Raw genomic sequence first — 61,662 nt, 5'->3', positions numbered from 1 at the left:
TCCAGTCATTGCCACTTGTGCATGGGTCCTTAAATTAAGGTTTTCTTTGTTTACAAACCAAACATCATAAATCACAATAGAGGCTGGTTAAACCCCTTTGAGGAAAAGAAACGAATAAGAATAACTTAACACATACATACATTTGGTGACGTGGTAAGGTAGATCCTCGACCTAAAGTATTGTGTCTGTGAAGAAAGATATAAAAGTATATTGTTAAATATTTAAATTCGCTGCATTCTTCTACTAAGCCAACAGTGAAATTGATTTGAAGATCATATTCGTGTATACTCAGGCGTAAAAAAATACACGGAGACACATGCGTTACCCTGACGTCACAATAGGGCTACAGCGACGTTAGTATATTTAAAACAATATAGGGCAGCGAGAAATTCAAATATTGAGTATATTTTCGGTGCTTCCAAACATGTAAAATGTAAATATAAGGAAGGGTTTTTTTAAAGTTAAGTGTGAATTATTGGTGTGAGAATCACACAGATTTGCAGATAGGCATATTTTTAGCATAATATGCCTACGTGACAGGTCTGTGTAATTCACACACCAATAATTTACACAAAACTTAAATACATTCCTTAAATAAAATGCCAAAATATCTTTTTAAACACGTTTCTTTCAACCCGTTTGTGTATAATTGTTGTCATAAATCTCCTGAGATAAGGTCCATGGTATGTATGTGCCTGGATGCTGTTTTTTATGTTGTTATACACATCAATAGGCGATAATTGGCAAGAAGAACTATTATTTTGAATTCATATAAGGCCAAATTTTTTTATTAGTTGTTTTACGGATCCGCCGACTCAATTTTTTTAAGTTTTGGAAAAAAAAAATAAAAATTCCATTCCTTTTTTTTTTATAATCGCCGATCGAACTTGACTTCAATCATAATAAAAAAAATCCGGAAATGACCGTAAATTGTTTGAATTTTAATAAGTTGTTATCAGACGCATGTAAACGCTTCCATTATAGACCCTAAAACTCTGCAAGCGTTTATAGACAGAGATGAAATAAGTATGACGGCCATGTGAAACATTTTAGGTTTTTCAAAACAGAATATAAATGTTTTAAGGACATAAGTAAATGTATGACGGTTTTTATGAGCTGATCAGACTGGTGATGATTCTAAATGTGATGTTATCTGATCAGCGAATGGAGTGTGGTGGTTGAGGAAATTACAGCCAAAACCAAAGAATCTGATATCGTCACTTGTACTCCATCCGACTCCCATAACTTTTCTTGAGGGATGCCAAGAAAGACATTTCTGTGCAATGTTCTGAGGTTGATTTCCCCGACTGCTTTGATATGCTGCATATTGAAAGTTTTGAACATTGAACGCTGCTTCTTTTTTTGTAGCCACCCAACGGACATTTTCCAAAAAAAAAAATCCGTAAAACAACTAATAAAAAAAAATGGCCTAAAATTCTTATAAAATTGTATTAATGTGATACATGTAAATATTATATAGGAAGACTATTTTCGTTATTTTCATTGGCTGAAGGAACGTCACGTGATATTCCTTCTTTTGTGATGTCGACGCGAAAGCTCGTCCGCGGAAAATGATACTACACGACACACCGTTTGGTTGCACAAAAGTTACGTAGAACGTGACGTCATAATATAAAATGTATGTTTTAACCATTGTGACGTAATGATTGTTCAGTTAGGACTGTGTCAGTGCATTCACTATAACTAATTATAGTTATAGAACTTAAGAACTATTTTGGACTTCATGAACGGTCAATATGTGGTTATAAGTACACATGGCAATATCTATATTGACCTCAGACCCACAAAATGATAGTGACCTTGCAGGCGCCGTTGCAACATGTATCACTTTCTGAGACTTCGGCCAATATCAGTTGCCATGAGTCCTTATAACAACATACCAACCTACACTGAAGTCCATAATTGTATAACAATTATGAGTAATAAAAACAAATTACGTTTTTTTTATATCAAAGATCTAGTGACTAAGCCGACAATGTGTTGAACTAAATCATGAACACATCAAATTCAACGATTTTTAAGTTTTATTGACAATAAAATCAATCGTATAAAACATAGTAATGATATGTAAATAAGAGAAAATATATTTCATTCATGTACAATTGCCAATGCAATTCATTTTGACATAATAACTAATTCTCGTTCATTAACATTTTCGTGTACTGTCATGAACCCAACTCACAGTTATTGTACTATCGCAGAATATACAGAAACCGACATCATGCACTGTCCATTCTCATAGACAACAAGCCGTTTAGGAATGTTGCACTGTGCCACTAATTTAACTTTAATTATAGAAAATATTTGTAACTAATTATTTAATAATTGATCATGAAATCCATAAAATTATTAATAAACAAGTTATAATCTGTATCAAAAATTCACAACAGAATGAAACCGAATAATGAATTAGATTCATATGTAAACCTCGATAATATTCCGGAAATTTATATTGTTATCATGAAGGATATGGAAATAACGAACAGTATTCAATCTCAAAGTCCATTAAACAAATATACAAAATAAGAGCAGGGCAAACACGGACCTCCGAAAGATCAGAGGTGGGATCAGGTGCCATGGAGGAGTGAGCATCACCTGCTGACCGGTCACACCCGCCGTGTTCTCGTTGTCATAATCAGGAAATAACGGAAAAAAATCGTGGTCAATTCAGTGTATAAATAATGGACTAACAATTGGTATGAAAAACGTCAGTCAGCATTTCATTCAATGATAAATTGTATTTGCTATAGATTCAGTTATTAGGTTGTGGGTGTAAACATCCTCTTTAAAACTGAAGGTATATAAAAACTGAATCCACGTTATAGAGTGTTCATTCCAGCGCAAGCTGTGCTACATGTAACAGTAAGACGTGTTCGAACCATAACAGCTGTTACATGACGTCGCGCATAGTATTGGGGTTTGAAATTGCGTAACTTGTAACACTGTTAACGACGGGAGTTGGTACATTTGGTCATTTGATCGTTTTGGCTACATGGATTTTTCTGGCAATGTGTACAAAGCTTCTGTAACTTCCAGTGATTATGTCACACAACATTCATTAATAAATCTCTAATTTACGGACTGTTTCGACTGTTTGTAAATTAGGAAGCATTCCGTAATATGCCATAATATTCACAAGTTACAAGAAAAGATAGAATGTTTGATAAAGATGTTTTACAATATAACAGGTTACTTTTGTAAAGCTAAGTTGATAAATGAAATGTGCAAATCAAGAAGTAGTCAAACGTTTCTTTAGAAAATTATAAGCAAGCAGTAGGGGAGATTAATAGAGCAATTTTGATGTCTAGTCGGTTTTGTTACTACGACACAAACACGCTTTTTATGGTATTTAACCGGGCGTATAACACCAATGTGAGCTGTATTCTTTTTTTTTTACTGGGAAAACTGTCATCAGATAAAATATTATTTTAAAAATGTGCAGATAAATAAAATTTTGTATTTAAATAAAACATTAAAAAATAAGACATTTTTAAGAAAACCGGGGCTAAAATTAAATGTCTATTCTGATTTGTTACGCCGTAAATTTTTACGTTTTTACGCGTAAACGACATATGCAATAACGTCAGAAACGTATAATTTGACGTTACAAAATCAGCCCCAATTCTGTGCGCGACGTCTAAGTGATACTTAACAAAATAAAGTCAGCTTACAGAAAAAGTCCACTTTATAAAATGAATAAGGTGTAGTCTACAGGAATTAATAAAGTCTGTTATATTTTGGAGTGGCAAGCCACTCAAAGACTAACCAGCAACGGAGATTATCCACCTCAACTGTAATTCGTCTTAAGATTGTTGTACCGTATGGCAACAGGCTGTTGTGTGCAGTGTGTCTGCCTGAATAAGGCTAGCAGTGTGCACAGCAGTTGAAGGGCTGTCACTTGTACTGACTGTGTCCTGAATAAAGCTGTAGTACAAGAGTCAGTCCGAGGTTGGCAAGCGTTTGGGATAGTCTACTCACTGTCATAATCATTTGTAATTATTCCATTTATCTTTGAATATTGTTGTCGTGATTATTAACCTAGATAAGGTTGGCCATTTATTTGTATATTTTGCCGGCCTTTGTAATCATTTGTCAATCATTTATTAAGAAAAATAATATTATATTGGAAATAATCCCCCAAAACCTTGAATCGACAAGGTACGATCCTCGATTGCTGTTTATAATTCCCCTCGACACGTTACAATATGGCGTAATTGATTACATATTATATCAAACAGTCTTGTGGTCTGAAACCGTCATGTACATAATTAAATTTATACTTTAAATTAAATTTAATCAAGTTCAGACCCCAAGATTCATTTACATACCTTTTCTTTTAATATTACCCTGTGTATTTGCCTTTTACATTGTATGACTTAAGTGAAACTAATTCAATATGTTTTAATTATTTACTTTTACAAAATACAGTTTATAAAACAAAGAAGCGAGTGAAAGATGATGGATTTGTCTATTTATAAAATAATTTTTCAGTATTCACGTGCAAATGGTATCAATTTACTACACGATTAAAAAACAACGGAACTAAGCCAAAGGCTGCCAAAGGTAGATCAGACTATGCAAAGCTTCGAAAGATCGTTTATGACGTCACGGTGAAACTGCACAAATGAATTTCGGCGAATAAATAATTATTTTATTTCTCATTCATTTTTACACACAGTGATTTCTCCTAATTATTGTAAACAAAGATTCATGTGTAACTTATTTATTCATTTCAACACTATTTGAATAAAAAATCAAAGCCAACTTGACCTCGCTGTACGGACAGATATGACATCATAGACTAATTTGACACGTAGTTTCTCTGTACTTGAGACGCAGATCAAGCTTTAATCCACCTTGTAAATGTAAAATTTAAAACTTAATAAGCGTGATCTGACTAAATTGAGTCATATTTTTGAATGCATTAATAAATAATTCACAGTCTTTTTTAATTGATATCAAATAGGTCTCTTATAGAGCCGGAGTCATGCACTTTTATACAAAAATGTACTAAAATCAAATGCACACCCCTTCGAAAATCTCAAAAGTTCAAAGATATCCGCCTAACTATAAATTATGCTATTTTGTACACTTGTAGCTATTGTCTCTACTGTATTGAAAAGTATTGTGTAAATTCACGAGGTTTTTAAAAGACGTCTAAATTTTACATAATTCCCGTGCATGGGGAAGGTGTTCCCAGCACTTTACGGATTCAGAAATTCGTTTCTAAAAATACACAATCAATTTTGCGGTGAAAACGTATGCGTATATTGTTGAACTTTTAACAATCTTTGTATCCGTACATATTTTTCTTATTTTAAACAATGTCACGTGACATACAGCTGATGTATATTAAGTTGCTTTGGCCGAACTCGGTTGAGACTTCCTACACACATAGGCATTTGTATAATTTCCATTAAATTTAAACTTATGCTAATGAAAAAAATATCAAAATTATATTGATTTTATATTTCTTATGGACGCCCCTAACCTATCTGCAAAAAAGGACATTCGCAGGGGTGATAACGAAGCATACAAAATATTCTACCTTGACTAAATCAGTGATACATTAGGACGTCTTAGTAGACGAGATGACGTCAATTTTAGAACAGAAGTTTTCGTAATATTGGTAGGTAATTTAAGTCTAGAAAATATATAAAATCGTTTAAACATTAACAAAAATAAAATGTCCAATTTGTCGTACCGTATCTGTCATTTTGATTAAAATCTAGCACCGATGACGTCCTATGTGTAACAGATATGTCTATCAGATAACTTTGGAATTGATCATGTCGTGTAAAGAGAATTTGGTTTAATTAGACGACATGTACGCAGATAGGTAAAACATAGTTCAAAGCAAATATCGCGAATATTATGTGAAGTTCGGTTAATTAAACAGGTAGGGTATTTATTTTCAGTGATTATACTAGTATTCTCTTTCGAAGACAGTCAGGTATATGTACGTATCTCAGTCAGACTTTCCTCTGTCATTTGTGACAAAAATAATGCAACAGAAAAACAACAAGCTAGGAATTTTCAAATAGAGGATTTGTATAGATGGAATTTTGCCTTCAAAAAAACTTGGAAAGTGATGTTAGAATCCCGAGTTAAGCATGGTTTAACGAAAAATCTCTGTTCATATGAATCAAACTCAAACATCGTGTGAATTTTCGTGCGAATGTGTGGAATAATTATTTTACTGACAGAACAGTAAGATTCCAGCAGCAATTTTTAGGCAAAATATGTTTTTTAACTTTATTGTTTATTCAAAAATATATATATATATAAATCTGGGGTATTGTTCTGTTAGCTTTTTTTGATTAAGGAACTTTTCGCCATTAAACAGATAAAAAACAAACCTTTCAAATTGCTGGTAGGATTGATGCTGGGTGTATTGAGTCGAGTCGGCCTGACTGCTCCATTTTATGATATATGGAAGAGAAAAAAAAATTATTGACTAAATAAGAATATCTAACATGATTATCCATGTCGGAAACTTTGAATTCCTCATTCAAACATTCCGGTTAGTTTTTTGATAACATTTTGTATGGCGTTCCTCAGACCATTGGTTAGTTTGTCTGTCCGTGTGAATGTAAGCATTTCTTAATTGTTTACTTCTCTTCATAAAGCAATGGTCCGACTTCAGTTAAACACTCTACAAAGTATTGTAGGTTTTGGATGAAGTGGGATCATTTTAATACAATGGAAGGAGCATGTCCATTTTCAAGGGATATAAATATTACCAACGAGAATTAATTGACGTATCATTGAGAAATCTCTTGTCCAAAAGCCAGCTCGTCAAAAAAAATATGAAACTTGTTTTATAAAATTTCCAGAGAGTGAAGATTCAAATTTTTAATATTGCAAAGCATGACCACCAGGAGAAAAATTGGGCCTGAAATGGAAGTTTTTTTATCATAGGGGCAACATCTTTAACAATACTTTTCTCATGAACAGTAAAGTCATGATGAGTCATAGTAATATGTCAAAAATCCCCAGGACGTGTATGTTCAAGTATATTCAAATCATGACCCCCCTGCAAATTATGGGACATACAGCGATCGTCCAAAGGAACGTTCACGAAAAGATATATAGAAATGATAATGTAAAATCTCCCCAAGACCAAAGGTATGATTTGAATTTTGGTACGGAGACATTCTGATCAGAAAATGATATTCAAATCTGTTCAAATCAAGACCCTCAAGTGTAGAGAAGGGTCATAACAGGGGATAACTTTTTTTATAAAGGAATATATAAAAACATTCCTAAATGTTTCTTCTCAAGAAAGCAAAGCAGTTATTTGACAAATCAGCTATTTAATGCAGCTGTACATCGGGTGTAAAAAAAAGCCTACAATAAAATTGTGTCCCTCGGGGTGTAGAAAAGGGCCATCTTAGAGGAATAGACGTACAGGAAAAGATCATTTTGAAATTTTATGCAATTGATATGTCAAAGAATTAAAGAAACAAACTCATTTATAGATTGTTCACATCATGCCACCGAGGGAGGTAAGTTTTGGAGCAATATCAGTACTAAACTGATTTTTATTTTGTTTTCAGTCATATTGCTCAGGTATGCAATGTGACACACAAGCCTCTTACGTTTCATCTTCATTTAAGTTTAAAAGAAACTTTTGCATAAAAAACGACTTTTGGTTTTTAACCTACAAACCATTACTTAAAAATCACAAATTGCATTGCAATTATACAGTCCGTCACTCCTACTTGGAGGTACCCTTCAGCATAACACATGATTTTCTCGAAATGTTTTGAATGTAATACTTTGTGATAAAAAATGTAACATTCAAAACATTTCGAGTTTTTATAACAAAAAATACAAAATGTATTTTCTCCTTGACCCTCTAATCTTATCTAGCATTCTCTGTTGTGTAAATAAAATTTTGTTTAATCTTAAAAATACTTGAATTTCTAAAGATTTATTTAAACTACATGTATAAAATTTATACCTTGAGAAAATCTAAACCCACCTCGAAAACTTCCGAAGTATGTCTCCAAATTGTAATGTTTTTTCTTCTTCCATTTCAGTTATAAATCTAAAAATTGAGTTTAAATCATGTGAAGATGGTTTTTGCATTTTGTTGATAATATTATACTATCATGACCATCTCCTTAAGTTTATAATTGTTCAAATACTGATAAGTCATACAAGGTTGGGATTCCAAACATATTACGATGTTGCAAGTTTTAAGTTGCATAAAGTATTCATTGTGATAAGGTGCTGATAACGTCCTCCTCGCGTGACCTCATGAACATGCATACCTACGATCACCGAAAAATTTTAGCAATGCCTAAAATGTAAGAATTATTTTTTGATCGAGTGAACATTTGCCCTTTTGGCTCCATATATGATATTTACAATCCCCTAACCGTATTGCCAATTCACAGAACACCAAAATTTAATTTCCAAAAATTATTTGTATTCTTCAAAAATGGAAGGTGAGATCTAAAAACAAGAAATAGGAGAGCGCAATGAGATAGGAAAAGAAAATATATATGCGAACTTTCTAACATGAGCGAGTATGACCATGACAGTCTGATATTGTTGAATCATCAATGTTTGGTCAGGGGGTTGCAATGCTTGTCTGTAACCTAAATTCGGTTTTCCCCATGGAACGAATCATCGTAAATAACTTGCATATTTCATAGGGACCCCTTCAAACAATGATGAAACCGGTCATGGTAGCCTAGTGGTACAGCGTTCGCTTCGTGATCGGGAGGCCCAGGTTCGATTCTCGTTCGCGGCGCCGCGTCATACCTAAGACGTAAACAAAGGTAGTGACTGTTCCATCGCCAAGCGCTCGGCACTAGAAGTGACAGTCACGGGTCTTTCGGATATGACCTTAAAAAACGTAGGTGCTGTGTAAAGGTAGGCGCTGGCACGATAAAGAACCCTCACTGCTCAACTGCTGAGTGCCTAGTATAGGTCTAAATTTGAAGCCCTTCAACAGCATGCGGTGACGTCTCCATATGAGGGAAAGATTCTCAAGAGAGACGTAAAGCAATATACAATCAATCAATCAAACAATGATTATCCTCGTATATGCTTTAACACACATTATTTAAAGCAAAAAATGTAACAATAAATCTAAATTGAACAGCTATTTATAACTCAATTCCATACCTCTTTCAGTTTTACAATAACAGAAAGAACATTCCTTGGCATACAAACATAACTTAAATCAATAATTCCAGAAGTGTCACTTTTTGCAAATTAAGTTTACAATTAATACGAAGCAACGTAGCTTGCATTTGATATTTGCTTGATTTTACTATAGAGTGTGTTAGCGCTATGACATGGCAGCTCCACCTCTGACTATTTAGCTTGTTTTCTCCTTTATTGCTTTAGTTCCAGTTTTAAGATTTGTTGTGCATTTTTGTAATAGCCTTTTTAATTAAGAGCAGAATTCCATTTTTCTCGAAAACATTGTTTTTTAGCAATTTTTTCAAAATAATGTTTGGTTACTATGTTCATTGAACCGTGACGTTTTTGCGATTATATTGGTACGAGCTATCTTATTCTTTTATTCCTATTGTGTTTTAAGTCGTTCCATATATTTTCGTACTCAACTTAGATATATATGTCTTGTGTTACTTCATTCTGGCTCTACTGGTACGAGTTGTCTTAATATTTTGTTCGCATTGGGTGGCAGAGGATAGTTTCGAATAAAGTACCGGTCAAAAAATAGAAAAAATAATGAAACCTGAGGTTTGAATGCATATTATAGGTAATTTTAGTGCTAGAATATTTTATGGGTGCATTTGGAGTGAATTGGTGGCCTTGTTTATTTTATTGAAATATGACACTTTAGTGTCACTACTACTGTATATGGGATATGGACTAGAAATACGAAACTAAGCTCAAAACTCGCTCTACCGGTATTTCACCAGAAAAGCGGGGTGGGTTCACAGGATGAATTGTAGCTTGAAAACGAGGTGGTTGAGCCCATATCTCTTGCTGTTCATTGGTATGTACAAATGTTATTCTACACTTTGTGTGGTAGCTTAGGTCATGAGCACGGGCCTGGAAGCAGATGCGGCTGCGGCGAAATAGTGAAAATAGGCTTGATTCACATGAAATTTTGAGATTGTCCCTGCGCCATCTTTAGGGCTCATTGTGTAAGTTGTACATATTTTATTCCTGAAAGCTTCAAATTTCTCAAGGGACTACATCATACTATTATTACATGTAGAGGGAATTTAATTTTTTTCAATGCACATTTTAAAATCAGCTCAATATTAAGTAAACCGTCAGTCAAACGTTTTGATTGCAAAAAAAACTATCCTCTGCCACCTTCAAGAATATATCAATTTTTAGAAATGTGAATTTTAGTCTGATTTTTATACAAAAGGGTTTATTTATGTATGTCAATTAAAAAACATACTTTGTTTCTGTTATTTAAAATCTGTACAGTTGGGTATATTCACTAAAAAGCAAGGGGGGTTACTCTTTTCCAGCATACATTTTTAAAGACTTTGAACCATCAGCATAATAAATCATATAAGATTTAGGCATTTTTTGCCAGAGAATAAATTATTTGTTTGAATTTGATACTTTGGGTATTGTCGCATAATTAAAATCATGTCTTGCTTTAATTAATTAAATCTAATTAAAATTCAAGTGCATTAATTAGTGCGATATCACTGAAATTGCATAAATTTGCCATTTTTTCAACCTAATTTACTAAATATAATTATTTTGAAAATAAAAATCAGTCAGCCTACCTAAATGTCACTAAACCTAACCATATATAGTACAAAAAAAAACTATTTTTGCTTTATTTTCCCAAATTTAACCTATTCTGTTATTGATAATTTCATGAAATATGCCCCCCCCCTTCAATTTTTAAATTTATCTATATTTGAATGTGACAGAATCTAATTTTTTCAATGGTTTGCTATAAAATGACTATTTTTCTTTGAATAATAACAAAACAAAGAGTTTATATTGCATATTTAATGAAGAAATATCAATAAAATGTGTATTTTCATGTAATTATTGAATTCTGCTAGGCCCATATAATCTGCCCACAATTGCCAAGGATGGACAGAATAATCACTTTTAGTTTTCAGGAGAATGAAATGTATGTATTTGATTACTCATAACTGTTAAAAGTGAATATCAGACACTTAGAAAGAATTCAGCTAGGACAAACAGATTTTTACAGTGCATTTTCATTACAGTGAAGAAATGGCTGCAGGGGTAGGGTGTTGAACTGCCATTTTCTGGACACTTTTTCTTTAGCATGTGATGCAAGAGAGTTTTTTGCATATCATGATAAATATCTTGAAAGTTGAAAGGGGTTTTAACTTTGCAAAGAAGTTATAGTTATATAAAACCAAGTGAAAAAGGGATAAAATGGAATTTCATAGAACATGAAAAATAGGGGAGTATGTGATACATGTGAGTACATTTCACCAAGATGTGCTCTTTATATTTGACTTTTTACATATAAATGTATTTGAAATAGATTAAAATTACCATTTAACACTTTTTGGCTGGTATATTTATCATCTGGAGTTGTAAGAATTGCATTTGTTTTATGTGTAAGAAACAATGTGGGGTTAAGGTGGTTGACCGAGAATTGGTGAGGTCTCTTATTTGGCCATAACTTTTTTATTTTTCAATGAATCAAGACATATTTGGTATATTTTTACTCAGAATTGCATGTTCTTTTTGAAGTGAGCAAGGTTTATTATTTGCAAGACAAACTTTGAAAGTTAAAGGTGGCAGAGGATAGTTTCGAATAAAGTACCGGTCAAAAAATAGAAAAAATAATGAAACCTGAGGTTTGAATGCATATTATAGGTAATTTTAGTGCTAGAATATTTTATGGGTGCATTTGGAGTGAATTGGTGGCCTTGTTTATTTTATTGAAATATGACACTTTAGTGTCACTACTACTGTATATGGGATATGGACTAGAAATACGAAACTAAGCTCAAAACTCGCTCTACCGGTATTTCACCAGAAAAGCGGGGTGGGTTCACAGGATGAATTGTAGCTTGAAAACGAGGTGGTTGAGCCCATATCTCTTGCTGTTCATTGGTATGTACAAATGTTATTCTACACTTTGTGTGGTAGCTTAGGTCATGAGCACGGGCCTGGAAGCAGATGCGGCTGCGGCGAAATAGTGAAAATAGGCTTGATTCACATGAAATTTTGAGATTGTCCCTGCGCCATCTTTAGGGCTCATTGTGTAAGTTGTACATATTTTATTCCTGAAAGCTTCAAATTTCTCAAGGGACTACATCATACTATTATTACATGTAGAGGGAATTTAAATTTTTTCAATGCACATTTTAAAATCAGCTCAATATTAAGTAAACCGTCAGTCAAACGTTTTGATTGCAAAAAAAACTATCCTCTGCCACCTTGCATCTTAAGTCGTTCCACATATATTCGTACTCAGCTTAGAAATATAGTTGTCGTACGATGTGTTTTGTACGTCCATGTGTTGCTGGTATACCAGGTCGTACGGAAACTTCTCGTATCAGAAGGGGGACAAAGGCTGGGCGCAGGTTCATCAGGCATATCCACTCTGTCTGTAGTGGGCGGTTGAGATACGAAGGACATAAACCGGGGGTTAATGGAGATAACCTGGTGTATATCTTGGATGATATATTAAGCAGTCCTTCATCTTCCTTAAAAGCTCCTGATGAACCATGCGAGGTTTTCCCAATCCCAATTTTGATTCAAAACCGAGTAAAGAGAATTGGTCCTAAATCTACACGTGGTCGGGATCCGCAGAACAATGTTCAAGTTACAAATGTTGGTGTACAAGACACTGATAAGCAAAGTGAATCCATATATAGTGTATGTGAAATCACTAGGTGTGAGCGCCATCGTGTAGGTCGCAAACCTGATAAACCAGAAGGACCTAATTTACTAAACCTGGTTTCTATTAAAACAAAACTCACTGATATCAACAACAACAAGGTATGCACAACACCCTTGCGTCTTTGTACCTTAAACTGCAGGTCAAGTAAAAACAAATCATTTTCCATCAATGATTTCATTGTGTCAACAAACATCGATATTCTTGTTTTGACTGAAACGTGGCTTGGTAGCGATACAGATAAATGTGTTATAGCAGAAATGACACCGGTTGGTTATTCAACTACTCACCTACCTAGAAAACATAAAAAGGGGGGCGGACTAGCTATTATCTACAAACGAAACATCGATATACGACCTATCAAACCAGAAACCCAGTACACCCATTTCGAACACTTGGATTGTGTCATAGGGATGCCAAACTGTGTAAGTTCTCGTTTGTGTGCTATTTATCGCCCTCCCCCATCAAAAGGAAACAAGTTTCGAAATTCGACCTTCTTTGAGGAATGATCAAAATATCTTGACAATCGGATTATTCTTGCGGAGGAACTGATATTACTTGGTGACCTAAACTTCCATATTGATCGTCCTAGTGACTCTGATTCAAAGACGTTCATGAAAATATTAAATGATCATGGACTTTGCCAAAGAGTGCAAGGTGCGACTCATGTCCATGGCCATACCTTGGATGTCATTATTACTAGGGAGGACAGTTCCATTCTGCTATCTGATCCGACGATCAGTGACCCAGTTTTGTGTGACAACAGAGGAAATCCTGCAGGAGACCATTATGCTGTTCATGCTCTGATACAAATCTCTAAACCAAAGCCTGAACGAAAAACTGTGTCTTTCAGGAAGTTAAGTGAGATTAACATTGATGAATTTAAGAAAGACATTTCTTCATCAGTCAGTCAGCAAAACATGGACAAGCATATTGATGAACTGGTGACGACATATAACACTAGTCTTAAATGCATCCTTGACAGCCATGCACCTGTTCAGACAAAAGAAATAATCATAAGACCAAAAACACCATGGTATAACACCAACTTAAAAGCAGCCAAGCAGGCTCGTAGAAAAGCAGAACGTAAAATGCGTGAAACTGACTTAACGATACACAAGCAAATTTACAGAAAATTGTGTACCGATTATTCAAAACTGCTGCTGCAATCGCAGCAGGATTACTACTCCTCAAAGATATTAGAAATTGGACATGACCAAAAACAACTATATAACCTAACTAACAATCTCATGGGGAAGGTTAAGGAGAGTGTCTTTCCAGCACATGACAGCAAAGAGATGTTAGCAAATAGGTTCTGTGACTTTTTTACTGGAAAAATTGAAACGATCAGATCTGAACTTAGTAAATCTAAGCAAGTTAATGTTAGCGAGGCACTAAAGAGTGATATTCAATATGTGGGTCAGCAACTTGTTGTTTTCACTGAAGCTACAAACGAGGAGATCCATGATATCATCATGGGTGCACCAACGAAGTCTTGTGCGAGTGACCCAATCCCAACATCTTTACTTAAACCATGCATTGAAGAGTTGCTTCTCATGATAACAGCGATTATAAACAAATCATTATCTGGATCTTCAGTACCGACAACCTTCAAAGAGGCTATTATTCGTCCTATTCTGAAGAAACCGGATCTTGACTGTAATGAACTGAAAAATTATAGACCAGTTTCCAACTTACCATTTATTTCAAAAATACTCGAAAAGGTAGTATCAAAAAGATTCAAGCATCATCTGGAAGTGAACAATCTACAGGAACCACTGCAGTCAGCATATCGAGCATGCCACTCTACAGAGACGGCACTCATCCGAGTCCATCATGACATTGTATCAGCGCTTGATAAAAATTCCTGTATGGCCCTAGTGATGCTGGACTTGTCTGCTGCGTTTGACGTGATCGACCATACCATCTTACTCAGACGTCTCAGGTTCTCCTTTGGAATATCTGGGGCAGCTCTGGAATGGATCGAATCCTACTTGACACAGCGCACACAAAGAGTAGTCATTGGTGGGAGTGCTTCCGAAGATCTTGTTTTGCGGTTCGGAGTACCACAAGGCTCAGTGCTTGGACCAGTCTTGTATTGCCTTTTCTCGAAACATATCGGTAAAATTTGTCGTGATCATGGCATGCTGTTCCACTGTTATGCAGATGACACACAAATATACCTTGTTATAAAACCGAACGAAACATGGCCAGATCTAAAATGTCGACTAGAAACTTGTTTAGCTAACGTGAGAAGCTGGATGTGTGCAAATCTTCTAAAATTGAATCAGGATAAAACTGAGTTTATCGTCTTTTCACCAAAGAGTCAGCTTAAAAGATCTTTCACACACCAACTTGATTTTGATGGTTCTGTCATCTGTGAATCAGATTGTGTGAAGAATCTGGGAGTGTTTTTCAACAAATCACCTACCATGGAGACTCAGATTAACGCAGTGTCCAAATCCTGTTTTTACCACCTGCGAAATATTAGTCGAATTCGCCCATTCATAACAGAAGATGCTTGTAAGACTCTAGTTGTCGCTCTAGTTACATCAAGACTTGATTATGGAAATGCACTACTCTATGGAATCACAGAGACAAATATTTCACGGCTACAGAGAGTACAAAATACGGCAGCAAGGATTGTCACCCGAACTAGGAAGCATGATCATATCTCCGAAGTCCTGATATATCTTCACTGGCTTCCAGTTAAATTTAGAACATATTATAAGATCCTTTTATACACTTTCAAAGTACTCCAGGGGACATCACCATCATACCTAAAGGAACTCATAACAGTCTATCAACCGTCAAGAACTCTACGCTCGTATGACTCCAAACATCTTGTGAAACCTCGTGTTCGCACGGAGACATACGGAACGCGTCGTTTTGACCATGCAGCGGCAACTTTGTGGAACGGTTTACCTGATGCTCTTCGCTTCCAGACGTCACTTTTAGCTTTTAAACGAGATCTTAAGACCCACCTTTTTAAGGTAGCATACGACGTATAATTTTTTATTTTTTGAACAAGTTATAAAGTTCGATTGACCTAAGTCTATCTATTTTGGCACAACCTGTATTAATATTGTGTGAAAATTTTAATGTGATGTCAATATGATCTTAGTCTAGCAGCATATAATTTTAGCTTACTTTTATGTTAGTTACGATCTCTTAGAATGATTTTAGGTCTAATGTTTTTATGATTATTGTTTTTATGATTATGGTGTTGTATTTAACTACTCAGTACTTGTATATCTGAAATAGTATCTGTTCAGCGCCTTAGAGTAAATCATTTTAAATAGGGCGCTATACAAATTTTATTATTATTATTATTATTATTATTATTATTTTACAAGCATAATTCAAGGATATAGATACTTACTCTTTTCGAGGAAATCTGATAGCCAGGTATTGTAGACTTGCTAGTCAGAGCAATTTAACGAACAAAAACAGTAACTAAATAAAATACTCCCTTTCTGTCTGACGTGTAATTGGACTTTTAACCTACCCTCAGTTTTATACAAAACATGTTATCTCTGAATAATCTTTAAGTGACACGTATCTTTAACTGACTTCGAATTGATGTCAAGGAAAATTATCCCTGGACATATGGTAGTCTACTTTTCTCGCAAAATTAATGAATTCAATGCAAAAAAAATGTCATTAAAAAATTAACATAACTTTTTTGTTGCATTATAAGCTATAGGCGTAATTGCGTTTTGATTGAGTAAACGCTTCAATCTAAACGTGACACTCGGTATTAAGTAAACAAATGGATGCACCATCGTTCCTTAAATTGATAATGCTACTCCAGGGTCTTGATTTGATATTTATTTGTGTTACACAAGATAGGGGAAAAATGTGATAGATTGATAAAAAAAATATCGAATATAACATTATTAACGAAAAGTATCAATAACAACCTATGGATTTAATTATCATTTTATTCATTGTGAGATGGAGAAGGCATGTAGATGTATTTTATCATTTCAAGCAAAGAACAATTGATTTTAATGACGCTAGAAGCTGATCTTAGATTATAATAAATACATATAAATTATATGTAGGTTTTCTTCTTTACATCAGCAATCATGCAAGCCAACATTATAAAAATATTGCATGTAGTTGAGTGTAACATCGAAAATTTTCACGCCAAGAAAACCATGGTCAACCGAGGCGCAGCTACACAGTAGAATACATGCAATATTTATAATATTATACTGGATGTTTTATACAGATACATTATAGGATTAAACGTTCTTTTTGAAAAATTTATCGATGTGTTAACTCTTGACATTTTACTCACAAACTAAAGAAAAATGCAAAGCACTTTTATGTTAAGTTTGTGAGTAAAATGTCAAGAGTTTACACAGCGATAAATTTTTCAAAAAGAACGTTTAATTCTTATAATTCCAATATCGAGTTTTTAAAAATATTTAAATTATTTCTCTTTGAGGCTTCCATACAATTCGTTATTTCTGGACGGCGTAGGAATACATTTTACCGTAAAGGAACGTAATCGAGATGAATTTCGAAAGAGTTCAACTTAAATTGTCAAATCAATTGATAAATAAAATTAAAACAACTAATCGAATGTTTTTTTAAGTCAACAAATATCGTAATTACGAGTTTACTTCAGAATAGTTCGTCTTTGACCATGGCCGTGTTGACATAAACATCAACTCTCGTAGCATATATAACATATCATATATCATATAACAGTCTTAAAGCAATGTTGACTGTTGCTACGCTGGAGGGCGTAGCTTTATTATTCAGCGGGTAATAGTGTTTTGAACAAATGTTTCTTTATATACGTACATGTGTCAAGAGGTAAAATGATTTGATATTTAAATGCAAGAAATTTAAACTACATTAAAACTTATTATAGCATGTTTTTTTATCGTTCGATACATCCTATATATCAGGATATATGCAATTCACTTATCACTCTGTACATGTGGATGTAAGCGATTTTTTTAAAACGTGACGTAGTTTGTTACATGTAAATAGAGGCAGTTCAAGGAATATTTTTACAACGCAGCACAGTTAAGGTTACAAAAAGGAGGCGGAGCCTAATTTGTACGGGAAAACTTGACTATGACATCATACACAATATACGTCATACAACATTTCTTTAAAATACTACAAAATGAGTTTATCTGCTAATTCAACCAGTAAGAAATCATCAAACTACATAAAAACTTACTACAGCGTGTTGTTTTGTCGTTAGTTAAATCCCACAAAACAAGTTATAAACAAGTCACTGATCGCAATACACTTGTCAATATGACGTCATTTCTTACAACGTGACGTAGTTTGTGTGCAGTGAGAGACAGATCAAGTAATATTTTCTCAACAAAATATGTATTCTCTAATTAAATAAAATATCATTTACAGATATTCTATGGGCTAATAACTTGAATTTAATGTCTTATTCGCTATTTTATTAATATATTTTCTATACATTGCGTATTTAATTAACACTGCCGTATATTTGTATGCAAGTACATCGGAGGGTAATGTGGGGGGTCTTAATAAATCGATCTAGTGCAAGGGCATACACTCTATGGATCAAAGTAAGCTTTTACATTTCAACTATAGAACTATTAAGGTATCTGAAAAGTGCTGCGATCCTGATGAAATCTTAAAAACAATTTAATTATATCAATATTTCATGCCGCTGACCAGCTAAAAATATAGCATTCGGTCATACAAGTATAATTTTAACAATGAAATTGCAGAATTTAGACAGGATCGCAGCACTTTTTAGAAACTACAATACGTGTTGAAAATATTTATATACTAAACTTGGAAATTCAACTTGGTTATGCCCTTGCACTAGTGACATTTATATCTAACATCAATACTTCAAGTCAATGTGCTAAAATCGCGTGACTGCCGCATCACGTGACTAGTCTAAATATAAAATATAATCGTCCTCGATATGTAGTTATTAATCATAATTACAATTATCCGATATAAATTATGTACTTAAAATTATCGCCATCCCGATTACGAATACATTTTTTAAATACAAAATTTAGTCGATATTTTCATTGCGCACCTTAACTGTACTGCGAATAAAAATGTATTTAATAATTAAATGAAATATTATTTGCAGATATATAAGACGCCAATGACCTAGATGCAATGACTTTTTCATGATTTCACTTATATATTGGGCCTTTGCCAGTTATTGTAAATTTGTTTGTGCCAATAGAATATTTGAAGGCCTATTTGTATATTTTTCAATGATTTTATATTAACTATACGGTCGTGTATTGGCCTGCAGGTACATATGAGAGCTATTTTAGGGCTTTGATAAATCTTCTTCGTGCAGGAACAGACTCTCACAGGATCAAAGTAAATTTTAACATATAGACACTAGAAGTGTAAAGCTTCGTGAAAAATTCTGCGATCTTGTTTAAACCTAGCAACCAAATTAATTATTTTTATAAAATATGTAGCTACATGTAACCAGTACTAATTTGATTTTGTTAATGAAAAAGTACACTCAATATTGAATCTCAATACCTTTCATCAATTTAAATGTGTTTAAAAATATTTGATTTTAAACTTACTTTTGCTCTTGCACCTTGAAAATAAAACTGATAGAATCATATGACTGTCATATAACATGACAAGTCAAAATGAAACATCTAACCGTCCTCAATATGATAATACATGTAATAATTACATAATATTTTTTTGTCAAATATATGGGAAAATAAAACTAAAATGAAATGCCATGAACATTTAAAATGTTTTTTTTAAAGAATTTTTTAATAATTCTAGTGGGTACCTTATGATTATTTGTACAGTGAAATCAGAGACGCGTCAAACTGATATCTTAGTGTGGGTGATGTAGGAATTTCTTCAGAAAAGGAAACCGTCTGCATAGGTATTAAAAGATATTATTTTGATAGAAAAATTCTCACAAGAATAATAATTGTTCTTTATAAAATCACGCTGTTTACGATTCTATTAGACATCATGTAAACATAACAAATATTTTTGACACTTCAAACTTACAAGAAGATTAGAAATAACGTAATTATGCTTAATTAGTTTCAGAGCTTCTTCAAATATTCAAGGTAATTTATTTTTAGAAAAGTATTTGAAAGGATTACAATTATTTATTTTATAGTATTGATGTAAACTTGACCTTCATGTCAATACAGTTAAAACCACTCAATATAGTTATGTACACTATCAACAAATAGATAGTTCTTTAAGTTAAATAAGAGCAATGTTTATTTTTATATGCGATGAAGACTTACATTTTACACAACAATAATGACTACAGTTGGCATGATAGGTAGGATGAATGTCGAAAAAAAAAACAGTTGTTTACATTTCGATACCCGGAGTAATGCTATAATAATGCTATAATAAAAAAACAAGAAATCGTTTTACATTACGGTGGGTAAATGAAAATTTGTCAATGAGCAGTCTACAAACATGTGAATTTCATTTCAAAATTGTATTCAAATAATAAAACAAATCATCTCAGGAATAAATTTGGTCCATGATTGGCAGGAAATTTTCTATCTAAATAATGAATTGATTGCAACGTTATGTTGGTCGGTATACTTAATGTAATTTCTGGACGTAAACACAGACTGGGTCTAAACGATTTTTTTTATAATATTCGTTGATATCTGATTCAAGTTGGTCCAGACAATGAAATGTAGTTCCAGTGAAATCAGTCAGTGTCAAACCATACATAGCACACTCATTAAAACTACTGCAACTGGGGCAATGCAATGATCTTCTGACGTTACTGCTCCGCTGGAAGAACTGTTTCTAATTAAAGAATGCATTTACCTATAAACAGTATTATTTGTATTTAGATGTATTAATTTTTCTCTTCAAACACAGTTTTCACGTTGAAGAAATTAAAGGCGTTCATTGAGAGTAACTCGCACAAATATCTAATATAAGTATTTATGATGATAATGATGTGATTTTATAAAAATTCTTATGTAGATCTTGAAGTGCATCACGGAATTTTCCAACCGTTTGTATATATTAGTCATATAGCTCGATTCCTTTGTTAATGTAAGTCGTCCAATATTCTTGAATTTCCTCAGCGCATCCACTGTTTTTGGAGTTGCAGCTCTACACAAAATGACTGTGTAACTAATAGCAAGTAGCTAAAGGAGTTAAATTACATACGGTGATAGTAAAATAAATCAGAAAACTGATTCATATAAATTGTTTTGCAATGTTTTTGTGCATAAATCCATTATAAGTTTAAAGAAACAGTGACAATTCAATATTCAATTATACTGACACAGCCAGAAATTACCAAACCTTGTTAAACATGCCTTCTTATCAAAAATGACAATATTTCCAAGCACCTTAACGTGCAATTAGTTTTAAAACATAAACAAAATTCTTAATGTATTTTTTTAAACGGAAAAAAGAAAAAAAAATGGTAAACCTTTATTTATAAACCAAAATTCCCATCTGCCTTTGACTTCATTTGATTTCTGCCAGACTTTCCATCAGACGACAATCCTATGTTAACAAGACTTAATTGAGATTCTCTTTGAAAAGCCGTGAACTAAAGGGGGATGGATACATCAAACATTGCAACACTTATCCAAGACGACTGATATTTTCAAAAGAGTCAATATGAATATGTGTGTTTATTGGTAGAGGATTGTCAAATGAAATATTCCTTGCAATTGCCAACTTTTCCTCGAAGAAATAATTATACACAAAATAATTCGACTATTTAAACACTGAAAATAAGTTTAAAACCACACCAAGGTTCCTATTCATCGTAATGAAATTCATATAAATGTTAATAAAGTTTTCTGAAATTGTGAAAAAAAATACTCATACAAGCAACTGATCTATTGTTTGCTAGTTGTAAAACATAAGATTCATGTCACTGTGGGTGTTATTTTAATAATGATTGTGATCAACGATTGGCATATATATAGATATAATACATTATTTCACAGTAAGGCAATCAGTAATATTTATTCCTTTCAAATTTTGTTTTCCTAAGTCTGAAAAAATAGTAAAATTAAACTTTCATTTTTATTTGTATTCTATCCTCTGATTGGTAAATATTCAAAAAGGAACGCAAATTGTTTTTATTTGGTTTAGGGACACACCCATACCCACTTCCATCCCCACTACGACCAGCTGAATCATTCGTATCCGTATGCAGCCATTTGTGCCTAACATTTATTTAGTGTTAATCTCAATTAACATTAAATAAACGTTACCTTCGTTTAATGTTTAATGTTACCTTCGTGTTAAGTTAACATTAAGAAGGTTAACACTGAATTAACGTCATTTTTTAACGTTAATTTAACATAACATTAATTTCATGTTAATTTTTAACGTTAATTTAACTTAGCATTAATTTCATATTAAATGTTAACATTAAATTAACATTAAATTTTAAGTGAGCTTGGCTTCTGTCTTAAAAAACTAGAACCAAAATATTAACATTAGATTAACGTTAATTAGTTAAAGTTAGTTTCACGTTAATGTAAATTTAACGTTAATTCTTTAATGTTAATTTCATGTTCATAAGAATAACACGAGAATAATTTTATTATTCGAATTTTAGACCTAACTTTAAACAATACTTGCCAATCATTTTAGTGACTTTAAATAATTATTAAGATGCCCATATGTGGATACTCAAAACCGCCCAGTTTGGGGGGATGCCTATTGGCACTTGTGTCGGAAATAATTTTTTAACCCCAATATATACATGTAAAGATAGCAGCTGTGTTAGTATTATACCATAGATTCAAAAAGTATTTTCGACACAATTTATTTCCGACACTAGTGCCTTTGTGTTTGTGTAAGGGGTGTGTTACACGTGTGGGTTTGGGAAAAACCATCACTGTAGGGAAGAAACTGTGGCAGCTAAATAAATTAATGCCTTAGAGTCCAGAAATAGGTGCTGAAGTGGGAAGGGGTATTTTTTCCAAGATGTCAGCTTGCGTCAATTTGAGAGTTTATGTACATGTATATAGGTGTAGTACTTTTTTTTAAAAACATTATTTTTCTCGCCTGATCATGTCAGAATCTTTATCAAAGCAATTTTTAGATGTATTTAACGTAGAAACAATTTTTGAAAAATTATTTTACATTTATCAGTCCGGAAGACAAGCCCCTATGTTCTGAAATGGATCAAATCGGACTTTGTCGTCGAGACTCGGAAGAACCCAGCTGCCTAAATTATAATGCCAGTGGAACTTAAAACAGGTATTGAAAGTGGAACAAAATGTAAACAATTCCCAGAGTAAATGTTTTGACAGTGAAATTTACATTAACACACCCCATCTGATTTTTTAAAATACCAGTTAATTACTTGTCACTACTTGACACTTTTCAATATTTTGTTCAGAAACATTTTAAAAGCATTATTAAATCAAGATTTTTTTCTTTTACTGCATAATACAGAAAAGATAGTTGTATGCAGGACATGGAGAAAAGAGCAGACTACAGCCTCTATATACCATTCCTTTGTGCCTCCTTGAATTGATGTTTTTTTCAGGATAAACATGCAGGAATAAAGGTTATTTATAAAATAGTATACACATAGTGTATATATAGTTTTCATTTGGAAAAATTTTATAAATTGATCTAGAGTTATGCTAAAGAGACAAATATAAAGCCAAGTTGCTTTCACTGTACTAAAAGTTTGCTTTGAATCAGATGCTGCACATAAAATATTATGGTTTCTATCTATATATGAATATCATATGTGTTGAAAATATTACATTTCAAATAAATGATTTTTAATTATTTTTTTTTTATATAATTGTAGGTTAACTCAGTATAAAGTCCTGCTGACATGAACATGATAATCTCAAGAAAGTGAATATATTTCATCACCTTAAGCAATCTTCAAAATACCAGGTAAAGTGCATTTATTTTGAACACATATCAAATATTTAAACCCATTTAATATGTCATCACTAATTTTTTTGAAAGTATACTGGAAACACAATGTCTGTTTGCCTGTCTCTATATGTATATCAATATATATGGAAGTATATAGTTTTTAAATACTAGTAGCTTTTTAGTTCACCTGAGCCAAAAGCTCAAGTAAACTTTTCAGATCACATTTTTGTTTGGCGTTTGTCTGTCCATCTGTTAATTTTCACATTTCCAACTTCTTCTCAAGAACCACTGGGCCAGGAAAGATGCAACTTAAATGGAAGCATTCTCAGATAGTGTACTTTCAAACCTCTTCAACCTTGAGAGGGGGGAGGGCACAATGGACTTTCAGTCTTATTTAAGAAATAAGGTATTTTTAAACATCTATCCGGACATAAATCCTGGTTGGTCATGAAGGGCTTTATAATGAATTTACTCTCATACTAACCCGTATTATTTATAGCCTGTTGGATGTTTAAAAATGATACCTTATTACTTATATTTTCATTTGTGACTTATTCATACTTTATATTTGCCTGATCTCGCTGTTTGTGGCTTTTAACATGCGAAATGCATATTTTTTCAAAACCAATTGCATGTATAGAAGACACTGAATGCGTGTCGACCCTTTATGATGTCAGACCTCTGTAGTGTAGATTCAAATTTGTTCCAAAGTTTTACATAGGAATGCATAGGAAAAACCTTTTTAAACTCTTCTCCGAACTTATGTGGAATCATCATCAGGTAGTGTTGATTCAAATTTGATCAAATCATGACCCCCGGGCGTAGGATGGGGCCACAATGGCCGACCAAAATTTCACATACGAATGCATATAGGAAAAACCTTTTAAAAATCTTCTTCAGAACCATTTGGACAGGAATGATTAATCTCATGACGTGATGTGGAAGCATCCAAAGGTACTAAATGTGTATTCAATTTGTTCAAATCATGACCCTGGGGTTAAGGTGTGGCCACAATGGGGGATCACAAACTTGCATAAGAAAACATAGGAATAAGAGTCTTCTCCAGAACAGAAAAAAATTGTTTTGTCAAATTGACATGATCTGCAAGTAGTAAAAATTTAAATTTATTCAATGCCCTGGGGATTGGGGGGTTAGCAAGGGTTCACAATAGGAGATCAGGTAATGTGTTGGAAAAATCTTTAAAAATCTTCTTTTCAACTATTGCAAAATTATATATGTATGCTGTATTGTATTAGTGACATTTTCAAGTAATTGAAAATTCAAATCCCCCTCCCCCAATAAGCATAAAGTAAGCTTCTCAATACTTAACTGATTTGTGTTTTAAGCTAGCCCATGTACTCAGCCGAGGGATGTGGCCAATGGACCTCTTGTTTCATTCATTATATTTTTGAGACAAATTTGAGTTGTCAATGTATTGCAGAAGTATTTTATTTTCATACAATTATTCTAATATATGTGTTTGCCTCCCTTCTTTTTCAGATTGAAAAAAAGAAAGATTTGTAGCATTGTATTGAATATGCCTGATCAAGAGTATTAATGGATGAATAGGTGTTTTTCTCTTTTCTTCAGAAAATTTGAAATCGGAGGCAATGCTCAGAATTTTAGATATTTTGTTGAAAGAGCTGATGGGTCCCTTTATCCTTTACGATATATTCAAATTGAAAAGAAAGTGACACCAAGGATGAAGTCAACACGCAAGCCTAGCTTTCTGCAGTGCTACATGGAAAAGTGCAAAATTGATGAGCTTCAGGTGTACCTTTAGAGAAATAATTATGATTACATGTAGTATCAGTTAAGCTTCTGCTATGATGCAAGATCATGTATTTTTTTGGAAGAATAGGAAGGAAATTCCAAAAAATATGCACACTATTTTTATGCATTTTAACGGCAAATTAGTGTGAACTAATTAACGTTTATTTAACGCTTAACATTAGTTTAACATGAAAATAACGTTAATTTAAAGTTAATTATTTAACGTTAACTTTATGTATTGAACGTTAGATATTTAACATTAAATTGACGTTATTTACATGTTAAATTAACGTTAGGCACAATTGGCTGTGTTTTCATTAGAAGCGCATGAGAAAAACGAAAGGAATATGAAAAAAAGATATGTTAATATATTGTGTGCCTCTTAAACACTGATACAAAAGTTCATTTAGTGGAAAATATTTAAAGTAGGTCTATACTCGCACTACGTCATTTACGAATAGTAAAACCGGAACCGCGCGTCCTTTTTCCGAGATGAGAGTTTTTAACTATATTGGTTTGACTTTTACTTAGCGTTTTAAATATCCAGTAACGATTTTGCTCGAAGTCGGTCGCGTCAACAAACACATATTGTACAGTTTAATGATAAATTAATTAAAAAGAAAAGGCTGGGAACAACTTTTGGTTGACAGAAATAATTAGGTAATAAAACGATATTTCTGTGAATGATGCATGTTTGATATGCCGCGTCGAAAACACAGACCATATACATTCTACATCAGAACATGACTGTATCAAACTATCGAGGCGACGATTGTCGGCGGCCAAGTTGAACCTAATAGTGATAATTCGGAAGAAAAGTAATGACTACGATTTGACTTAGAAAATTTATGGATTTTACTAATCAAACATTACAAAATTTACTTTAAAAAATAATTATTGCATAAAACACGTACCCCCCTCCCCCAACCTGCTGACCCACGAATCCCAATGCAAAATTATCTTTTGAATAAGTATTTGAGAAAAATTGATTCACTTGCAGCATACTTTGTTACTTTCTGTAACAAAATCATCCAGTTTCTGAGAATCAGTGAATTACTTTCATTTTCATCGTCTCCAATATAAAGACAAGTGTGTTTTATTTTTATTTTTTTTTCGAGTAAAATAAGATAAATTTTAGGGACAATAGGTTTTGGATGTGTATAATTATTGTTTTAGATAATGTACTAGCTTGGTAATACTAGTATACACTCAAACATAACAGTATTACAGAAATATGTGGCAATTCATTACTTCTGGAAGAAAGAAAATAGGGGGGTACCTTTAGTGTAGAGCTCATACCACGAAAAGTAATGCGTCAACATAAAATTTTTTTAAGCTTATTATTTTTCTTAAATATAATTTAGTAGAAATAATGCAAATTTACGAAGTTTGAGTCCATAATATTTTTTAAATGACCGAGATTGTTCTGGGAAGCATATTTTCTCACATTAAATTTTGATACAATAGCCTAACAAAGTGCATCTATTTATAATAATTCATGAAAAGCAATGATATTTTATTGTTTAATAACATGTTTCTACTCTATTTTGGGTATTAAAGGTGAATATTTAGACTTAAATTAATTTATATACAACAAAACATAGGATAGGTAAAATTTCAGTATTTTACATTTTGGGGTATATACTCCGATAGGCTATAGCGGAAAAGCGAACATGTTGACATATAATTTTTCTTGTGTCTATCAATTTCTGGGATGTATGTCTATCTTATATAAAAGCAGATTTTTAAATATTGAGCCCATTTAGTGTCGAGTATAGAACTACCTTAAACAACAAAATATTGAGTAATATTAAATAATATTTAAATTCAAATGAAGTATATAAAACTAATGAAACGAATAAAAGAAATTGTGAAGCTCTTGTTTGTGTTAAGATAACATGAATTTGAATTAAACCATCTTTTAAAAATGGCAAATGACAGTTGAAAATGCTAAAAAAAAAACACTGAAATACTGCAATGAAAACAATTTTAATTCTGCAATAAAACAATTTGTGGTAGAAGGTTTTTTAAAACAAATTATGACCCATAGTAAATGTTAAACAACTGGTTATGGATGCAATTCAAGTTGTGAGAAAGGGAAGTAATCTGCAAAGTAATTTCTTCTACAGTGAAAAAGAAGACCATACATAAAAAATGAATAAAATGGCTTCACAAAGGGATAATGGTTTAGTTTCAATTACCTTTTTGAAAAGACATCCATTAATAAGAAATGTCATTTTGTAAATTAACTGATACCTTGTTATTAGTGCATGTCACAATCTGATTTATAGTCTTCATTTTAACAAAAAGAAAACCATTTACAGCAAATAAATGATATTTTTAAGATGTAGATTCAGATTTTCATGGTTATGGACATATATAAAGTTATGGGAGAGCAAAGAAATATACACCTATGATATACATGGCGTAATCTCTGAAATTTACAATATATGCACTGGGTATTGATTGCCAAACTAGGGTTCATTATTTTATGAAATATGAAAAAATAAATTAATGTATTAAGTTTTTTAAAAGTTGGGCAAAAATGATTGTTCATGAAGTACCATATCTCACTCTCTGAAATTATATATAAGTGTACAATTATGTATGTAAAGCTTAGTGCATGCTACTCTATTGCAATTTATAATGAGCTCACTTTAAAAATATTGAATGGCATCAAAACAAACAGGAAAAAATCGGGAAAAGTCCCATTTAGCAGGTCCAGAGTTTCCTATGGAAGCCATTACCGACTCTGTAAAATTATGAGACAGGTGTGCAAAGTTCAGTATTAAAACCCATGAACGTCAACTGATGTTTCAACTGAAATTTTTGTGATTTTTTCTCCATTTTTCTTGAATTTGATATTAACAGAGAGTTTCTGGACAATGTCATCTTCCAGTGAGGTACTTTTTATGTTGCAACCCAAATCTGTGCAAAGCTGTTCTACCTGAGGTGTAAAAATAGTATAAGTGTTATTTTCACTGTCAGTCTCCACCGAAAGTTTTCCAACAAATGCATACTCAGAACTAGTCTCTGTGTACAACCGGCCACATTTTGGACATTTGTTTTCTTGTAACTTCCTTTTACGACATCTCCCATTGATGCAACATCTTTACAAAACAAAAATTAAAGTTTGAATGTATATAAAATCACACAATTAATGCAAGTTTAAAATAACCATTTATGTAATGTACATGTATACAGAAATTATTTGCAAGATATTATGTTTGACAAAGATTAACCATTTAAAAAAGGGAAAACATACTTGTACCTATGTAAGTCAGCTATACCACGCAATAGACCTCTATAAGGAAACTGTAGACCTCTCAACAACAATGATGCTTTATCAATGATATCATCTGGAATTTCCGGTGGATCACCTGCCTTGAATACGTTTGTTTTGCTTGTTATTGAAATTTCACTGAAAAATAAGAAAAAATGTGAATTAATTACAGTTGTATCTGAATATATCTAAGCATAAATAATAATTAAATTTATACATAAATATGTTATGTAATATGCATACATGTTCAGGTACATTGATTGTGCTTTGAGTATTCACCAGATTAAAAATAAACCTGAAAGTGTTTACCCATTTCTGATATAGAAGTCTTCCAGTATGAGAACTTTGTTTGGTTGTATTATGGTGACTTTTTTTGAGTCATAAACGTTGGTTATACAGACATAGGTGGCATCACAGACTGAAGCTCTGAACATTTCGCGAGATTCTCCATTTCTTTTCTGGTACTTTTCTAATGGAAGAACATCAATAACCTTAACAGTTATTTGCTCTGTAATCAGAGTTCCTTTTTCTTTTGTGAAACAATTCAACAGTGATGGAGACATCTGAAAGAAAGAAATTATAAGGAGATATTACATAGAATGGTTTTTTTTGGGGGGGGGGCATAAAATATTCTGCTTGGTATATAGGGAGAATAGAGTTGTACTTCGAAAAAGAGTCCGGTCGTCAATTTGTCTCACAATAATACGTTTGGTGACATGCAGGCTCCTGGCGTAACCTAAGAGGAAACAAACTAGAACTGAGCGGGGATTTGAGACCAAAAGTGCAAATGAGTTACTCCCGAAAAAATAAATGACGCAAAAGAAAATGTCCACTTTAAATCTAAATAACACTGGAGAATTCCTTATTATTATAAAATACTATGTGACAAAAAACCTTCATTGAAGCAGACCAAGAAAGAATTAAATTGGCTCCTCCAAAATCTGCATGAACTGTCCAAACAAAGGGTCTGATTATTTTCGTCAATATTGATTATAGTTATAGTTTGCCGCTTTTCTAATCCTTCAGATGCCTTTAGGCGCCGCATATTTAAATTTGATAGTAATTCTCTTTACAATATTCTATACAAAATCTTATTATTTCAATTTTTGGTTTGATAAAATATGAATCAATGTACACAGAAACACTGCAAATTCCGAAAAAAATGTGTATCTCTTTAATGCGAAAGATAAGAAAAGCTTTTGTGGTAGTGTCAATTCACCATTCATCGGAAACCCTTGAACTTCAACAAGTTCTAGCGATTTTGCTATCGACGGAAAATTATCAAAATGGAACTAAACATTTAGTATGTGATTAAAGTTTGACTTTGGGACACAATTGTATTCTTTTTATTGGGAAAATATCAGAAAAAATCATTTTTTTTTTAAATCACTCAGAATTCACGATAGATTATTTACCATGCATCGGACAGGCGGGAATTGGACTTGAAAAATATCCTACCTTTCTTACAGTAGAATTTTTGATATGGATATACTTATATCTTTCATCTAAAAGAACAACCTTCAATTGAAATTATCTTTGCATAAATGTATAACGATTCAAGATGCCTCGCTTTGCCTTAGAAAACCTTTAAAATTCTTGGAATGCGGTACGCATTTCCGTTGCTCTAGCTAGAAAATCTCAAAGGAAAGGTGATGGAGAGCTGGTGATGCAATAATACACTACATAACGCCTCAACGGGGTCTTAAGTATTATATGCATAGATAATAGTCCTTAAACCGGAAGTCCAACGGTTACTTCAATGCGCCAAGTTAAAAAAAAATCTACCTATTCATCTGAAAAACAGGCATTTAAAAATGCCTTAGCTCAGATCGCGATTGATTAACCTATTGTATCGTAGAAATTAAGCTGCAATTGTTGTTTAGGGCAGCCTTGCAATCTTGTAATTGAATGGCTGGGAGGGAGTGTTTTAACAGTTAAATGTTACTTAGTAAAGTTAAAAGATAAACATGTAATATTTTTTTCAAATCTCTGATGTTCTGAAAAGTTAGTGTAGCCTTACTGTTGTCCAATTCAAGGCATGTGTCCGATCCCCCTACGTATTGTTAAATGATCTGTCTTACTTGGTTAAGATACTAGATTAATAAATTGCCAACTAACTTCAATATGAAGCTATTTCTTGGGATTATTATAGTAGTTAAATGCAAAAGAAACATTGATGAACAATCTATGTCCTATCTGAACTACGTATGCTGCGAATCCCTTGAACTGCTGTTCAAATGTAAAAAAAAAAGGTTAGCAATATCCGACGCAGTTCATTGTCGTCCATTAAACTTACCAATTGCAAACAAATAAGAATACGATGAAAATTTTCTCTTTTGACTTTTGTCTTACCTTTTTAATTTGATCACTGTCGATGTGACTTTTAACGTCTGGAACTTGTTGACCTGCCTTGTTTATTGCTGTACTACTTCATTTATTGAATAAATCAACCACAGGATCAGGAATCAAATTAGAAAAATCATTTCTTCAGTGTTGCATATGCATATATATATATATATATGTATTTGTATGACATCTTATTTATAGAAAAAACAAATTCAATTTGTAGATATAATTTCTGAAGCGTAAGAAAGAGGTTAAGGGACATTTTTCTTCCTAAATTCCATGAAAATTAGAACAACTTTTCATTCATTAGAAAATTCTGCACGAAACGAAACTTCACATATAAAAAATATTTTTCCACATGCAATTATGCTTATTTTTAATTTCTTGAATAAGTATAACAAAGATTGACAGCATCCATGAACGTTTCGAACAACCCCTCTATATAGAATTATTTCCATGTCTTATTACATGTATGTATAAACGGATCATACCCATTTTAAAAAACCTATCCTGTCCTTGAATAGTTATCCCTTTTTGATATTATTCAATTAAAATCAAATGTAAAAACACTCTATCCGCCGCAATGAAATCCTTTTGGTGGTTATTTTTTCTGTTTAACCAAAATCTTTAATATCATACACGCATTTCTATCATTCTAAGCTATTTAAGTATCGACTTATACAAGGTCACACAAACATATTAACTCCAAATTGCAGGGTACTATGATTTTTACTGAAGGAATCAGAATAACAGTTTTAAAATCCCATGATTATTATTTGATTTTTTATTTACAAGAAGTATATTATACACCTATTTACTGGCTATGAGGACAATAGCAAGTTTATCGTTCCCCAAGACAGCAAACTATTAGTTAAACTAAATAGTGTGCTGTCGAGGGGGACGATAAACTTGCTATTGTCCGAATAGTCAGTAAATAGGTGTTTTATTATACCGATACTGACTTAACTTTTGTTAACTTTTGGAAGTCCAGGGTACACACAATTATGATATTCCATATTATACCGGTGCTGACTTAACTTTTGTTACGTCATAATATATACGCGTCACAATCCATGTAAAAATCAGAAGTTTTTCAGAGATGAAAAGCGAGGGAAATCAAATGCTGCCGTTGAATAGTTTGAGCACTATTCACCATGGGCAAATAGCACAAAAACTATTTCACGGTAGAGACTGTTTAGAAAAATAACATGTTTATTCGTCTTATTTTTATATAGAAAAAATAAACAGAGGTATAATAAAATGAACTAGGCACACGATTAACTTTAATTTTCAGAACAATCAGAAAGTTTACTTTGTAACTGTGATGTATATCTGACTGAACTTACATAGTCCATGTTTTATTAATTACAGTCAGATATACCTAACATAAATTTGTGCATTCTTCCAAAAGAACCATTATGTTGTGCGTGTGGATATGGTCATATCGATAAATTAATACCTGGATGGTTTGCTGATACATATAGCTCCACCTTTTTGTTCTTCAGTCTGTTTGGCAAAAAATAAACAAATAAGGACATATAGCACAAACATTTGATGCATTGTTTGGAACATGTATTTAAAAAATGTAAGCGTTTCTTTCACTTGTAATTACTGCCCGGAAAAACGGTTAATTCAACACTTTCTTATTGTCAAATTCGTTTAAGACCAAAAAATAATACAAAAAATATGTTTTCTGCAGAAGCAATGTACGTGTAAGACGCCTCAAATTATGAAGTGTTTATAAAATTTTTGAGCAGCAAATTGACAATAAGATATGCACCTAGCCCCCATTTCAATTTGATTTTGTATCATCCCACTTCATGTATCTGTATCTGGTGACATTAGATGACTTATTTTGTGTAATGTTTAAAACTATTTTCAGATACGTTTGGACTTTTGGTTAGGCGTGGCATTCTCGGTGCTACGTAATAATGTTTAGCGTTTATCAAATGATGATTATATTCTCGTTGATTAAGAAAATTGACAACATCAGGTACTTAAATTTTGTTTACAACGATGAGACCACTTAAGCTCCAACTCTTTGCCGGACGAGACGATATGTTACTGGTTATTCGATACACTAATTGGCATTTTCCCGCATTTTTATCCCAGTGAAGGAAAGATGTGTAAATATCATAAGCTAATCATAAAACGTCAAGAATGCCACGCCTTACTGATAGTCCTAGCTAAACTGGATACTGTCCTAATTTTTACCTCCTCTGCTTTCATTCTAGGTCGTTCCAACGTTCGTCTCTTGGGTATTGGACGTTGCTTTATAGGAACAGTTTCTGTTGAGGCAGACCCCAACGTTGATACATGTACTTGTGCCTGAGTCCTAAATTTTAAGATTTCCTTTAAGACAAATGATATTTATTCCATATCGAGTGATAGCAATAAAAATTATCAATTTAACCTGATGATGAAATATATTTAATTTAAACAGACCCAATGAATTCAAAAGGAAGCATACACACATTTCAGAACATTTTTGAGGTTGGTTTTCCGTTGTTAACTGCCGTCTAAATTAATGAATTTGAAGAGAAAAAAGATAAATCTACTTTAAAAATAAAAAAACAAGTTAAATTACTTAACTGGAAGATAAAAATATCATAGAAAATGAAAAGTTTAAGTTTATTTTCATGAACAGATCGGGAGAAATAAAAATATATGGCAATCAAAGTATGTAATTAGATTGTTAAAATAGGTAAGAACTGAATATAACTTTTACACTTTTACACTTTTGTAAAATTTTGACTTATTTCATTCGTTGTATGTCCTGCAACTGACATTTATTTCGTATTGAATGAAGGCAATAAATATTATCAATTTTGCCCAATGATGAGATTTATCTAATTCAAACATTGATAAAAATAGACACAAAAAAAACAAATCAAAGCATTCTCACATTTGAGAGCGCTGTGGTATTTGAGGTTGGTTGTCCGTAGTTAAATTTAACTGCCTTCTAAATAATTAAATTGAAGAACAAAAATTGACAATTTGACTTAAGAAATAAAACAAAGAAGCCCAATAACTTAACTGGATAGTAAAATTATCATAGACAATGCAAATTTCAAGCTTATTTTAACGAAGATATTAGGACAAATGAATTGGATTATAATGATTTAAGTAATTTATAGACGATTTATACATTAGGTTAGAAAATAGGATCCTAAATTGAGACAGGATATTTTCACCCAGAATCACAGTAAAGAATTATCTTCTAATTATCAATTGATTGATTTTTTCCACAAAAATAGTGAATGTATTACATATTTATGTTTAACATCCAGAACATCCAAGAAGTTTACTCATGTTGGTCTCGTTACGTACATTTGCCTGAAAATACTTACATCTCCCATGCGTATGTAATTTCAGTCAGATTTACATTGTATAAGTTTGTGCAGTCTCCCATATTGACATTAAGTCTGACGTGTGAATATGGTCATATTAATAAAAAAAATACCTGGTTGGGCTACTGCCAGAGAGCGCTTTTTGGTCTTCGGCCTTTTTTTCAAAGTTCTGAATGTAAAAAAAAGATAAGAACACATAGCAAAAATAGCTTATGAATGGTTTAATATGTATTATTTTATTAGTGAAATTGTGTAGACACTTTTAAAAATTGTGACTAACATTTACAAAATTCTTCCATTTAACTTACATGTTTTTATCCTTAAAATATGATTAAACGTTAAACTTTTCAAATAATTAAACTTGTTGACCTTTGAATTTACCACCTTTGATATATTTGATGACATACATTGTACATGTGCATATTTATTAGGTGCTGTAAGGTGATGCATTTAAATTAGGAGAGAATGAAGTCACTTGGAACTTGAAATCGCTTAGGAAATAAACAACAATGTTAAACAGTTCTCTGGGAAAGGAACTTTTAGTTGGTCACGTGAAGGGCTTCACAGTAGATTTGATCACGTACCAACAAAAAGTTCATTTCCCAATTAACTCTTTAATATTGTAGTTTTTTACTTACATTTGCATTTGAGAGGAATACATTTCGAGTAAAACTACATTTATTTCAAGTCTAAATATAAAATTTAAATGTCCCCAACATGTAGATTTGAACCACATTACATTTTTCTTATATCAGTGAAGTCCTAGAAAGAATCGATCATCCTAATAAAGTATGTATTTTTTATCTTAAAAAAATCAGAGATATCTCTATTTGTAACCTTAATTGCGCTGCGTCGCAATTATGGCACAGACAATCTGTCCATTCTACACTTTCTTTAAAGATCACAAATTAAAACTTAAAATGAGTTTTCTGCGCAGTAATTTATATGTTTAATCGTAGGACGCTTTATTTTCTATATTATTTATAGACTGAATTGACAACGGATTTTTCCGTTATTACCTGATCATAACAAGGAGCACACGGATTGTGTGACCGGTCAATAATAATAATGATGATAATGATCGTATTTATATAGCGCCTTTCTAGCATAAATGCTACTCAAAGCGCTTTACAATGCATTATTACCCCAGCAGACCTAAACAATCCAGAATCTTTTCAGTGCAAGCTGCCGTTATCAGCGCTAGAACACTAACATTCTGACAATATCGGTCACTGTCTATAGCCAGGTACTCGTTTTACACTTGAGTGGAGTGAGGAAATTCGTGTAAAGTGCCTTTCCCAAGGACACAACGTCGGCTTGTCGCGGCCAGGATTCAAACTCACAACCTTTCGGTTTGGAGTCTGGCACCTTAACCACTGGACTACCGACGCCACAGGGGATGCTCACTCCTCTATGGCACCTGATCCCACCTCTGATGTTTCGGAGGTCCGTTTTTGCTCTGCTCCTTTTAAGTATTGTTCTATGGACAGTGATATTGAATACTGTTTGTTATCTCCATATCCTTCGTTATGACTTGTTTATAAAGTTACTGAACAGCAAATTGATAATAAAAATATGCAACCACACCTACATTTCAATTTGAAATCGTATCTTTTTTTTTTTACATGTATCTGTATTTAGTGAGCTTATATGACTGAATAATACATTTTTAAATTTTTTTTTACCTCTCCTGTTTTAATACTAGGTCTTTCCAACTTTGGCTTCTCAGGAACCGGAGGTTTCTTTTTTAAGTCTGATGGTTTAAGGGAAGCATTTTCTGTTGAAGTAATCCCAAAAGTTTGTACTCTGGCTTGATACCTGAAATTTAAGATAACATTTTAATACAAATTACATCTACTGTAAACCAACTTTTCTTCTAGATGACTTTATTTCACCATTTACTAGGGATAAACTTGTTCACGACGATAAATTTTCGCGATCAAAACCCTTTTGGAATAGACAGAATAGACAAATACACTTAAGGGACCAGTTTGCGGCAAGAAATAATTCGTGATCACGAGGATCTCGCAAACTTCACGAAAATTTCTCGTAACCGAAAAAAAGTTGGTTTATAGTATTTCAAATGGAATAAAAGCAATATAAAATATGAAATTTACCTGCTGATGAGATACATCTACATATTGTAATTCAAATATTAATAAAATAGACACAATGAATCTAAAACGAAGCATACGCACATTTGGGAACCTTCTGGCACTTGAGGTTGGTTGTCCCTTGTTGAATTTAACTGCCTTCTAAATTTATTTAATTGAAAAAGAAAAAAAAAGAAATTCGCTTAAGATTTAAAATTAAGGAACATGCTTTATAACTGAACTGGAAATTAAAAATAAAGAACGCAAACTTCAAGCTTCTTTGCATGATCAGATCGAGACAAATTAAAAATCTGGCATTCAAAATATGTATTTAGATAGCAAAATAGATAATAAGTAATTTTTGTTTTCATGGTATGGTAAAATTGTGACTTATTGCAATCGGTGTATGTCCTAAAAAATAGATAAAAACATTCACTGATTGATTTTAAAATGCTACATTCAATTTGACCACAAAACAGCAAAATCATACAAACATTTCTAAGCGCCGTGGTGTGTGATGTTCTTCGTTTGAAGCCAAGCTGGACTGACTGCTCAGTGTCGTGCATTTAGGAAAAAGAGCATGGAATAAATATTCATTAGCAATTTTATCAAGTGACATCAACTGATATTTTGATAAATCACTAATTTTTAGTGCTAATAATTTTAAATTTCAATACATATGTGATGCAAAAGTTAATTTAAAAGAAAATAAAATGTGATCAATCTAAAAAAGAAAAGCAATAAATAAAACAATTATATTAAAAGGGCATAGAACTCGGACCATTGAAATTCAAAAGATAGAATCATGCGCTGACTAGAAGGATCATTGGGGCAATTCCGTCGCAATACTTTGTATTGCTTTGCAGGTAGGATGAATATCCTATAGTTATTTTTTAAAGAAACATAGATTGATCAAAATAATATAAAGCATGTCAAGATGTTATGCATAATACAAACGAAACTTACAATTTGTTAAATTTGCTAGCGACGCCAATTAATTGACAAAACGAAATACGAATCTTAAAAGAGATTGTGCAAAATCTTTAAATTTACTTTATAGTAAATATCTTAATCTAAGATTAAGGCAAAAACGAAGGCATCTTTGATATATGTGGTTGTAAAAAAAATCGGTGAGACAAACACTATAATGAGGACTGGTGTCAGTGGATCATTTCCGTATATATATGCAAAGTCACGATGGAAAAGCTTAAGTCGTGTCTCTTGTCCTTCTATTATAACAAATAGTGTAAAATTGACCCTCAAATATATAAGCTATATTAAGTATAAATTTATTATTTATTTTAGATTATTTCTGTTATTAAGTTTAATTAACAAGTTTAAATTTTATTTAATCTAATAAATTTTTTGGCTTTAGATTCAGAAGTAAAAGCAACTTCAGGTCCTAAGTTGTCAGTTTTCTCTAGCAAATATGTTAAATCATTTTGTGTTATTCTTTTGTGCATATTTTGTGCTTTTCGTATTTTTCTTGGAAATAAAACTTTATTATCGAAATCACTTGATTTAGCTTGACAGGCACAGACAAAAGTTTTCGTATATAAAATACAAAATAAGATCAGAGCAAACACGGACCACCGAAACATCAGAGGTGGGATCTGGTGCCATGGAGGAATGAACATCCCCTGCTGACCGTGTTATTAAGATCAGAATAAAGATTATTTAATATAAAGATCAGAGTACTTGTGCAGAGCCAGACCCTTTTTAACTTTAGTTAAATGTTGATGGCAATTATGGAATAAGAAAATTCCCTAACACGTTTTTTAAGTAGTAAGTGTTTATAAACACTTATAAACACAAAAGTGTTTATTCTAACGTGACGATTGGTTGTACAAGGTATAGGGGAGTCGTACATTTTAAAGTTACTTACTTAATTTATCATTTTTTTAAAAGCAGTTAAAAATTAAGTATCGATTAAGAATAGAGCTTTGTAAATGTAACCATCCGGGTAGAAGGAATTTTTTTAACTTTTAAACAAATGTCTTGAAAAATTTAAATTGAATTTACAAAAAAGAAGAAAATAGATGCCAAAGAGGCAACTAGCCTTGAAAATAGTTTAATTCTGTCCTTCACACTGATATAATTGCCGTCCTCCATTTCAGTGTTTTCAATGCTGTCATGAAAAAGGAATAAAATACTATGTTATATTTAAAACAAAATAACAGGCAACAAAAAATTAGAATATTTGGCTAATTAAATATTTCACGATGTGCTAAATCAAAACACGTTGAGACCGATTGGGCGAAAAAACGTCCTTTGAATGAAAGATATGGAGTTAAGGACCAGTATTCAATCTCAAGGTCCATAAACAATGCATAAGATAATACAAAATAGAAGCAGAGCACACACTGACCTCCAAAACATCAGAGGTTGGATCAGGTGCCATGGAGGGATTAGTATCCCCTGCTGACTGGTCACACCCGCCGTGTGCTCCTTGTCATGATTGGCAAATAACAGAAGAATATGTAATCAATTCAATGTATAACTAATGAAATAACAACATATATTTATATAAACAACCAAAGTGAGAAATTGATTGTTGTGCATTTAAAGGTAAATATATACAATGTACTGTAGTTGAACGTAAGTCCGTAATAAGATTTTACTATTGTCCGATTTTTTATTTTACAAAAATCATTTTAAAATAAAAGAATAAGGAACAGGAATTTATGACTGATATAGTTAACCAGTTCATTGTAGATAAGTGTTTTCAATACATGTGAAACATTATTTACTACATGTAACTTTGTTATTGATGTGCTCCATGTCATGATTGGATAATAACAAAAAATTCTGTTGTAAATTCAATGTATAAATGGATGGCTTACAATAAATATATAAACGTAAGCGAGCATTAGAAATTGTTCAAACCTAGAGCGTGCTCTAAAATTTACGAGTTCAATTTTGTTTCATTGAAAAGCAGATGAAAATGATATCATAAACATAGATTTTAATTTATCCTGGGAAATGGTTGTATATAAAGTTGAAAAATCGTAAGTTTTAAAGCTGTTGATTTTGGTAAAATCCTGTGACTTCAAATTGTCCAAATGTCGTTTGTAATTTTTGAGTATCCACATCCGATTTACACCACTTAATATTTTCGATACTGTTACTGATTTATATTATGATGAAAAAAAAAATATATGGATAAAACGTATTTTACTACAATTCACAATTTTTTATGCTCTGTAAAGCCCTTACATCATTGCATGTAAAAATGCTTATCTTAACGAAATATATTAACTTTATGTGATGATATCTTGAAAATATTTCAAGTATGATGTCATAAGCGAACAAAAATGCCAAATAATTGGGGTTCTATAGCTTGGACAAGGAAATACTTTGATACTCAAAAATAAACACAAGAGGCCCAGGGGCCACTTAGCTCACCTGGGAAGCTTGGACCATGCCATGTTTAACCAGATTTCCCCTTAAGTTTGTACTACCTACTGTGACCCCATCGTACCCCAAAGTCTTAATTTGGACAATTCAAATTACCTATTGGTGGTCCCGCTCAACTCCCTGGGATCATGATAAGAACAATTTAGAACATACACTATCCAAAGGATGCTTTTCTGACCCAGTGATACTTGAGAAGATGATATTTAAAGACTTTTACCTGCATGTAAATTTCTATACTATAAAACTTTGATTACCTATTGTGGCCCCTCCCAACCTCTGGAGGTCACGATTTGAACAATTTAGAATCTACACGCGATCCAACGATGTAACCACAAAATTTTCTACTTGGGGGAAGTGATTCTTAAGATTTTTTTAAAAAGATTTTTATCTGTACATTTCTATACTAAAAACTTTAATTCCTTATTGTAGCCCCGCCCAACCCATTGGAGGTCATGATTTGAACAATTTAGAATCTACACTACCCAAGGATGCTTCCACATAGGTTTCAACTTTTCTGACCCAGTTGTTCTTGAGAAGATTCTTCTTATATAATTCTACGTAAAATTTCGATTCCCTATCGTAGCCCCACCCAACAGCTGGAGATCATAATTTCAACAATTTAGAATCAACACCATCCAAGGATGTTCCTTTAAAAGTTTCAATTTTTCTAGTCCAGTGCTTTTTGAGAAGAATATTTTCAATGATCCCTCTCTATTTTTGTCTCTTTTTAATTATCTCCTCTTTTGAGAGGACTTCATTTTAATAACTTGAATTTCAATTTATCCGGCAATGCTTTGTATTAAGTTTGGTTAATATTGGCACAGTGGGTCTTAAGAAGAAGTCGAAAATATCAAAGTGTATAGACAGGCAGACGGACGCGTGACGGACAAAATGTGATCAGAAAAAAGCCCAATTGACCCTTCGCCTTGCTCACTGAGCCTGAGTATTTCTATCAGCATTCCTACATGAATATATATCGAAAGTGAAAACGCCCATTCACCACACATCCTGAAAAGAACACACTTTCAGACTCAAAATTAAAAACTGCTTCCTTATCAAGGTCTTTCTTCTTCATCGAAATACTTCATGTCATTCTTAATTTTCTTTTTTAACATTTTTATTTATTTATTTTTCTACAGAAATTTTTAATCGAGTTCATGTTAACGCCTTGATCGATTTTTATGATTTTTTTTTCTCTTTACAGATACGTTAAAAGTTTAATAAGAATGCTGCTCTCAAAAATCATACTGAATAAAGAAAATACTTTTATATATGTATTAAAAAAACTTACATTAAAAATTGCGCCGGTTAATTGAAAGTTGGAGTACCGAATGCGCTTAGGTGTTCAAGTCGATTAGAACGTTTGGTACTGATGATAAAGGTTTATTTATATCAGATAAGTGCGAAATAATCATGTGCTCTGCATGGCGTATATATAGATTAAAACCATTTATGCAGTTGTATGTAAAAACGTTATCACTTAAAATGACTTAATCTTGTATTTCATTAGTATTTCTATCCAAAGTAGAAAACGATAATGTTTAAAGGACATAAAACTTGAAATTCTAGAGATACTTTTGCATTGATTTGCAGGTAGGTTAAATATTATGTAGTCATTCTTCTATTAAAAGCAATGGCCTATCAAAATGATATGATCTAGAAGTACTGTGAGCGATGAGCTCACTAAATGATACTCCCGCCTCCCATATCGTTATAACTGGTGAAAAAGTCCTTGTTTTCCTGTGGCCGGGAAACCCAAAATATGTGTCGGATCAAAAAGATAAATAGGAGGTGCACATAGGCAATATGTAATAAAGATTCTGTGAAAAGTGCATCAAATTTTATTCAGCGTTATGAGAGGAGTTGCGGATAAGAGATGGGTACCCCAAAGCGTAACAGACGGACGGTCGGACATAGGGCTAGACGGACGGACGGACGGAATTAACGTTTACTATATATTCTCCCGCTTTTTAAGCGGGGGTATAAATTTGTCAAAATGCCATGCAAAATAATACCCATGATTTGTAGTGTTTGCTGGGTATGTCAATAAATTGGCAGTGGAGTTAAAGAAATTCGAACCGCAAACGAAGTTGTTGGAATTCCTACAACTTAAACTTAATTGTAAATAGTATGTCTTGATTTAAGAATTGGTGATACACGAAGTATTATCTGCAGTTGTGAAAAAGCAGATGCAGTAAACACTATATATATTAACATCAACTGAATATTTTCTTTTTTATTTCTTCAGAAAACCCATTGCGTTCATCCCTGCATAAACTACATTAGGCATATCACCTGTACATATTTCTTGATCAGTGGCCGTTCTATCAATGAAACGTACGTGCAAAGACGCATCATTTACACAATAATTAATACTTTTAATCCTACTTAATATGATAATTTAAACAAATATAAATATAAACAATAAAATGTCTTTTTTTTTGTTTGTTGCTACTGGAATGAACGGTCGCAGGTACTGTGGTTTCATCAAATTTCGTTGGCATCAATTTTCGTGGATTTTTTAAAACAGACGTTTTCGAGGATACGTAATTTCGTGGACAAAAGCATTGCCAATGCAAATGAATGTCATATTTCGTATTTCGATGAACATTTGAATTCGTGGATCTGCTCAACAACGAAATCCACGAAAATTGGTGCTCAACAAATATTGATGAAACCACAGTATTGCAAAAAAAGTTACATAACCCGCAGGTTATGTATTTATTTTTTCTGCAACAGCTGTTTCCGTTCATTCCAGTAACAACAAACAAAGAAAGCATTTTATTGATTAAGTATTCACGTGTTTCAGCGAAATATTGCCATATGAATATGTAAAATTGACGATGCATGGAAAAGTTTAAGTCGTATCATTAGTCATAATATTATAGTTCAAAGTGTAAAATTTGACCCTTAATATATTATCTATTTATCAAACCAATAACAGTGTCATTTAGATTCTATATATACGTTGATAGCCGAAGGTTAAGTTTTCTCAGGAATTTGTTTCATAGTATTGTAAAAAGATTTGCTTATATAGGAGCAGAGTAAGTGTTCATCCAAATATTATCAGTTTGTTGAAAGACCAGGGGGTCGTAACATAAAGGATACTTAAGTCTAAGACCGTGCTTAAGTAGGACTTAAGTACAGGCTAAAACTTAAGACCCTAACTAGAAGCGTGCTAAGATTTGGCAATCTTAGCAAAACTTAGGCAGTCGGTAGAGGTGACTTAAGTATATCTTAACTTTCTTGTACATATATTTAGAATTATTTAATGTAGACTTTCGATGTTAAAACATTTCTCTATTCATAATATACATTAAAGAAAATAATTATCTCTATTTGACGCTGCATGATTTAAGAATTTTATTTTTTCGTGGGGGGGGGGGGGGGGGCTGATCACTGATTCCAATATCACTCCCAACATAGCATACATGTAAATAAATGAAAATAATTTTAGGGATCACTTCCAACACAGCATTCATGTAAATACAAAATTTAATTTTAGGGATACGTCTGAAATATGTGGGGTCTCGGTTATAGAAATAAATTGAATACAGTAATAAGCCATGGATCTGTATGTTCACTTTGAAAATATGAGTTGAAATAATTTGTTAAAAACAGAAAAGAAAGAGGGTGATGACAGTAACCGTAATATTATAAAAAGTATCTGTAAAGTTTAAAATAAATGTAGAACGCGAGAAGTGCGGATTTAGACAGTGCTCACTACAGTTCGAGAGAGAGAGAGAGAGAGAGAGAAAATTGCTGTTAAGTGGGGACATACAAAAAAAAATCCTGATTTTTTTTGTATCCTTGATTAAATTGCAAATGAGTATATCATAAAACTTCTGCAGTTTTTGCTTCTGACATGCATGGCCTGATAATACATAGCAGAAATTCAACATGTATTGAACTTTTTAGAGTTTCAATTTTAAGTAGATAAACGGTCGATTATCTGTTATTGTCTGCGATAATAACAGGGTAAGTGAACATTTGTCAAAACAAAAGAGTTACAAAAGGTAAACTGAAAACATCTCATGTGATAAAACAATTGTCGTACATTTACAATGAATCACAAATCGCCATTTTCTGACCGTGCGGTATTTGTTTCCAAACATTCCAAACAATTCATAACATAATTATAATTTTAATACGAAATCTAATCTAAAATAACTTAAACCGATAGGCAAGGACGTCAACTTTAATATGTAATTAATTAAAACCCTAACTGAATACCTTTTAGCAATATATCTATATAAAATCAAAAACCATTGGTTGACTCATATGAAATATTTTTAACATAAGTTTGACTTAGCTAAGACCTCGCTTAGTTCGCTTTATGTTACGGTTTAAGACATACTTAAGTAGTACTTAGACAGGTCCTAAGATTGTGCCTAAAACGTACTTACGACCCTACTTAAGTCAAAAACTTAGCAAGCTTTATGTTACGAGCCCCAGGACTCGGAAGACTAAAACAATGTGTAAGAAGGATATAAAAATAATGAACAGTATTCAGTAAATGATGAACCCCGATTAATATTCCTTTTAATATTAACCTAAGAGTACTTGTGTTGAACGATGCGTTTTAACAAAGTTAACTGTTGATGACAAACCAAATGTTACAAAAAAAATTCCTTCTTTTTTTCCTCTTTGAAGAATACATGGTGTTTATTCCATCGAGAGGAATGTTTGTACAAAAATTCATTTTTACATTTTCTAAAGCAGTTAATATTTTGGTAGTGAGTCATATTATAAGAGCTTGGTACGCATCTTCATGTAGGTTGAATTGAATGTTTACAGTATTAAACATATGTTTGGAAAGCATGGCATTTCAGATTATATAGAAATGAAAGAAGTATATGACAAAGAAATGTAAACCTTCTAATCATGTCCTTCATATTAATATGTTTCTTCTACTCCATTTTAGTCTTTTGCAAAGATGTCATAAAAAAAACTATCCTGTTTGATAAACAAAATTACAGGCGACAAAAACTCAGAATATTTAGCTTATTAAAAATATTTGCTAGGTACTAAATAAAACTAAGACCAGACCATATGGGCAAAAAAAGAAACGCTCATCTGAATGAAAACATTAATATTTTGTATCCATATAAGTACTATTATACATTATATACGCAAAAATAATTTTCAGGTTTAAATATATTTTATTGTAATTTATACTATTTTGTACCTGTTCTGCAAACCTCTTATGATATGATGTTTATCTCAGCGAAATATAACTTTAAAGGATGATTTGTCATAAGGGGACCAATATGCTAAATATTTAGGACTTTATATTAAGAAACGAAAATATTTTGATATCCAAAATTAATCAAAAGATATTTATATTCAGAATTTTTTATCTTCCTGTACAAAATGTCAGTTGGTTGAAAACGACACTTTAAAAAATATAAGAGTTTGCCCTTAAGTAAATTTTGTTAGCGGTCCTTTTTATCTCAAAAGCGAAATGAATTTTCGCCATATTTTTAGTCGATTATAATTAAAAACAATATTTAAAATGGTACATAATAGGACAGTATAATAACATTCATTCACCATACCTCCAGATAGTTTACCTAAGGCATATTTAAAAAAAATGCTTCCTTATCCATGTTTTTTTGTCTTCAGCGAACGACTTTTCTGTCATTCAAAGGTTTATTATCCAAAATTTATATTTTTTAACGAGTATTCTCACGCGAGGTCTCATGAACGCCATACTCGTTTTTCATCATTTTTTTTTCACAGCCGTTAGAAGAGTAAAAAGCTACACTGTAGTAAGTATACTCTCACACAAATTATATTGAATTAAGAAAGTACTTCTTATATGCATTAAAGAGACTTACATTGAGGATTTTGCCAGTTATCAAATGTTAGACAATCTATCGGATGTTGATATGGGTTCAAGTTGTTGAAAAATTTGATACCGATTATTTAAGTTTATTTATATCAGATAAGTGTGGAATTAATCATGAGCATTGCATGACGTATATATAGATTAAAATATTTACTTCAGCTGTATGTAAAAATGTTATCGCTTGACAATGTGTCCATAGCTTCACGTGATAGGCAGTATTTTTTACAAGATGGAAAAGACAACGGAACACCTTTGTTTGTTCGAATGTGTTATCAATTCAATCATGAATGATGAAGCGTAACTTTTCATTATGAAGTTTTTAGCTTTGTATGTTGAAACAAAATATAGTAGAAAACACTTTTTAAAGATATTTTTCCTTAGTTTCGAAGCCATAACTAATAACAACAAATAGGCGCTCGCGTGGCACAGTGGTAAAAGCGTCTGCTCTAGAGTCGCGAGACAAGGAGTTGATCCTTGCATCGCTGGTTCGAATCCCATTGTGGGACGTGAAGACAAGTCCTTCCGATGAGACTGTATAAGTCGCGATCCCTTGTCGCAGCAGGTTCTGGCACGAAAAACATCCCTCCCTGCTCAATGGCCCGCAGTGCCGAGTATATGACAGAACTTGTGGCGGCAAGAGGTGGCATCTCCATATGAGTCGAAAATTATTGAGAGGGTCATAAATTTTCCTAAAGATTAAAAATAAAGGTAGAATTTGTGACAGTGCAAGGATGTGTCAATCAAGACCGCCAAAAAATTTAAAGTTTTAATAACTTTTCAATGAAATACGAATTTTAATCATTTTTGTGTGAAATGCTATTAGAATATATAATTTGTGATATTATACAGAAAATATTAATTTCAAATCTGTGTCCAAGTACCTTTTTTAATTAAAACTTTTAAAGACATTTAAATAAACTTAATGAATTTTAATCGATCAATTGAAACAGCTTCTATTTTGACCAAAAGTTTTATATTTATCAATATTTTGCAAGTTATTTTAAACAGGTATTGTTTTTGTTTGCATCTTTTAATGCAGATGTGTTTATTCAACAATTGATTTTTTTCTTCATGCAATACAAATATCGTTTCTTTAATATAACGTGTCATTTATAACAAAGTGATGCATCTCAAGTGGTCTTCTTAAATTATTAAACAATGCATACATGATTGATTTGGGACATGTTCGCTCAAAAATATGCTGGGAAAATATTTTGACTGAACATGTCCCAACATTTTTGATTAATCTTTCTCATAATTATGGAAACAATTAACAGTTTGTGTTTCCAAAATATGTTTCTTTGATAGAATGAACTTTTGACCTTCTAACGTTTGAACCATGTACATCTTATGTTCCTTGAATTCGAAACTACATATTTTAGAATATCCGAATTCATGTTATTGAAATTAATTTAGTTTCTCACAAATAAAAGTATGCAATCTCGTACAATCTAAATCATCCCAGAATCCATCTCGACACATAACGACACAATGCCCCATTTGTTTATTATCAGGCTGATCAGTGAACCAATTCGAATACGTGATGTTTTCGACACGATTCCATGTGAACACTCCTTCTGTATCGATGTCTGTAGCTCCTATCCAACAATCGCAGCAGTCATACCATTTAGCACACTCAGCTATATATGAAAATTGAAACATATTTAAGAGGTACCCAAGCTCTCGTAAAAAGAAAACATCACTTTAGTTTTGACATCAGAAGATACATACATACTTAAAGCGAAAAAGCTAAAAATGAATTGACACTTAAAGTGAAATGATTTTTATTCCCTGTGGCTTTAAATCATATTTTACATTTAACAGATATATGAAATACATTTAAAACATAGCAAAATGTATACATTATTATACATGTATTATTCTCGCAGGTCAAAAACGAAAGTTGATTTCTCCTGAAGTTTGTAAGAGCTTCTACCATAACAACCCTCTTCCATGACAAAGGATAACTGCACATAAGGATATGCGAAATTTACCTTAAACTAAATTTTCAAATAGACATTTTTTTTCTTTCAATTATAGAAACGATCGACATCTAATCTACAAGTTTATCTACTTACAATAAATAAAAGTATGTTTATACATTGCACGAATCTTTTTTTTTTGTTGAGGTTGGGGTCAACAAAAATTCCTTCAATCTCCGTGAGATAATGAGGACGCCCACTTTTTTTACTGAGTTTATACATAGTCAACGCATGTTTGTTTATTGTTGTACTTTTAACAGCATTTTTACTTGCACAAGTCATGTTGTGTTAAAAGGAGATTAATAGACAATGTTAAAAAGAGGAAAAACTGCTTCTTTTTACACTCGCTCTCTCTGTTTTAACCAAGGGCTGTGACAAGTTGAATATCATAATCCACCACGCAATGTATTGCCTTTGGTGATTTTGGGAATACTAAATTCCGTCACGTAATGTATTTATAGCATGGTCTGAGTTACCAAGGACACAGTCTTCGAACACGTTGAATACTCAGCCATCGATTTAAAATATTCTATACTATTCTTTACTTACATGGATGGACTCATATGGTTTAAACCTTTGTAAATATTGTAATTGTGTCATACCGAATAAATCGCAAGATTGAAAAAAGGATCTCGATTTTTTTTATACATGTCATTATTCTTCATCCAGTCTAATTTAAGATCCTTTCTTATAATTTTAGCTCCTCCTCTCAAACATATAAAATGTTTAATCAAATTATTGTTTTACAGTCAAAATTGTTTTAAACATTTAAATTAGGTGTCAAATGGACATACTTCTACAGTAAATATACAAAAGTGATACTATGTTAAGTCTAAAAAGAAACAGAAGCGATCAAAAAAATCCAAGACACAGCATTTAGTGCAGTCATCCTTTGATAAAACAATTCTGGTTGGATAGAAAGTCAAACCAGATGGTCCTGTGACCCTTATATCCATAACATGTGTGTATTACTACTTCCAAGAAATGAATGTATTTTGATTTTTTAAGTATATTTTTATATATGCCATATAATGATTGGCCAAGAAAAAGTTTTCTTTGGAGAAAAATTCTTGGTTTTTTTTTTTTTTCGAGGGACGGAGCAATGTGTTTTGGAGTGCTTATTGCTGTGTATAACGGCATAGACCAACTACAACAGGATGAGGAGGTAGACATATTTACCACAGTACAACAATTACAATGTCGCCGACCGGAAATGATATCTACCAAGGTAATTGGCACATGTAAAACCTGTACAAATATACATGTTAAATTTAGTGCATTTAGACCTCTGAAAAACATATTTTACAAATGTTTCTTGTTTTTGCATAGGAGGAAAACAAGTTTTGCTTCAAGACTGTCATTAATGTCTGATTTCGGACAGCATGTATGAAAATATTTAAAGTTTGAATATTTCTATGGATTGGTTCTTCATGCATTCATGGATTGATACATTCATACATTTAGCGTTTCACTTTTTAAATATCGTTTTTTTACAGAATGCAAAGGACTTTACTGACATTAATTTCTCAATTTGTACGTAGAAACGGTCTTATGATGTAAATATGAAGAAGTATTGACCATATTTCTTTAATTTGTTTATGTAGACAATTTCCAGAGAAAGATTCAATATTTTGCATACGATCCTTCAGAGTTTTTTTAATTTTGATAAAGAAAATATTCAATATAATATTTTTTTTACATAACAACTTAATACTTAAGTATAACAAAGGCAGTTTTGTTCAGTCCTTTATTAATTAATTTTTTATTGCCTTCTTCTTTTAGGTTTCAGGTTATAATTGTGTTCGTCATCCGCGGAAAGCAGCCCTAGACTCGCGAGACTTTCACAAGCACCCACTGAGACACGGGGCCACGGTTTAAACGGTCTCATCCAAAGGACCGGTCTTTACGTCCCACAGTGGGATTCGAACACGCGACGTACGGATTTGCTCCTTACTTCGCAACTCTTGAGCAGACGCTCTAACCACTGATATTTAATAAAGGAGTACACGGGAGACATTCAGTTAAGGAGTACAAAGTACACATCAATAAAATATGTCAAAATGCATAATCTCAATTATACGCTTTTGCTATATATTTAATTAATGAATAGGAAATCTATAATTATTTAAAGGGAAAAAGATTATTTCAATTGAGTTGGTAAAGTAACTATAGCTATTGCGTATGGTATGCTAATTTATTGAGAAAAAGAACTGTTTTGATAATCCATATCATCATTCTGCACATATTGTCGTCGGACTCACTGTACATATTGTCGTTCATCGGAACAAATTGTCGCCTGCATCAATATGTGCCGAGATTATGCTTATTTTTCTGCTTAAAGGGCGACAAAAGATACAGCCACATAAAGGCACAATTTGTCGTTGGCAACAATATGTATAGAGAATATTTGCCCATATTGTTGCCGATATCATGTATTAAAGTATATTTTTTGAGACAATGAAGGCAGAGAGAGAGAGATAGAGACAGAGATAGAGAGACAGATAGAGAGAGAGAAGGATAAACAAAGAAAATGAAAATAAGTAAAGGAGAAAATTTTTATTTATTTAGTATTGCTCGCAAATTCCATTTTTATAGGAAGAAAAGGGGTTGGTTTTGGTCAGAAAACTTGATATAGGATTAGTGTACATCACGATGATATATGTTTGCCAAAATAGCGCTAATAATGACAGGCAGAGAATTCATATATACACATTTCTAAGATGGGACCGATTTGGCCCTTGTAGTTTCTGGCTCTTAGTCTACATACCTTGTCGTAGCTGAAATGTCTTAAAAATAAGGCTTTTTTCTATTTCCCTTTGCAAGTTATGTAAGAGCTTTGCTAAACTGTCCTTTTACATCTCTTATCTTACAAATTACGCCTGAAGGTCATTTTCTAGCTCGCTAGTTCCAACTTTAGTTTAACTGAGACCATGCATATTGTACATAAAATAATTTGCGAACGAACAATTCTTGACAGTAACTACGTATTAGTACGAAGTAAACCCGTCACAAGAATTTGTAAAATTCACTTATATCAGTATGCATCAATTACATTCCTTAGTCAAAATACCATTATTCCTATTATTTTTTTCCAGAAGTACATTCAATTTGACTTAACATTAATTTTTTTCATTAAAAAAAAAATACATTTTTTTCGTTATTTAATTGGGTAAACACTCCATTTCGACAAGAATTTCCATTCCATTAATTTCCAATCCATTAGCTTACTTTTCACAGACAACCTATTTTGCTACCTGCATCAATTTTAAGCATTATAAATTGATCGCTAATACAGAAATTAACATTGTTTTTACGTAATAACGGAAAGTTTAAGTGATACTGTGGTTTCAACAATTTTCGTTGGCATCAATTTTCGTGGATTTTGTAAAACAGACGTTTTCGAGGATACGTAATTTCGTGGAAAAAATCATTGCCAATACAAATGAATGTCATATTTTGTATTTCAATGAACATTTGAATTCGTGGATTTGCTCAACAACGAAATCCACGAAAATTGGTGCTCAACGAATATTGATGAAACCACAGTATGATAAATATTTAATTCTTGCGTGTTCTCATTAAATGTCCAAGCGTAGATCCTTTCAAACTATTAGCTACCACTATGGGTTTCACGGAAATTATTTTCATAATGGATGCAAAAATTTAAGGGGCACCAAGTCAAAAATTTATCGCTAGCTTTCTGAAATTGTTGTTATTCTTAAAAAAAATGTTCGTATGTATTCTTAATTAAAACAAATGTCTGTAGCGGTCCCAACCTATCCCTAGTGAAAACGATCTTAACACACTTGCAGCTAAATCTACAATGTTCCAGGAAAGTGATGTATAATATATGTGTTTGTTTGTTTGTTTGTTTGTTGTTTTTTTTTGGGGGGGGGGGGGCTGCCCAGCTGTTATCAGGAAACCATTGTATACTGACTATTGAAAGGATTTCTGTTTTAATGTTATTGATTCCAGCACAATTTCGTAATTGTATTTCTTCTACCCAAATTTTGATTTACAGGAAACCTGGATTAAGAACATTTGTATTTTTACAGTACAGGTACATTATAAACAAACTATATAAAACTAAAAAGCTACAAAATTCACAAAAAAACTACTTTAATTTTTTTTTTTTAAATGATCATACATAAACATGCAGAAACATTCCGGGCAGCTACGGAGTTTAGAATAATATTTTTGAGTATTTTACTTTATATAGTTATTAAGTTAGAAAACACTTAAAATCATATATTATTAGAATTAAGCATGCTTATTATTAATCCTCAGTTCACATGTTCTTCAAAATTTAGATTTATCGACGACGTATTGTCAGTTATCAATCGTATTTCCATTTGTATGTTGAAACAGTATATTTTGATGAAATTAAAATAATGATAACACAGAGTATGAAAATTCTGTTTCATACATGGATATTTTACTTGAATAAGACGTTAATGGTAATCTAACAACCAAGCTCTATGATAAACGTTATGACTTAAATTTCTCTACTGTCTAATTCCCTTATGCAGCAATATGCCTTTATTATCTTTATCACCTGCATGCGGCGTTTATATATCTCAGTTGATTCGATTACGCAAAAGTATCTTCGAGGTACATGGAAGTAAATTATTGAAAAACAAGTTGATGAAACAAGAATATTAGCAGTCTCGTTTAAAGTCATCATTTTGAAAGTTCTTTGGTCGATACAATGACCTTGTCAGCAAATACAAGTTATCATTGATTCGAATGCTGATTGACGTTTTTCATACTTATTGTTAGACCATTCTTTATACCTGAATTGACCACGGATTTTTTCATTATTTCCTGATCATGACAAGGAGCACACAACGAGTTTGACCGGACAGCAGTAGATGCTAACTCTTCCATGGCACCTGATCCCACCTTAGATGTTTTGGAGGTCCGTGTTTGCTCTGCTCCTATTTTGTATTGTGTTATTGACTTTGATATTGAATATTGTTCGTTATCTACATATTCTTTATTCCTAAGTTTCTTTAACACGTTGGACCTGATCTAAAGTTCATAAATGTCATCTGTCATCTGTCTCTTTTCGCAATTCAAAATTGTTTAGATATTAGAATGTCATTTTATATTTAGAAAGTACGGTTTATCATTAAACCAAATTTGCCATATCTAATAAAAATATATACCGATAAGTCATGGTCCGTTAAATATCTGTTTATTAACCATAACATAATGCACAGGATGAAAATCTACCATTCAGTGGACTGAATGGTAACCGAATGCCCACGGAATGGTCACTGAAAGGTCGCTGAAAAGACCCTTTCCCGTGACCTTTCCGTGATCATTCAGTTACCATTCAGTCGACTGAATGGCACATACATTTCAGTGACCTTTCAGCCATCATTCAGTTGCATCATTTTATTGAATATTCAGCTTATTTTTTAACTAAAAAAATTATTTCACTTTTTCCTGGTATAATAGCATAAAATTTATTTAATTCCAAATAAAAAGATTGAGTGAAAAAATAAATGCAAGAAAAAAAAACGTGCACCATGCTGTAATTGAACCCGGATCTCTTGCTTGAGTGTCCGCAGCCTTACCAACTGAAGTACGACTTCTTTTTAACAGGACAAGAATTTAAATCAATAAATTTGTAGACATCGATGGAACAATCGGGTCACCTGTTGTATCGAAGAGCTGCGATGTGTATATATCTTGTTTATCTTTTGTATATTCTATGATAGTTGCGCGGATTTTGGGGACAGACTGATTTATTACACATCTCCTATCGGGATGATGACAATTATTAGCGATGGGCACCTCTTTCTGTGTCAGATATGTGAGATCTTTGTAAATTCTCTATCTAGAAACTTAGTAGAATAAAATATCATTTTAAAAGCTAAAATCTACAATATTTAGTTTTTTTCTAAAAAAAGCATGCATGTATTAATGATTTATTCTATTCATGTAAAATGATTTTAAAATGATGTCTTTCAAAAGCTAAAATATCCTGCAGTTTTGACAATTGATTAAGAAACGAAATTGATCAGGTATATAAGGGGTATAAATGAAATAAATTCTGTCTCATCAATCAAAAATAGATTTTCCATGAAAAATACATGTATAAGCACTATAGAATTTTAAGCAGCATTTATTTAAATTTTGTTTCGATTATCGGATCATCATTCTTTATCACTTGACGAAACTTTGTTTTATAAATCTAATTAAAAATTAAAAATCATTTTGAAAACATATTTATTTTATAAAATTATAATATTTAGAGATATTTTAAGATACGGGAATTCAATTACGATAATTAAAAAACACAATTAAGATTGAATAATAAATCTTTAGTCAAAATATTGCTTAATTGTTACGGAGAAACAATAATCTGATTATAAATTAATATATTAAGCTAGTGAAAAAAAATCGCTAAATTGAGACTAAAATTAAATATCACTGAAAGGTGGCGGAAAGGTAACTGAAAGACGACAGAAAGGTCGCTGAAAGTCGCCGGAAAGGTCACTGAAAGACGACAGAAAGGTCACTGAAAGTCGGAGGAAAGGTCACTGAAAGACGACGGAAAGGTCACTGAAAGTTGATGGAAAGGTCACTGAAAGTTAACGGAAATATGTCCGCTGAATGGTGACTGAAATGTATCTGAAATGTGACTGAAAAGCAACTGAAAGGTCACTGAAATGTATGTGCCATTCAGTGGCTGAATGGCTACCGAAAAGTCACTGAAAGCCACCTTTCAGTTTTAACTGTAAGGTCTTGTTTCTTCCTGTGATGATTTATTTTTAATTCAAGTTTCGCAGCACAATTAAGGTTACAAATGAAAATATGAGCGATTTTTTTTAGATAAAAAATACATACTTCATTAGGATGGGCGATTCTTTTTAGCAATTCATTGATATCAAAGATATTTAATGTGGTTAAAATCTACATGTTGGGGACATTTGATTTTTTTATTTAGACTTGTCATGTGATGTCGACATCACATGACTTTGGCAATTATATATATAAATTTCAATATTTCAAGGGCATAACCAAGTTAAAAATCTTAGTTTGTTTCATAATCCTTTTCAACACTATATGTAGTTTGTGAAAAGTGCTGCGAACCTATATAGATTCCCTTTTTTAATTGGTAAAATTTAATTTGTTGGACGGCAGGTTGAATATTTTGCTGGTCAACTACATTAAATATAGCTATATTTAATTCATTTGCAAAATTTCAAGAGGTTCGCAAGACTTTTCAAATATCTTAATGCTTCTTGAATTTATGTGTAAAATTTTGACAAGATATGTTGAGGGTATGCCCTTGCAATAAATTGATTTATAAGGGCCCTTCCATTACTTTTTCAATGAATCTGCATACAAACACACGACAGTATCGCTTGTCTGGAAAAGGCACGTACAGTTTATAAATAAAATACTAAAATAGACATCACATCCAAGTTAACGGCTTTTTATTTTACTGCAAATAATATTTTATTTGAGAAAAAAGGCATATTTAATTGTACAAAATGTGACTTGATCAGCCTCTCACTGTGTACAAACTGCGTCTTTTTTGCGAGATGACGTCACATTGACAAATGCATTGCGATCGATGCATCGTTTATATACTGTTGTGTGGGATTTAAGAAACGACAAAACTGCATATAATAGTAAGTTTGTGTGTAGTTTAAAGCTATCAAGCTGTTTGAAATAGCAAATAATTTCATTTTGTGATATTTTGAAGACCTTATATTATGTGTGACGTCATAGTAAACATTTCCCGTACAAATTAGGCCCCGCCTCCTCACTGTAACCTTAACTGTGCTGCGTTGTTTGCAAAATTTTATGTAGATTAAGATGATTGATTGATTGTATACTGTTTAACGTCCCTCTCCAGAATATTTCACTGACATGGAGACGAAACCATTGCCGGTGAAGGGCTGCAAATTTAGGCCTATGCTCGGCACTTGCGGCTTTTGAGCAGGGAAGGATCTTTATCGTGCCACACCTGCTGTGACACGGGGCCTCGGATTATACGTTCTCATCCGAAGGATGCCTTTTACGCCTTTAGTCGCCTTTCACGACAAGCAAGGGGTACTGAGGACCTATTCTAACCCGGATCCCCACGGGGCACTTTGATTAAGAAAGTATGGGCTTTTACAGAAAATCCATAAAAAACAACTTGCCATATCCTATTGAAAAAAAGTTTATGATAAATTAAATGAACAAATATTTATTGATTGACTGACCTTTAATGAGAGAAACTTTGATAGAAATACAAGTCCTTTTAAAAAAATAGAATTTAGATTTTAAAATTTTAACCCGTTAAAATAAAAATGATAGCGAATTTGTCATATTATAAAATCAGGCCAATAAAGAGCATAGTTACCTTTATTGATTGACTTATCTTGACATGAACATTCATACTTACTGTGGAATTGATAGCTTCTAATAATATAAGAAATCCATTTTTTCTAATATATTCGACATAGGAATTTTTAATAATATCCAAATAAAAAACATGTATATGCAAAATGAAATTAGATTTTCAAAGTCGTACCGAAATGATCAGAGACATCTCTTATATCCCTGCATTGTTTAAGCAAAATATGCCTAAAATTTTCATTAAACCCAATTATTATACATGTACATTTCAAATTGCATGTAATCTATTCAAAAAAACACAATTCAAATTGTAAGAAAAGAAAATTACAAGCAAAAAAACTCAGACGTAAGTTAAAATATCAATTATCAGTGAAATATTTATCATAAAATGAATTAATCTAAAATTATGCATAAACAACATTTTAATAAGTCAATATCGAAAAATATTTCAATTATGTTCTAGTTGACAGACAAAAATGTAATAGACATAATTTACAATAAAGATTTTGAGTCGCCCTCGTGGCGTAGTGGTTAGAACGTCTGCTTTAGAGTCGCGAAGTAAAGGGTCAATCCATACGTCGCGGGTTCAAATCCCACTGCGGGACGAGGGGGCCGGTCCTTCGGATGAGACCTATAAACCGAGGACCCGTGTCGCAGAAGGTGCTGGCACGAAAAAAGATCTCTCCCTGCTCAATGGCCCTGAGTGCCGAGTATAGGACAAAATTTGCAGCTCTCCACCTGGAAATAGTGGCGTACGTCTCCATATGAGTGAAAAATTCTCGACAGGGACGTTAAACAATATACAATCAATCAATCATAAAAATTTTTGCTTAGGCTTAAAATTTCTTATGATCTCAGTGCCAAATATGAGGGCGGGGCATATATACTTTTATTATATATATAAAGTATGAAACGAAGTCAGTCTTTTTTACTCATTTTTTTTCACTGGTCAAACACTGGTGATAAATGCTGCATGGTCCCATCTTGAGCTTAAAGTTGAAAACATAAAATTTAAAAGGTATTTTTATCTTTTGTCTGAAATCATTTAAAAGGACATTGTGGCCATTTTTTGTTTGCTTTAATCATGTATTGTCTTGATAGAAAAATTCATTATCAATGGTTACGGTCATGATTTTCCAGATTACCAGATTAAGCTTTGTATACATGAATCTTGTTCAACAGTGGGAAAGTTTGTGACAGATGCTTTGCATCACAGACTAATAATATTAATATTAATGTGGCTTTTCGGTTTTTTTTGTGTACTATCATTACTTATGCACGAAACGATCCCCCGAAGACGCATTGTCGGTTAAATGTCGTAGTCCAAATTAAATATTGATTATTTTTATTGCTTTTTACGTAGATTTTCTATGGCCAATAAACAACATTCTTTCCATACCATCGAATTTTTTTTCCCTTGTAATGCATAACTCATTTACCAAAGACAGCATTTAATCTGCTCCGTATCATTTTAATGTGTTTTAATTTCCAAAGATATATCGTATTCTTAGTACCGGTATTTCCTTGCCCCATCAAGTTCAACACAACAAGGAGCGAATATGTAATTTTAAGAATTACATGTATATGCATAACATGGTCAATTTAGTGTTATAATTAAACAAAAAATACAATTCTTTTACCTTTTATTTCTTCATCTCCAATTATAGACAAGAGGTATGTTGCATTTTGACAACGATTATTAATAAAAGGTTAATATGCGTCATAAAAGAGTATAGATGGTTGAAACTGGTTACATTTAAAGATAAGTTATATTAATAGTAACACGCCATCCATGTCAAAAGTGAGTTGTATCTCAAAGGGCTTACCTCGTTTTCTTGACGCCGTGTTTGTTTATCAATCTAAAAGTAGCGACGGCGTCACGTGGTGGATTTATTTAAAAATAGTAGGGATGGCAATCGAATACAGAATTGCTAATCGGTTAACCGCAAGACGTTCCGACCGATTAACCTGTTAACCGTATCAAAATACGCATTTTCTTTATGTACATAACTCTTTTTCCTATGTAGATCTATTGTATACACAAGAAGACTGATAAAGTCTACATATATAATAATTGTACTTGACTTTTTTTTAAGTAAGCTTATATATTTTATTTTAGTTTCAAAAAGAATCTGAGAATAGGGAAAAATTAAGAAAACACAAATCATGTCTGAGAATTAAATCATTGATATTTTTCCAGTTGTCACCAGTTGCATTGTCACCATAATTATTACTTAGTCTTAAATACATCACTTGATTTACAAAGTATGTTTAGCAATTTATTCGATAGATGACTGTAAAAAAAAAAAACAAACACTAATTTTCACTTCTCAACAGTGATTTAATCATCATTAAAGAACTACAGGACAGTCAGGGTAAGGACAAGCGGTGTTTTAACAGTAATTATCACTTCAAACACACAATGGCTAATTACCCTATAATCTCAATCCGGAGAACGATAATAACATTCAACGTTTGTCCAAAGATATTTTTTTCAAAATTGAATTTCTATCAAAATTTGGTTCAAATTTACATAAATTTTATTTTTTTCCGACTAACCGATTACAGATTTTCTAACCGATTGGGATCGTTCCGACCGAGTAATCGGTTAACCGGTTACAAATTGCCATCCCTAAAAAATAGCCATTTCTCTCCTAGCAGGATAATTAATAATTATAATTTGATAATTTTATAACGCATTTTATTTAGATGGTGTAATTTACAGTATTTTCGTAACTTTTATTGGTAAACAAAATAAAAAATTTCCAGCCGTATTTTAAAATGGCACACGTTATCGCGTATATTACTCTAAGCCACAGTCAAGATGTAAAGTGGCTGAAAAACTCAATTTTTTAAACTTTTCCGGCTGTTGCCATAGCAACCGAGACACATAGCAACGAAATACTGTTTGATATTTGTTTCTGGTGTCAAGTACTAAGCATGGGTGAAGTTTCATCAAAATCGGTAACCATGCGTGGCAACGAAGTTTAAGTGAATACAAAGAATGGCTATTAACTTTTTCGTAACTTTTATATAAAGTATCTACGTATAATTCATGAGACTTCTCGACTAATGTAAATGTATATAGAATAATTGTCATATTTTTTTTTTCTCTGGATTTGATCTTATTGTTTTATCTACATTCCAGAGTGCCTTTACTTCGATCTTATTATTGACTAAGAAAGATAACTCTTTATGTTTATGAGCACAATAAAAGGAAAATTACTCTCATTTTGACCATGTTTTTTTTACAAGTGATTTACATCTATATGCATTGCTATCATATATTTATGATTGTTCATATATATTTCAGTGGACTATTTTCTGCTTTAGTACTTTGGAAAACAAGATAACATTGACATGGTGGCCATCTCAAAGGGCACCGCTTTTCGCAATGAACATGATAAAGTAAGGTAGCTGATACAGGTTTATTTTGAAGGTATTTGAAATTTAAGTCAACAAAAAGTAAAAACACCCTGAAACATAGCACAATATAAAAAAATTAAGACATAGATATTCATATTACTAAACTGAATCCCATTTTACTACTCCTAACCATTTGTGTTTCTATTGAAAAGAAAAAAAAATCTGGGCCTATTATAAAGAAATACAATTATTAGATTGAGTACTATTTTTGTAAAGTGAGTGTTACGCTTTCGGGTTCTTTAATGTGATTCGGCTGTTCTATCTGAAAAATTAAAGAATAAATCAATTTTCTCAATCACAAGTTGAAATTAATAATATGTACAATAACTCCTTCATGTCTCGGGAGTGCACGCGCCTTCCAAGGACTGAAGCTCAACCGCTTCTTACCTTCAGTCAAACCAGTGTATGAAGGTGCTATATACATGTATATGTATATAAATGTATATTACCACCCAAAGCCTCGAAAGTCTATTTCAGACATGTAAGACTTTATAAAGTATCCCTTTTAGTACCTACCACGATTGACTCTTCAGTAGACGTATTTTCAATACAGCCGTCCGTAACAGACTAACTAAAACAATCGATTTTCTCCGCATTTATACCTACAACAGGTCACATGACCTGCGGAGATCCTAAGGGAACCAAGAAACCTGAATTCAGTGCAACTACCGAGAAACGAAGGGATAATCTGATAATCTTATACACTGAATTGACGACGGATTTTTTCCGTTATTTCCTGATCATGACAACGAGCACACGGCGGGTGTGACCGGTCGGCAGGGGGTGCTCACTCCTCCATGGCACCTAATCCCACCTCTGATGTTTCAGAGGTCCGTGTTTGCTCTGCTCTTATTTTGTATATTGTTTAATGGACTTTGAGATTGAATACTGTTCGTTATCTCCATATCCTTCTGATCTTGATTACAATTTTGCTTCATGACGAACACTTATTTATTCGTGCATTTTGACAATATAATATAGGTCTTGCAGAATGCGTGAAGTTTTAAAGAAATAAAGGGGGGATTTGTAAGTAACATATGAATTTGATTTCAAATACATGTATATATATAGATGTAGCCCTAAATACGAGTTTTCCTAGTTATCTGAAATCTAAGTCTGCTAGATAACATTGATTTCTTTTTATTTGATTCAAACTTTATGACGAGATCATTTTTAAAGTTTACTTTTTCACATAAAATTCAATTAATACACATATAAGTTCTTTTTTAAATATCCCCCGTTCAAGACTATAAATGATGAATTGTGATTTAAGTTTAACAAACATGGTTTGTTATTTATTACATTGATTCATATAAAGATTAGCATAAAATTTCGACATCCTGGTCATTTAGGTTTTAATTTTGTTTTTCAGGAATGTATCTTGTCTTTTGAGCAGAATTATACAATGTATTTATTTATTTATTTTTAATTCTTAATTTCTATATCGCTTCTATGTTGTCGGGGGGGAGGGGGTTAAGACATGCATTTTGATTTTAATATTCAATATTTGAACATATTAGTGTGTACTGCATTAAAAACTGCGCCTATGTTCATTCATTAATATGTTGTTGAAAACATTCAAGTATTTTAATCAACAAAGGATTGTCACTTGTCTCCATTATTCATGATATTACACCCATGTTCGTATATAACATAATGTTTAAAATCGATATGCACAGTCAGGATGGTTAGAATAGTACTACGCGGAATGGTCAAATTATATTTCAACCGGCACTTCCTCTACTTTTTCATTTGATTTTTTATGGCTTTTGTACTCTTTTATCCGTCGAATCACTACCTTGCCGCGTTTTTTTTTTATTTGAAGCCATATCAACTAACCTACCAGTCATAGTGGATGGACATATAAGTAACAAAAATATATTCGCGTTCAATGTAGGATTGAAATAGGTGGTATGTATATAATTAATTTTAACTTCTTCATATTGATGGGATTTTTTTTGCTCAGATGCAGTATCTAGATGTCATGAATGTCATATTATGACGTAATCATTGTAT

At 32.3% G+C, this 61,662-nt stretch overlaps 2 protein-coding genes across 2 annotated transcripts; both read right to left on the bottom strand.

Annotated features, from left to right (window-relative positions):
- Nucleotides 1-28,245: 28,245 nt before the first annotated feature.
- On the bottom strand, nucleotides 28,246-32,674 carry LOC134241704 (uncharacterized). Its single transcript, XM_062723724.1, has 5 exons — nucleotides 32,623-32,674; nucleotides 31,170-31,245; nucleotides 29,127-29,380; nucleotides 28,800-28,955; nucleotides 28,246-28,644 (listed from the first exon to the last, which is right to left on the bottom strand). Exons 3-5 carry the CDS (start codon nucleotides 29,378-29,380, stop codon nucleotides 28,323-28,325), a joined length of 732 nt encoding a protein of 243 aa, XP_062579708.1. The 5' UTR covers nucleotides 31,170-31,245; nucleotides 32,623-32,674; the 3' UTR covers nucleotides 28,246-28,322.
- A 643-nt stretch (nucleotides 32,675-33,317) lies between these two features.
- On the bottom strand, nucleotides 33,318-37,678 carry LOC134241703 (uncharacterized). Its single transcript, XM_062723723.1, has 6 exons — nucleotides 37,101-37,678; nucleotides 36,712-36,768; nucleotides 36,199-36,331; nucleotides 34,627-34,682; nucleotides 34,069-34,125; nucleotides 33,318-33,498 (listed from the first exon to the last, which is right to left on the bottom strand). The coding sequence occupies exons 1-6, from the start codon at nucleotides 37,223-37,225 to the stop codon at nucleotides 33,318-33,320; spliced, it is 609 nt and encodes a 202-aa protein (XP_062579707.1). The 5' UTR covers nucleotides 37,226-37,678.
- Between the last annotated feature and the right edge of the window lie 23,984 nt (nucleotides 37,679-61,662).

This window comes from Saccostrea cucullata, unplaced genomic scaffold (assembly GCF_032062105.1).
Source record: "Saccostrea cucullata isolate Sc308-1 unplaced genomic scaffold, CSIRO_AGI_Scuc_v1 ctg6590, whole genome shotgun sequence".
Classification (NCBI taxonomy): Eukaryota; Metazoa; Mollusca; class Bivalvia; order Ostreida; family Ostreidae; genus Saccostrea; species Saccostrea cuccullata.
This window is presented reverse-complemented; position numbering and strand designations above follow the sequence as displayed.

Coding starts and splice junctions, on each gene's coding strand:
- LOC134241704 (XM_062723724.1), bottom strand. CDS start 29,380: ATGTCTCCATCACTGTTGAATTGTTTCACAAAAGAAAAAGGAACTCTG. Junction 28,956..29,126: donor GACTTCTATATCAGAAATGG/GTAAACACTTTC, acceptor CTTATTTTTCAG/TGAAATTTCAATAACAAGCA. Junction 28,645..28,799: donor GCTGACTTACATAGGTACAA/GTATGTTTTCCC, acceptor TGTTTTGTAAAG/ATGTTGCATCAATGGGAGAT.
- LOC134241703 (XM_062723723.1), bottom strand. CDS start 37,225: ATGTCACTTGATAAAATTGCTAATGAATATTTATTCCATGCTCTTTTT. Junction 34,683..36,198: donor CTAGTATTAAAACAGGAGAG/GTAAAAAAAAAT, acceptor TTTTACATTCAG/AACTTTGAAAAAAAGGCCGA. Junction 33,499..34,068: donor ATACCACAGCGCTCTCAAAT/GTGAGAATGCTT, acceptor CTTAAAATTTAG/GACTCAGGCACAAGTACATG.